The sequence below is a fragment of the Durio zibethinus genome, chromosome 12 (genome assembly GCF_047325235.1).
Source record: "Durio zibethinus cultivar Kanyao isolate XHJ-2024 chromosome 12, ASM4732523v1, whole genome shotgun sequence".
NCBI lineage: Eukaryota > Viridiplantae > Streptophyta > Magnoliopsida > Malvales > Malvaceae > Durio > Durio zibethinus.
In genome coordinates, this window is record NC_143173.1 from 11,337,276 (window position 1) to 11,403,440 (window position 66,165).

Here is a 66,165-nt window from a genome sequence, read left to right on the forward strand (position 1 = left end):
ATACGGTAATACTTCAAATGAGTTTACTAATTTTTCTCTTTTATTTATTGAATCCTATATTACTGAAAAGGAATTATTTACCTTTCTAGAGTCATTGTCATTGAGAATATTCAGTTTACCAAATTATTTTGACGTGATAAAATTAACAGTTTTGTAGTTGATGTTCTTTATTTGGTTACTGTTTGGTAAAAGAAATTGTGTTTGATTACAGGGTTTAGTAAATAACTTGATCTCCCTTGGATTGGGACGTGAAGCAACATTTTCAACTGCAGTGTTTGGAGACAATGCTTTTATGGAGAAGGCATGGCAAGATATTTGGGTATATAAGAAACTATTAGGAATAGCACCAACTGAATACAAAAATAAAGGTTAGTCAAAAATTTAAAAATAAAAAGGGAGACATAATTAAGATGGTCTAGACATGTGAGATGAAGTCTTGGAATAGAAAGTTTTAAATAATAAAAAAAGGTAACTGGAGTTAAGTACTTATGTAGCATAAAATTGTTAAAACCTTTAAGCAAGCATCAAGCAGCTCAAATAACCAGTTCGAAAAAGAAGATATGAACGTTGCAACTAACACTCAGGTTTGTCAACTCTCCATGATTAACAAGGCAAAGAGCAAGTTCTCTTAACTCATGACCCTGTAAAGCTCCTTTCACTGAACCTGCAATAGCCAACCTTTTAAGAGGTTCACGAGCAATGTCAGCCTGGGCAATAGCATCAACTACATCAATAAGGTCTAAAACCTCCTTCGCAAATTTTACTATTCCTTAAACAACCTCAACTGGATTTTCCTTTTTGGCTGTCAGATTAAGGATATCATTCAAATCAAGCCCGAGATTATCATATCCTATGTCCCTGCTGTTGCTTATTGTAAAAAGACACTGTAGAGCTCTTTTCAACTCATTACTCTTCATGGCAAAATCAAACTCCAACCTGTAAAACATAGAATAGCAATGTAATTGAAGAAACCATGGATCAGAATGCAATGCAAGAATAACATAGGACTCTTGTTGCAATCTAATTGGCACAAACATGAAAAACTACATAATATACTTATAGAGAATGTTTCAATGTAAACTCCAATAGGCATATAGCACTTCCACCATCAACTTTCTTCCCCTATTTTCTTGAGCAAACAGTAAGATTCGATGATGGAGAAGAATGTATAAAAATGTAGTATTTCAAATTCATTTTTCATGATGCTATTTTTGTTGGCTAGAATAAACTTAAAAAACTAGAGCTGCTAAATTAAAGGAAAAGCACGACGGTAGGTTAATATCCCATGACTATTTTTCCTTGATTGCGAATTGATTTTGCATATATGATTGCATTCCACCAGAAATTCAACATTAGAGTCAGTTTGAATATCTACTAATGCAAAGATATATGACAAAAAGAGAGCCATGAGCTCTTGTTAATGTGGATGCAAATGACGATGGTGGATAACTGCTGTTGGTTTGCAGCTGCTGTAGAGAAAAAGTAAAAGCAGTGGGTTTTGAGAAAATTTTAATGAAAGCTATGGCAAATTAAAATGAAAGTTCTGATTATGAAAGTTAGTCAAAGCCACAAATCAAGTACTTCATAAAAATTTTGGTTGCAAGTAGCACGTGTATTATTGAAAATAGAAAAACAAAGAAGGAATAAAAAGGGAAAGGCAAAAGGAAAAAAAGAAAAAGAAAGAGAAAAAAAAGATATATATATACTTATTATATTTCAAACTCAATTGACACATCATATTTTTTTATTAAGAATTTATGTTGCCAAAAAATAAATGTTCCTTTTGTAAGAAATATTATTTTGATAGCTTATTACTTCAAATTGAGATAACAGTCACACGCAATTCAAATGACAGTACATACAACTTTTACTTTTCAGAGCCAAATTTAAAGTAGATGCTACAGGTACATAAAGACAACGATACAGCATTAAGCAAATATTATATATATAAACATATATGTTTTTGGATAAATAAAAATTATATAACATTTTATAACATTTGTTATATATTATTAGTTATAATTCCATTAATTTTAAATAAAAATAGAGACTATGCAATAAAAAGCTTCTCAAATTTGATAAATATGTTACAAAAATATTTTATTTTCATAGTTTCTTCATGTAAATTTATTATTATGCACATACAATGATTGGGTTTGCATACATCTGAACTTAATCTAGTCCAATAGCTTTTAGGGTTAAAAATTGTAACTTGATAATTAACCTTTTAATAGTTTCCTACCAAAAGCCCATTTGATCTCGCCCAATATTATACTTTAGTGGCCTATTATAAACATTTTCTTTTTCAACTAACTTTTCACCTCTAACTTAAGTGTCAACTACATAGATAAATATGACAATTTATTTTTTTGAATTATTTTGCTGTATCCATATGTATTCAACATGTATCAGGCAATGTCAAATAAGTATCAGTATTTTCAACACAAATCCGACATAAATACATGTGTTAGACCCATGTCCATACTTCATAGATGCTAAAATCAAACCGATTTCAAGGTGGATGGTAAACTTAGAGCACTAAGATAAATAGAATGGTAATTTGATCCTTTGCACATCAATAATTGCTCCTATATCATCACATCATTTGCCTCAAAAGAATGCACTTCTCTAATCACTTTACTGACTCACTACTGAATTTTTTTACCTAGGATTAATTAAACACTTAATTCCCTAATACAAGTATTTTTAATCTATTTTACTTGAATGGGGTATTTTAAGTCACATCAACACCTTATCATACTTTAAAAAGATCAAAATGTTTTTATTTTGACAGAAACCAGATACAATCTCTGTTTAACAATTAATTTAGAGCATCAAAGTTCATACTAAGAAATTCTTCCTCTCCTCCATAGATCCATAAATCATGTGAATTGACGAATTGCAAATGAAGTGCAATCAGGGATATTATTGGTCTTGACAAAAAAAGGGGAAAAGAATGCAAATTGAAGGCTGCTGAAAATTTAAGTATTACATTTTTAATTAAAAAATTTAAGCACTGAATTTATGATATAAATATTGTTTAGTATGCTATTGTAAATTAAATGTTTAGTAATTTTTTTATTAATATTTTATAAATGAGATGCGATTTTATAATTATTTTCAATAGGTAAAAGTAAGAAAGAAATGAATAAATAGTTAAAAGGAAAGAATATAAGATTAATATAATTAAATAACATTTTTTCCTTGAATGAATTGATACATTAAGTAGATAAAAGCTATTTAGCATTTTCAATACTTTTATTGAAAATCTTCCATTAAGTGAATTTTAAAAATGATTCATCAAACACATTGAAAAAAATAAAAACCATAGAAAATTTTAATTTTCAATGGTTTGAAAACTTTAAATGGCTTATCAAACACACATTAATGGTTGTTTGGGTTGGTAGAATCTCACGAAAAAATTTGGTTGACAAAGGTGGAAAAAGTGTTGACTTTAGCAACAAAAGAAAAAAAGATTTGGCAAATGGATATCTAACAGATGGAGTTATCAACTGGGATAGATTAGTCCTTGAAGAAACTAAGAGTCTGCTCAAGCCTTTTAACTTGATTGCTGATTGCACTGGAATCAAAGTTTGATGAAATTAAAAAAATTTAAAAGAAGTTTTCTATATGGGCTAAACCCAATTGGGGATATGCATTGTTTGCCCATAATGCTAGTAATGTGATTTGTTTTAATTCTATATCCAGGAGTCAATGTTTGGTTGTTAGTACGTTAGGTGCCAGGTAGTTGCAACTCTGCAAAAGAAATGAGGCTGTTAAGAGTAAGAGAATTCAACAGAATTAAAATTTGTACAGAAAGAAAAGGTTTTATTGAGTCGATTTTTTAGAATAAAGACTTAAGGCAAGACCAGGTGATTCAACAGCATTTGCCAAGGAGTTGCTTTTGGTGCTAAGGAAAGAAGATGAGTTCCACCATAGACAGCCAAGGTGGTAAGCAGGGTGCCTCTGTGCGTAGGTGTTTATAAACTTGATACAGATAGAGTTAATAAACTGAGACTCTAGATGCTTCAGCTCAAAGATTACTACAGAGCCATGTATCAATTATTAATATTTTTACTTTTTAAAAGAAAATCAGATGTGGCATTGACATGGTGTTCATGTGCCTTGAAATACCTTATATAGGGAAATGAGATTAAACATACTCCTATAATCAAGTAAGATTTTAATTTCCCCATTTGAAGAAACAACTCAACACTACTTTTTAAGAAAAAAACTCCAATCCTTCAGTCCTTGAGACACTGGCTTTTCTACTTTTCTAAACCAGTCTGATTCCTTGTCCAAAAACTACCACAACCTCAGTGCTTGAATAAAATCAACTCAAAAGAGCAGAAATCATACATCTCCTGCTCATTGTCCTGCTATTACATTTGAGCCGTTCAACAATTGCCTATTCTTGCACTTGATGCTTCTAGTTTTTTCCTATTATCTCATGTAACAGTACCCCATCCAACCTGGTCCCCTCTGACTAAGAAAAATACCCTTATCAATGTGTGTGTGTGTTAATACAATGCAGAAATACAAGCATATATAATGCATGTGTCATGGGTCGAGACTTAAGCTCCGAGTCGCGCAACTCCAAAACCATGACATCCACTTATCCGGTGTCCCGGATCAGCTTACCTGCCACAGTTTACACCTTTGTGAGATATTATCCGCTCTGCCCTTTCTGAGCTCATGGTTTTGTTCTACAAAATACGCGTCACAAAGCAGAGATGGTGTGAACCCTTATATACCCCACTGACCTTTATATTTGATGTGGGATTCAGAACTCCTTTTTACATCCATGACACATGAACTTGTAAAACTCCGCTACACAAATAACAATAAAAAAAAGAATAGCAAATAAAAAGCAAGCAAGAATACAAAGGCATGTGTGTTTAAGAGAAAGAAATCTAACATAGAAATTTTTTATGATAGAAACAGAAGCTTATTTCAAAGTTGAAATTGTAAAAAAACCAGACATAGGAACCATAACCATAAAAGAAATCAAACACAAAATAGGTAGGGCAAACCTCTTCCATATGTTAGTTAAATGACGTGCTTTAGTGGCATAAACCATTCCAAGCATAAATTGTGCTAAATCATCATTATGATCTCTGCCAAGCCAGCTTGCCTTACGGAGGAAAACAATATGACATTGCACAAATTGTAATCTCGTTTGAAGTAGAGAAGAAAAATTTTCTACCATTTCACTGCGCTAACAGCATCTCCATAAGCAGTGAGACACCGACAATGAATGCTAGGATGGCTTAGGGACAAGGCATGCACGGTCATGTACCTACAAACAGTAATATAAGTGTAATGGAAACCCATATTTGACAATATAAATTGCAATTCTGGATGACTATAACTGAGTTTTACATGAATATAGGGCATGACATGAAAATAACTGGGCATTTCTAATCAAGAAACCACCCCAAGGAACATGTTCTAATATGCATAATTTATATAATCATGGAACCATAGATTACAGGCCTTCAAGGTATACACATCACAAATATATAAAGGGAAGAGGTGAATGTTGGAAAAGTACTACCTTAATAAAAGTATAAAAGATCAAGATATATATCAATGAATAATTGTTTTAAAGCAAAATAAGCGAACTAGTGGCAAAATTATATATAGAAAGTTACACTAGTGTCATCCAAACATGCCTAATAATTGAGAAGTCTCCAGAAATAATCAGAGCTACACCAGTAGAATGCAACATTTAGAAATTCCAAAAGCATGTAATCAACTAAAACAAGAACAAGAATTCCAAATTGGCATCATGTGAAATTTGTCCCCACTTATGCGATCAATGAAAAGGTCAACCACAAAACAGGCAAAGAGAAAATTGGGGGAAAATTATTAAGAGAAAGTGCAGTGATAAAATATTTTAGCAAGCCATTGAATTTCTCAGAGTGCAGGACAAACTACCTATCAATGAGCCAGAGAACTCCATCTCTCACACCAACCACAATTAGTGCTCCCACTGATTGTTTTTGCTCAGTTGGAAAACGAGTAACTGCTACTGTGACCCCTCCACCACCAACAGCTATCTCAGTAACCTTTCTTTCTTCCATCTCTTTTAGCATTGTTGCATCATCCCCATCAACTTTAGATTGCTTCGGCAACGACAAGAAAGGTGGCACAGAAGGAGCATGCTGGAAAGAAGCTAATCGAACGACCTGACAAGAAAACACATTGATACAAAACAGAGACCCTTAATCAAATTGTAGACAGTAGCAGCAAATATTAAGACATAACATACAGAATTATCAACGTAAATATATCTTGCACCCAAAAAAGATAACTAATTACAGCAATAAGAAGTAGTGATAGCTATTAGAATTCATTTCCTTTATTTTATTCTTTTTACTAGTTTCAAAATATCTAGTTTCGAAAAATATCTCGAACACAAAGGAGCTCCAACATAATAACAATAAGAAAAATAATGTGCATATGCCAGCATCCCATTAAAGGTAACTAAATAATGAATAATACATATTCCAATCTTCAAGTAATTCCAACGTTGGCTTTCTCTTTCAAATTAAGCTCAGTTAAAATTGCAAGCTTGTGCTTCTTTTTATTCTATTATTCCCTATCAACAAAACATGCTACTGCAAACATTCAGAGCACCTTACATCCAATATTTGGATTTCCTAAAGTCACTTATAATGTTCTGTTTTTGTGTTTTTTTTTTTTTTTTTTTTAAGGGGGAGGGCAAATATTAGACAGTTTTCAACAGCATTACTATAAATTTTATTTTCTGCAAGCAGGGATTTCGAAGGAAACAAGTGGCTACCAGTTTTTGGAAGTAAATTTCGAGTAACACAATCCTTCAGTTAAAGAATTGTAAACTTATAGAAAGAGAATCATATTGAAATATAAAAGTATACAAACCTTCAAAACCAAGCCAATATGAAACTTCAAAAAGAAGGTGCAAACATTAAATGAAAAGTTATTGCTTGCACAATCACATATGAAGTGTCTTGATTCACTTACATCCTTGTCTCATAAGATGCACCCACAATTTTAGAAAATATTCAACATTTTTCTTTCCTAACATTATTTTGTTCTTAAAATAGGCTTTCTTATCATGCAAATAGGTAGTTTTGGAAAATAAGTTCAAGTATGATGTGCTCATGTAATCATTGAAAAGAATATGCAAAAAATGAAATCAAGACAATATAACACAAAGGGAGCATTGTTGTTGTAGATACCTTATTTTGTCCCAGGTTATTCTCGAATCTCAAGTTATTTTAAAAGAGGCTTTGGGCCAAATCCATTTGATTTGGATTTATCCTCTGAGTATTGGGCTCAAATTTTATTTTGGACTCAATGTAAGCCTATTTGTTTTTATTCTTTAATTTATTTCCTTTTGTTTTTATTAATATTTTGTAGAAAAATAAATAAAAAGATAAAAAAAGGGATAAATCAGGTGATAAAGTTTTGTGTTTGAAATTTGGAATTTGAATTAAGTTTTTGAACTTTCAGTGCCTTTTTAAACTCAAAATTTAGATTAAGGGATAGGATGCTCAGTTTTTGAATTGGCATCCTATCCTCATCATCTTTATAAAAACCATTGTTCAGAACACAAAAGGGGTGGAAAATCAAAGTGAAAAATATAGAGCAAAAATACAGAGCAAAACTCAAAAGAATTAGAGTGAAAAATACATAAAAAAAAAACCCAACGATTACTGGCAGCTCTATCACCATTTAGTTTTTTTCTCCACCATACGGCCACCACCAGCACAAGCACCAAACAAGTCCTTAATCTACCACAGCACCACCAACCAATCCATCCTTTAGCCACAACCACTAAGCCTGACACCGGAGTGCCAACACATTTTATAAGTTGGGCTAAAACTCAGAAGGTTTTATCTAAAAATAAGATGGGCCTATCCTTTGGTCCAAATTCACTAAACAAATGTAGAAATAAGGTGGGTTAGAATATAGAAGTTATGTTCACACTAGCTGGAAAATGAGAGCATGAATATTGATGGGATTTGATTAGATTCATGGATGAACCTAGACACCAAATATTAAGCACATTATCAATGTGCAAGGCTATAATTTATAAGAGTAAATGGGTAGATAATTGTGCTCACACTACAGAGTATTGTGTTCACATGCAAATTGTCATGAGCCACCCTTGTATAGGGCCATGACCGGGACTTAGGTTGCCATGAGCCACCCATGTATAAGGCCATGGCCGGGTAGATCCCTTGTGCTAGGAAAAGTGTCCCCATTTCAAACATTGTAACGGTTACTGGTAGCATAGCTCTAAAAGTTCTAAGGCTCTTTTAGGGGGGGGTGAGCCAGCAGCGTAGTGTTGGGCTGTCTCACCGGGTGCTATGCGAGCTTAGGCCACCCACCAAGGGCTGCCCCCTGGCCCTGGTGATGGTGGGAGGTCCCGATGTATGATTCCCGTTTATAATATAATTCACCCCGATTGTTGCCTCGATGTGTTTCTTTCTTTCTCGATGTGAATGTGCCTTGTGTGTATGCTTGAGATTGACCTCGATATATTGTGCCTTATTGTGAATGTTTGAGACTAACCATGGTTTATGGTTATTTGTTCAGATCTCGATCTATTGAAGGCTGACTTGGGTAGAAGCGTCCATTCAAGTGCCACACGAGCTAGTGCTTGTTGAGAGAAAGCTTAGTCCGTGACACGTGGTATCAGAGCACGGTTGAGAAATGCTAGAGAAATGGATGAGATGGCCACAAGTGGTGGACCGGATCATCAGCAGAGAATTGAGGAACTAGAGGCCGCGGTGGCCGCAATGAAAACTCATATGGTGACAAAAGACCGAGTGAGGGAGATCGAGACAACCCAGCGGGAGTTGTGCGATACTCTCCACAATGTGAGCGAAGAGGCTAGAGATGCCTTAAACATTCTCCAAAAGGAGTTTGAGGAGCTCAGGGCCCAGGTGAGCATCCTACAAATAGCTGTGGCCAGATCAAGTTCGAGCTCGATGGACAGGGGACAAAGGCCCAAGGTGCTGGAGCCTCGATGCTATGAGGGGGCAAGGGATGCTAAGGAACTTGAGAATTTCTTGTTTGACATGGAACAATACTTCCGAGCTGTACACACAAGTTCAGAGGAAGACAAGGTGACAATGGCATCGATGTACCTCGCAGGGGATGCCAAGTTGTGGTGGCGCTCCAAGTTTGTCGATGACGAGTGCCTAATTAAGACTTGGACGGATCTAAAGCGAAAACTGAAAAACCAATTTTTTTCGGAGAATGTGGAGTATATGGCTCGAAAGAGACTTCGAGAGTTGGTGCAAACCGGAACGATGCGAGAGTTCGTAAGGAACTTTTCTACCCTAATGCTAGATATTCGAGACATGTCCAAAAAGGACAAGATGTTCTATTTTCTTGAGGGCCTCAAGCCGTGGGCGAGGACAGAGCTACAAAGGCAGAAAGTGCAAGATGTGGCCATGGCTGCAGCGGAACGTCTTCATGATTACAATGATGGCTCCTTAAAACGGAAAAATCCTCCATCAACTGGCAATAGCTTTAACCTTGAGAGTGGGGGAAAGATCACTAGGGTGGACCGACCCTTCAGTGGGGGATCAGACAGGAGGTCCTTTGGGCGAGATAGCACCCAGCCCAAGACAAACAACGCAGGGATTTTCAGGCCCAGACAACCGCTAGCTTGCTTTCTTTGCAAGGGACCGCATCGAGTAGCTGAATGCCCGCACCGAGGAGCCCTGAATGCCTTAAGGACCTCATCCCAAGAGTCCGCAAAAGCGCCAGAGAGCGTTGAAGAAGCTGAAAAGGAGCCAGCCAGGATGGGCTCAATAAGGTTCCTCAGTGCCCTCCCTACCCAATTGAACACTATAAAGAAAGAGCAAAATAGAGGCTTGATGTACGTGAACTTGACGATCAATGGGAAAGCCACCAAGGCCATGGTGGATACGGGTGCAACCGACACTTTCATCACACCAGAAGAAGCAAAAAGGTGTGGTCTTCAGATTAGTAAAGACTGTGGGCGAATGAAAGCGGTCAATTCGCCAGCCTTTGCGATCAGTGAAAGCTCGAAAAGTGTGACAACCCGATTGGGGCCATGGGAAGGGAAGGTAGACTTCACAGTCTCCCCTATGGATGACTTTGATGTCATTCTCGGATTGGACTTCATGACGTTGGCTCAGGCGATCCCTATCCCCGCGGCTAGCTGCTTGTTGTTCTTAGGAGAACACCCATGTGTGGTGCTAGCCAATATCTTGCCAAAGAGTGGGAAGAAAATGATTTCGGCTTTGCAATTCAAGAAAGGGGTAAAGAGAGGGGAACCCTCGTTTGTGGCCATGCCGATCTACAAAGAAGGGTCGGAAGTAGAACCAATACCCGATGGCGTAAAGAAAGTGTTGGAAGAATTCGGAGAGGTGATGCCAGAGATGTTGCCTAAGGTTCTACCCCCTCGACGAGCAGTGGACCACGAAATTGAGCTCCTCCTAGGAGCAAAACCCCCTGCTAGAGCTCCCTATCGCATGGCCCTGCCAGAGTTGGCCGAGCTGAGAAAACAGTTAGATGAGCTTCTACAAGCCGGGTTCATCCGACCATCAAAGGCTCCTTTCGGAGCGCCAGTGCTATTCCAGAAGAAGCATGATGAGAGTTTGCGCTTATGTGTTGACTACAAGGCCCTGAACAAAGTCACCGTAAGAAACAAATATCCTATCCCGCTTATAGCCGACTTATTTGATCAATTGAGCCGGGCCAAGTACTTCTCCAAACTGGACCTGAGATCTGGATACCATCAGGTCAGACTTGTTGAGGGAGATGAGCCAAAGACCACTTCTGTAACACGGTATGACGCATTTGAATTTCTTGTTATGCCCTTTGGACTAACCAATGCTCCTGCCACATTTTGTACATTGATGAATCAAGTGTTCCATGACTACCTTGACAAATTTGTAGTGGTGTACAGCTCCACCTTGGAAGAACATCAAGAACACCTACGCCGGGTTTTTGAAAGGCTGCAGGACCACCAGTTATATGTAAAAAAGGAAAAATGCGCGTTTGCTCAGACCCAAATCCACTTCCTCGGTCACATTGTCGAACGTGGCCACATTCGAATGGACATGAAAAAGGTTAGGGCCATTAAAGAGTGGACTACACCAAAGAATGTTAGTGAACTCCGCTCATTTTTGGGACTAGCCAACTATTACAGAAGGTTTGTGGAAGGGTACTCTCACAAGACCACGGCCCTCACGGTGTTATTGAAAAAGGAGCATAAATGGTGTTGGACCAACGAGTGCCAAGAGGCCTTTGAGAGATTGAAAGATGCTATTATGAAAGATCCCATCTTAGCTCTCCCCGATATTGAAAAGCCTTTTGAAGTTCAGACGGATGCATCAGATTTTGCTATTGGAGGTGTGCTTTTACAACATCACCCGATAGCATTTGAAAGTAGGAAGCTAAGCGAAGCGGAGAGGAAATATACGACCCAGGAAAAAGAGCTCCTGGCGGTGGTTCATTGCTTGAGGGCTTGGTGACATTACTTGTTGGGTTCACACTTTGTCGTGAAGACGGACAACGCAGCCGTTAGCCACTTTCTCACCCAACCAAGGCTTACGGCGAAACAAGCTAGGTGGTAGAAATTTTTAGCGGAGTTCAACTTTCACCTTGAGCATACCGCTGGAAAGACCAATCAAGTGGCGGATGCATTGAGCAGGCGATCAGAGTTGGCGGCCCTCAGAAGAATGGCCCCAATGGCAACCAGTAGAGCCACTACCGACATTCATAAGTTGATTGGAGATCATCTAGGGAAGGACCCGCAAGCCTGTGCCATCTTGAAGCTAGTGGAAGAAGGGAAATCCAAATACTTCTGGCAAGAAAATGGTGTCTTGTGGACCAAGGGGCCTCGAGTGTTTGTGCCGAGAGCAGGAGGGCTGAGACAGATGTCGATGAGGAAATGCCATGACACCCCATGGACGGGACACCCAGGCTGGCAACGCACTTTAGCGTTACTGAAACAAGGATACTATTGGCCCCACATGCGACAAGATGTGATGGACTACACGAAGACTTGCCTCATTTGCCAACAAGACAAAGTCGAAAAGAGGAAACCTGCGAGCATGCTGGAACCATTACCGGTACCCACCAAACCGTGGGAAAGCATCTCCCTCGATTTCATTTCGAGCCTACCCAAGGTTGGGGATCTTGAAACTATCTTGGTGGTAATTGATCGGTTCTCCAAGTATGCCACATTCATCCCCGCTCACAAGTATTGTACAGCAGAAGACACAGCTCGACTATTGTTCAAACATGTGGTCAAATATTGGGGCTTCCCTCAAAACATCGTCAGTGATAGAGATCCGAGATTCACGAGGTCCTTTTGGAGGGAACTTTTCAAGATTTTGGGGTCCCAACTCAACATCTCTTCGAGCTACCATCCTCAGACCGATGGCCAAACGGAACGTTTCAATGGATTGTTGGAGGAATATTTGAGGCACTTTGTCCAAGCCAACCAAAAGGACTGGCCTTCATTGTTGGACGTTGCTCAACTCTGCTTCAATTCCAACAAGAGCTCTTCCACTAACAAGAGCCCATTTGAGGTGGTCACTGGACAACTACCAAGGCTACCCCACACTTCCTTGGAACAATATGGAGGAAAGAATCCGAAAGCTTTTAACTTCAGCAAGGAGTGGAAACAAAACACAGAGATTGCACAAGCTTACCTGGAGAAGGCATCAAAGCGAATGAAGAAATGGGCAGACAAGAATCGCAGAGCTCAGCAATTCCAAGTTGGTGATTTGGTTTTGGTCCCACTAGTTCCAGAACAAACCAGGTTCTTAAGAAAGAGAGATCGTAGACTGATGCGCAAATATGAAGGTCCAGTAAGGGTCATTTCCAAGGTGGGGAACGCTTCTTACAAAATCGACCCACAGAAGTGGATGAAGGTGCACCCAGTATTTCATGTAAGCAACCTGAAGCCTTTCCATGCAGATCCTACAGATATTAGCCGAAGCGAGCCAACCAGAGCCGCCATCACCATGAAGCCACCCTCAGATCATCGAGTCGAAGAGATCTTAGCCGACAGGGAAACCAAGATATCTCGAAGACTAGTTCGGGAATACTTAGTGAAGTGGGAGGGCTTAGGACTAAAAGAAACCAGCTGGGAGAGAGAACACGACCTCCAGAGATTTCAAAGGAAGATTGAAGAATTTCAAGCCAGCAAGTCGACAAGGACATCGATAGAATAGGTGGGGGAGGATGTCATGAGCCACCCTTGTATAGGGCCATGACCGGGACTTAGGTTGCCATGAGCCACCCATGTATAGGGCCATGGCCGGGTAGATCCCTTGTGCTAGGAAAAGTGTCCCCATTTCAAACATTGTAACGATTACTGATAGCATAGCTCTAAAAGTTCTAAGGCTCTTTAGGGGGAGTGAGCCGGCAGCGTAGTGTTGGGCTGTCTCACCGGGTGCTATGCGAGCTTAGGCCACCCACCAAGGGCTGCCCCCCTGGCCCTGGTGATGGTGGGAGGTCCCGATGTATGATTCCCGTTTATAATATAATTCACCCCGATTGAATGCTGATTGTTGCCTCGATGTGTTTCTTTCTTTCTCGATGTGAATGTGCCTTGTGTGTATGCTTGAGATTGACCTCGATATATTGTGCCTTATTGTGAATGCTTGAGACTAACCATGGTTTATGGTTATTTGTTCAGATCTCGATCTATTGAAGGCTGACTTGGGTGGAAGCGTTCATTCAAGTGCCACACGGGCTAGTGCTTGTTGAGAGAAAGCTTAGTCCGTGACACAAATCCTACGATTTTAGGCACCATTTCAGCAAAACAAGATTGAAAGCAATCCTATCAATTTAGCAATCCAAAAAAAGGCAATCTTTGAAGCTCTCATGCTTGGAGGGATATTCCTACCCTATTTATTTTCTATTATTCTTTGTAAAAGACGGATTAGAGTTTGTTTTATCCTTAAGCAATCTTTTAGATTGCTCTCAAATTCTGTATCTCTTAAGTGAATTTCCTGAAATGGGGAACTTATATATTTTTGTATCATTGATTAGAATTCTTACGGTGGTATTTTTGTATCCTTTAGTGTCTAGTCTTGGTGGTGAACTATCATTTTAATCTAATAACAATATTCTGTCATTATTCAAATTCTTGTGAGTTGTCCTCTTTGTGAATTTTTCTATTTACAATTAATCTTCAACATCTCAACCATCAATTCCAAACATCAAATTGGTAACAGAGCTATGGCAGGTCGTTGTCGTCAAGCACCAACAGAGGATGTTGAAGCCAACATTGACGTTGTTGACCCAAGGGATGCCCTCATAGAAAAGATGCGACAACAAATTCTTCAACTATAACAATAGTTGCACATGCAAGAAAAGAAAAGAGATAAGGCAACTAAAAAGGAGGAATCAAGAGGATAAAAGAGAGGCCAATCCACACCATAAAAACAAAAATTTTGACGATAGCACCCCACTTCACCCATAGCAAATAAGAGACTACTTACGCAAAAACCAATTTCAACATAGTATGTTCAACCCGGAGATAAAGATTCCTAAGTTTTGAGGAGAAACTCAACCTGAGGAATTCTTAAATTGGCTACACAGTGGAGCGCATCTTCGAATACCATGATGCCCTTGAACATTGCAAGGTAAAACTAGTGGCCATCAAACTTCGAAAGCATCTCCCAAACAAAATTGAAAAATTTGAAAAAGCAAAAGGAAAGAAAAGGCAGGAGTAAAATTACAACTTGAGAGAAAATGAAAAGAGAATTGAAGAGGAAGCATCTCCCAAACAACTTCCGACAATATGTCTTCCTTAGACTCCATAACTTGAAACAAAAAGATCTTTCAGTGGAAGAGTATACGACTAAGTTTGACCACCTCATGTTGAAATGCAAATTAGTGGAATAAGAGGAGCAGACTATTGCCCGTTATCTTGGAGGATTGAAGATTGAGATAACTTATGCGGTACAATTACAACCTTATTGGACTTCTAATGATGTATGCAAGCTCACCCTTAAGGTAGAGAGACAACAAAAGGAGGCCCGTGGTAGCAACTTGAGATTTAGGTCCAAAGAACGCTACATCAATAAAGGTGGGTCATCCAAAATTGTTGTTCCTTCTAAACCCATTCCAAAATAGTCCCAAAAGAAAAATGGAACGTCAGCTAACAAGCCTCAATCTAGTGCACAAACCAAAATGTGTTTTATGTGTCAAAGGCTTAGACACATTGCCTCAGAATACCCAAATAGAAAGATTGTGACTAGTAGAAGAAGACTTGAAGGAAAACGAAGAGGAGCTGATTGAAGAGAATCAAAACCTCAAGGAGGAGGACGAGGTAACCTATGGCGATTGTGGAGCATCCTTAGTCATACAATGCAGCTTGAGTACCACACCAGCTAAGGAAGAAGATTGGTTGCATAAAAATGTGTTCCACACTCGGTGTACTGCCATAGGAAGGTACATGATGTTATAATCGATAGTGGAAGTTTTGAAAACGTTTCTACTTTTATAGTGCAGAAATTAGGGCTTAAAACAATGGATCACCCTTAATAAGCTACCTTGGCAGCAAAAAATAGAATGAAATCAAGGTCAATAAGAGGTAAAGGATGTGATGAAATCAAAGCTAGCTGAACTGGCCGAGAATGGAAAGGGATGTGATGAAACACCTTGAACGATGTAAAGTATGCCACATTGCCAAGAGTCATGGTCAAAACATTGGATTGTATACTCCATTGCCCGTGCCTAATGCTCCTTAGGAAAATGTTAGTTTGGACTTTGTAGTAAGACTATCGAGAACTCAAAGGAACAAAGACTCCATCGTGGTGGTTGTGGATCGTTTTTTCAAAATGGCCCATTTTGTTCCTTGTACTAAAACTATAGATGCTTCTCATATTTTTTATCTGTATTTAGGGAAATTGTGAGGCTACATGGAGCTCCTAAAGCCATCGTGTCTTGGTCATTTTTGGCGCACCTTTTAGAGGAAGCTTGGCACCAATTTCAAGTATAGTTCTTTTTATTATCCTCAAACAGATGGTCAAACAGAAGTAACCAATTGCAACTTGGGCAACCCTTTAAGAAGTTATGTGGGAAAGAATATCAAGCAATGGCATACAATCACTCACCAAGCCAAAAACATTGGTTGTATCCCTGGTGTATGGTAAGAATCCAATCAGCCATTTAGATTTAGTTTCTCTCCCTACTAATCAACAATTTAGTAGAGATGCAAACGAAATGGTTAGAGGTATCAAACGATTGCATGAGCACGTTAAAGCTAGAATTTTGCAGCAAAATGAGAAACATAAGAAGGCAACAAACAAGCATCGAAGATGTGGAGTTTAAAGAGGGTGATTCGGTATGGATTAACTTGCGGAAAGAGAGATTGCCATCAAGGAAGTTTAATAAGTTACAACCTAAGGCAAATGGTCCATTTAGAATTCTCCAACGGATTAGGGATAATGCCTACAAGATAAAGCTCTCCAACACTTATAGAGCATCTCCCACCTTCAATGTTGCTGATTTGTCAACCTACCATGACGAAAAGACTAACTCAGACTTGAGGACAAATCTTTCCCAACCAGAAGAGATTGACACAGAAGTGCCAACACACATTACAACTTGGGTTGAAACTAAGGAGGACTTATCCAAAAATAAGATGAGTTTATCCTTGGTCCAAATCCACTAAACAAATGCAAAAATAAGGTGGGCTAGAATATAGAGATTGTATTTACACTAACTGAAAAAAGAAAGCATGAAGATGGATGAGATTATGGTCAGATTCATGGATGAGGCTAGACATAAAATATTAAGCACATTATCAATGTGCAAGGCTATAATTTGTAGGAGTAAAAAGACAGATAATTGTGTTCACACTACAGATTATTGTGTTTACATGCAAATCCTATGATTTTATGCACCATTTCAACAAGACAAGATTGAAGGCAATCCATCAATTTAGCAATCCAAAAAAAGCAATCTTTAAAGCTCCCATGCTTGGAGGGATGTTCTGAGCCTATTTATTTTCTATTATTCTTTGTAGAAGGTAGAATAGAGTTTGTTTTATCCTTAAGCAATCTTTTAGATTTCCTAGAGTAGTGCACTTCTATAGTTCTGTATTCTCGATTAGAATTCTTAACGTGGTGTTTCTATATCCCTTAGTGTCTAGTCTTGGTAGTGAACTTCTATCATTTTAATCCAATAACAATATTTTGTCACTATTTAAATTCTTGTGAGTTATCTTCTTTGTGAGTTTTTCTATGTACAATTAATCTTCAACATCTCAACCAAAAATTCCCGGCATCAAAGCCTTCCACCGTGCATGATTGTCATTCCCATCCACAACCTTTAACAGCCCTAACCACAACCCACCTTCTCCAAGAGAAAATCACAAGAACAAAATCTAGCAAAAAACACATAAAAAGAGTCACCGGCCAAAAATCCATCACCATCAAACAACCTAATACTACCACCACTAAAATCGCACAACAGCTCAATTACTATATTCAGTATCACAATATCACAACTATCCCACACCACTTGCAAACCTACCATCCTAAAATCAAGATATTGCACAATAAACGCACAAAATCATGCAAGTCAAAAAACCCAATTTCAAACAACATACAAGCCCAATCACCCGTTACCAAAACTCAATCAGCCAAGAAATACTCAAAACCCAAAATATCTAAAACCCAAAAATAGGCAATCAAAATACAAAAAACAACAATCAACCTAAGATCAATTATAATAAGTAGTAAAAAAGGCAATGGTAGTTGTGACTCACTTCAACGAAGGTGATGACGATCAAAGAATAGGGTTCTAGGGTAGGATTTTTTATAGGAATTTTCAAGTTGGAGAAAAGAAAAAGCACAAAAAGAAAAAAGAAGGTAATGGTGGCAACCTATAGCGACGATGGTGTCGATGCACCTGAATCTAGAAAAACCTGTCAATCTTTTTAAGATTAAGTTTCTTGGTTAATTCTATAAAGAGAAAGAGATAAAAAGGAAATTGTAGAAGAAAATAAAAAAGAAAAGTTTACTTACTTTTTTGGTAAATCTTTGTTTTAAAAATAATAATAATAAAAATAAAAATAATTTCAAAACTTTGAAAAAAGTTAAAGAATAAATTTTTCTTAAAAATAAAAATTTTCAAAAAAAGTTTTAAGAAAAAGTTATAAGTATAAATTTTCCTTAAAATAAAAATTTTCAAAAAATATTGAAGAAAAGTTGAAAGGTTAATTTTCTTAAAATAAAAAATTTTAAAAGGTGTTTTGAGCAAAAGTTTAAGTATCAATTTTTCTTAAATAAATATATTTCAAAAATATTTGAAGAAAAAGTTAAAAGTATCAATTTTTTCTTAAATAATGCACCCATTTTTCCTAAAGTAAAAAAAAAATTCTTAGGAAAAAGTTGAAGTATCAAATATTCCTTAGAATTTAAACTTTTGAAATAAATGTTAATTAATCTGACGACTAAATCTCTACAAGAGAAATAATAGTTTTTTTGTATATTCTTGAAGTGAGAAAATGCTCTTAATTTTCTGCCTGAAGTATTAGAGTCAATTAAGAACAATTTTCAACAATTAACTGTCTGATGAGATTTTTTAAGGCTCAATTGATAACATAAAATCAAGCTGATACTATCCTTTAATAGGCGTTGTGAGAGTGCTATTGTCACGGACCTAAGGAAGAGTCCTGAATCCCACATCGAACATAATAGGAGGGTCACTGGGGTATAAAAGGGTTCACACCACCTTTGCCTTGTGAGGAGCCTTTTGTAGGACAAAACTGTAAGGCCAGGGGAGCCAGAGCGGACAATACCTCACAAGGGTGTGAACCGTGACGGTCAGGCTGATCTGGGATGCCGGAAGGGTGAATGCTCAGGTCCCGGAGCCGCGCGGGTTCGGAGCTTAAGTCTCGACCCATGACAAGCGGTATCAGAGCCAGCCCTAAACCGTTCGACCCACGCCAGGCGCCTCGAGGGAGGTAAACAGGGTGGCCAGCCTCCGCGACAAGGGCGTCACAAGGTTGGGTACAGGAAAATGTCACAGATCTAAGGAAGAGTCCTGAATCCCACATCGAACATAATAGGAGGCTCACTGGGGTATAAAAGGGTTCACACCACCTCTACCTTGTGAGACGCCTTTTATAGGACAAAACCGTGAGGCCAGAGGGGTCAGAGCGGACAATACCTCACAAGGGTGTGAACCGTGACAAGTAGGCTGATCTGGGACGCCGGATGAGTGGATGCCCGGGTCCCAGAGCCGCGCGGGTTCAGAGCTTAAGTCTCGACCCGTGACACTATAATCTTCCTTATATGTAACCATACTTCTAGACTTAGTTCTAGTTTTGTAGACATTACCTTTTAAAAATATCTTAATCAAGCTTGGGACTTTTCTTTAAAATAGGACAAATTCAGTTAAGTGGTCAATCGTACTTAAACAAAAAAAATTGGTGACGACTCCTTAAATCAATGTCTAGTGATAGGTCCACGAATCTATAAGTTATAACAGTTGTCAAAAGTGCAAAGTGCACTCTACATGCTAGGAGGAAGTTCAAAAAAATGCTTGCCCAAGTGAAGTAAGGTGCTGATTTCTAGAGGATAATAATATAAAGGAAGGACAAAATTGCATGTATAATGTCTATGATTTTGTTAATAAACATTAAAGTGTACTCCATTACATGGCCTAATGTGTTCCAAAGAGCAAGAAGTACCATAACTAGAGTCATCAAACAAAGTTCTAGGTTTTCTTCACTTCCATCTTCAACAAAATGTTGTGCATCAATAATATTATTTAATTTTTTATTAATGTAAATACAGCTGATTTTTCTTTTACTATTCAAAGAATATCTAACAAAAGAAATTAAAAACTAAAGAAACAATGGACACTTTAAAGTCGGGTGTGCTTTTTCTGCACCTTTCACCTTGAAAAAAGAATGTGCCTAGACACAAAAGGCATGTGCCTGATTAAAGGCACTTCTCTGAAAGGGAACAAGGCTCTTTGCTTGTTTTACACTGTGCCTTAGAGCCTAGGCGCCTTGACAACATTGAAAGGAAGTATGCATAACAGTATAACACCACCTCCATTAATGACAGCCAGCAGGAAAAATTATAAACAAGTGATATAAGAATTTTGACCTGCAGCATAGGTGGTCCCCATGTTAATCTTTCTTGTGTAGCAGTTAGGGGACCTTCTACGATGATTAGAGCCAACTCTCCATGCTCAGCAACTGCTCTTGCCTGTGCTTCTTTTAGTTTCATCTCTTCTTTCATTTTTCTTGTTTCTATGTCAATGGGTGCAACTCCAGAATCCACAAAAAAACATCTAAAAAAAGCAGCACAAAAGATATGCGTTGCTCAATTACTGTTCAGCTTGTCTGCACTCTTGGCATTCCAGCAACAAAAAAAAAAAAAAAAGGGAATAGGCACATTAACCAGCAAGAAAAGGCCCTTTATGAACAACTTTCAATGCCTTCAGGGACTTAAAACTTTAAATTGGTGTTGATGGTGTCAATTCCATTATATCAAAGGAAATGAGGGGGTAAATTAATAGAAGTGGCAATATAGCTCTTTATGGCTTCAATTGTGACCCTAGAATAGGCATCAATCAAGGAATGCAATTCTATTTAGAAATACCATTCATAAAAGGGAAAAAATTAGTGAGAAAAACCAATTATTCCATGCAGTGGGTAGTGCAATCTCTAATTGAAATCAATACATGATATAATTCAAAATGAATTAAGCAGTATCATGCAATGAAAACTGTTGCAAATACATTCTCAACACTTCTACCATTTATTCAGAGCAACTAATAGTACAATCTTATCAAAATTAAATTAAATTACATGATGAAAATATTATATTAGCATGTTCATCTCATCAAAATTAAGTTACATGATAAAAATATCATATTAGCATGTTAAATTTAAAATTAGAAATTAAAAACAAGTTATACAACACAACTAGAAAGATGTACATGAAAGATATATTTTGTTGTTTTAAAATACTTCAAAGCAATAGATGTAGTAGCTTAACATAAAACATTGATCTAGGACTTACCAAGGGGATAATTTTGTTTTTTTTCCTGCTTATGGTTTATAAAGGTTTTGGAATTTTAGGGTTTACAGCTAATAGTAATTAGGATCGGGGCTTAGAAGTAAATAAAGGATTGATTCTATTGAGGTTTAACCTCGGAAGAGAGTCAGACAGGAAGGAAAGGTGGCTGGGATTGGTGAGCAGCAAAAAAAGCAGGGCAAAATTGCAGCTATTATTATTGTGCCACAAATAATAAACTCCATGAATAACCTAAATCCAACAAAACTACTCGAGTGGAAGAGTTTACAGAAATTATAATACTGCACCTTTGTAATGAAATACCTACAAACCATAATATCAAATTCTACATAGCAAATGTTGGAACTGCATAATGAAGAGTGAAGAATAAAGTCTTTCACTGCCTTCATCAGACATGAGAAGTCAAATTATAAAATTTTATATTCCATTATTCAGCAAAGTGATGTAAATCTCAACTTAATTAGTAACATAAGTAACTTTCCATAAACTTATTTGTCCATTTAATCACTTCCATTTCAAAGAGGGGCTATAACTAGAGTAAAGCATATTTTTATAAAAAAAAGAATTATAAAAATATGCAAAAAATAGAGAGTGAAGAAAACCAGGAAATTCAATTTAATGTAAACAAATTTCTGAACAAGAAACTATGTCATACTCAATTGTAGTTGGTGTAGCCACAAACAATTGTCTCCATTGCCAAACAGCTCCAGTGGCATAGGCAATTGCAACATCTCCAAGGTATCTGTACTGGGGGCGCAAGGAACAGATGACAATATAACGCTGATAAGCAAGAGCACAATACTCAACAGTTTGGTCCCATGCAGTCCACTCTGGCTGAGGGAGAAGACCATCCACTGGTTGAAAAGTCTCCCAACTGCGCATTATAACTTCAATCAATTATTATGTTGATGAAAAGGAAATGGCATATTATCTTTGTCATCAGATGGTAAAATTAAAATACACGTAAAAGTGCAGTAGATATTAGGCAACACAAATTTCTCAAAGCACTCGTTCAGGACTAGGCTAACAAAAACTTTGGAACTGCTCCTAGACAATTTATACGCACACACATGCAATACGTACACAAAGACTGGTTCAGGAGTTCAATTTGAACAAGAGTTCATGGTAGCTGGTTCAGGACTCTAAAAAACTTGTATGACAAATTACCAAAAATATCTAAATATATCCAGCCATAAATGTCACTTGGGTTCGTATCACACATATTCTCTTACACAAAGATAGATGGTGAAGTAAGATCACTAAGTCCAGCATTACATATACATATTTTGTATACAAACATTATAAAATTCCACATTATTCTCACAGGATTGATGATACAGACAACCAAGATGTAAGAAGAATTTAAACATAAATGTCACAAAAAAATTTAGAGTTAAAGAGTCAAGCCTATGCTGTAAATTGATGGACAGAATACAAAAACACTGTCAACTCTCAACCTTAGGCGAACCTTCTACTTAAAGGAGGTTTTTTAAGTCAGTTTTGGTAATTTCTTATCTTGGATCTCAAGTCCTCATAGGTATAGGATTAACAGCTCTGAACAAAAGCAAATCAATCATTTCAATTGATGGAGGACAAGCTCACAGTTTCACCAATTATGCTTTCTTTACGGATTTTTGTGAAGCAAACCTAATCCCAGGTATGCACCTCCAGGACGTAAGTTTGAATCCTAAAAAAAGGTATGCTATCCAGTATTCAACTAGGTTCGGAGAAAAGTAATGTAGACTAGCTTTCAAAGTCAACTATTTCTGCACCAAGCGTAAGCTCTCAAAGCTTAAGCCATACATGATGCTTGGAAGCCCAACAAAAAGCTGTACTATTATACCAGACAAAATTATGTTAATAGCATACGGGCTACATAATAATTATTTTCACCTGAAAAGCTGAAAGTTTTGAGGCACTGCCTCAGTAGGAGATCTCTGAGAAAATCCATCATCAAAAGTAGCAAAAGATCCTCTACTTCCAAATCCTGACAACGGCATAGACTGAATTGTTGATATAGCTGTTGCAGCACCAGGGCTAACTCTACGAGATGTTTGATAGGCAACACCAAGTACAATATGAAATCTTATCGGTGCTATTTAATGCTGGAACTATAAATTTTTTCAGCAAGTCATTGAAAATCCAAACAATAGTTGGCAGCAGCCTAAAATATCATCTATCCAACTATTTTTTCACAGATAATAAACATGCCTAACATGATCTAGAATTTCTCCCCTCGTGAAAAGAAAACAAAACCATTTGTTGAAAGACAACATAATTTGTGGAAAAGATTGTTACAAATAACTTGACACTAAGAAACCATCTCACCTCATATTTGAAGAACCAATGCTTTAAGAATGAGTCCAATTCTACTGAAATGAAGTAACAGTATACACTAAGCAAGGAGATTAAAATACCGGTTCACTTAGGCTACCTATGGACCTCATTAATATGTTTGAAGTTCCATCATCCAGCAAAATGCGAACTTGGACATTAGCAGAAGCAGCAGTAGACTGAAAACGAGACCACTACAGCAATTTGAATCCATAGCTTGGAGAGAGATATTTCAGCTGGAATATGCTCTGTCCGTTAACTCTCATACTGAGCAATTTTACCATTCTACTTTTATAGTGGGCGTCTTTCTTACTGAAGAACTTATGTGCAGGTATCTTGCAATTGTCTGGCCTGATATTCTTTATTTCTGAATCTATAAGGTTAGCGATTGGTCCATTGTTCATGTATCCCCAGCTAGAAGCCTTGCACTTTCTGAATCAACAATGGACTAATCGCTAACCTTGTAGATTCAGAAATAAGGAATATCAAGCCAGACAATTGCAAGATACCTGCACATAATTCAATGATTCTTATGATTAATAAAGTTAGTTGTTTCTCAGTTGTGATAATTGCCAATAAAACATACCATAATTCAATGATTCTTATGATTAATATACAACATAAAGCAATTTGATAGGCTATAATTGCAGATTTCAAATAAAAATTATTCATCACCTAATACTCCATCTCAAATTGAATGTCCACTTTCCCAATGGTACAAAGTTTTACAAATGAAATATTTTGTCCCCTACTTACAACTTTTACCCTTCAAGAGTAATCAAAGTTATAGAGGTCCACTTAAAGTTAGTAATGAAGGGTAGCATTGGAAAAATGGTTTCCATTTTTTAGGAAACTGGACTTTATTTTGAGACAAACCAAAGAGAAAAGGTAGACATTCAATTTGAGATGGAAAGAGTATATAAAAAGTTTAAAATTTTTTAGGACTTACCATCTATGATTCTAAATTAGATCCCTCTTCGATGGAACTAGGGAAGCAAACAACTCACGCTACTTGAAAGCTAGTCGGATTCGACTAGATGAATACTCGAATTTAACTCGTTCACAAGGAAGCAAAGCTGAAGTTCAAGCTACTAGAGTAACGAGTCAAATCGAGCATGAGATTTGTAATACTTGACTCAAGTGGCTCATGAGCCTAATCAAAATTTTGAATTTGTTATATTTTTAATATTACATACACATATAAAAATATAATATAATATAATATAATATTTATTTATATATTTTAAAGTTATATTTGAGCTTTTATTTCGAACTCAAGCTCGAGTAGAGTCAAGCACCTCATATAAATTAGTGATAATTGAGCCTAATTGAGTCAAGCTTGAGTAGCTGGATTTTTTTGAGCCTAGCTCAAGCACAAGGAAATAAAGTTCAAGCTTAAGCCTCAAGTTTTTTAATCTAGCTGAGCTTAAGCCTAGCAGAATATCAACTTAGCTAAGGTCAATTATACCCTTAAATGGAACCTAAAACTACATCTAGATAATATATGTTTGTAAGGATGTTACAAATGTATCATGTATTTTATTTATAGTAAGAAAGTTGTAATGTTTTTCCCAAGAAAAAGAAAAAAAGAGAGAAAGTGAAGATGGGGGCAAGGATACGTATCAATTTTGACATAGCACAGAAAATTTTTCCCCTAGATGAACCTAAAACTACATCTAGATAACGTATGTCTATAAGGATGCTACAAATGTATCATACATTTATTTATGGTAAGAAAGTTGTAATGTTTTTCCCAAGACAAAGAAAAGAGAGAGTGAAGATGGGTAAGGATGAAAATAAATTTTGACATAACACAAGAAGAAGCCTTTTCTATCGTACCCTAGGAAAAAGGTGCTAACATTGTGAGATGGACAAATGGAAGAGAAGTAAAGAGAAGAAAAGGAAAGGATTTGTCATTATGTACATATGTGCCATACATATATGCAAAAGTAATGAAAGAAAAAGTGACTTAAATGGTGTGCCCTATAATTAAAATCCTATACACATGAAATACAATTGCCATTATTCATTTACCTCCTTCCCCATCTCTCTTTCTCTTTCAAGTTGCAACCTTATCCCAGAAAAAGATGGGAAAGGATAATGTAATTTTTGACACAACATTGAAAGAAGCCTTTGTAAAGATACCCTATGAAAAAGGTAAGACTATTGAGAAATCAATGAATAGCAAAGAAGGAAATAGAACAAAAGAAATGATAGTCCTTAAGTCCATGTACTTGATTTAAAGAAATAGAAGCAGTGTAAGAAAAAGTAACTTTAAATATATGTGCCATATAATTATGTGAAAATCTAATCTTCATTATTACTTGATTAGTTAACTTTATCTATTTTAGCAAAGTCTCTTATTTTAAAGATAAGAAGTGATTTGGGTAATTACATCAAATCCATCAGATATTTTCCTATTATGTGTAGAGAGTAAATTACTCATTTGATTAGCTATTTTAGTGCATAAAAATCTTAGGTTTTAAGGTTGAGAATATTCAGCATTAACCTATATATTTTTATGCAATTCTAGCATTGTAATAAGAAAAATATAGAAGAATAAAATAGTTTTATTTTAGAGATTTCTTTTGATATTAGAGCATAATCTGAACCTTTGAAAATTTTCACTAGGAGTCCAACATGGCCAGCGAAAAGGAGAGCCCAATGTTAAAGGTTACCTCTAACCTCAAAGCTAGCATTTCTCAACCACTACAGAACATTACCACTCCTATTTGAATAGGTTCTATAGCACAAAAAGGTAATAATAAAGATAGTACTATCATGTTGTGGCACTATCGGTTAGGTCATCCAAATTTTTTGTACCTCAAAAAGTTGTTTCCCTCATTATTCAATCAAAATTCTAACAATTTTCAGTGTGAAGTATGCCAACTATCCAAACATAGTCGTACCACATATCCTAAACAGCCTAACAAACCATCCATCCTTTTTCAATAATACAAAGTGACATTTAGGGTCCTTCCAAATTAAATAACATTACTGGCTTCAGATGGTTTGTCACATTTATTGATGATCACACTAAGGTTACTTAGGTATTCCTTATGAAGAAAAAATCAGAAGTGGGCCAGCTATTCCAAAACTTCAACAACATGATCCAAACTCAATTCAAAACCAAAATCCAAGTGTTAATAACCGACAATGGGAGAGAATACTACGATTCAATTCTTGGATCAAATCTAATGAAGCATGGTATAATTCATCAAAGCTCATGTATCGACACTTCTCAACATAATGGCATTGCTAAAAGAAAGAATTGACATTTGTTGGAAGTTGCAAGATCCCTTACAATGGCTACCCATGTACCTAAGCATTTTTGGGGTGAAGCTATTCTTACTGTTGCACATCTTATAAATAGAATGCCTTCTCAAATCCTGAAATTTCAAAGCCCTTGCCAATCCCTTCTCAACTCCTATCCTCACCTTCGAATCATCTTGTCTATTCCCATTAAAGTGTTTGGATGCACTGCATTTGTTCTTACCAGCCAACAAAACCAAAGCAAATTAGATCCCAAATTCATCAAATGCATATTTCTTTGATGCTCCTCGAATAAAAAAGGATACAAGTGTTACTCACCAATAACAAAGAAATTCTACCATTCCATGAATGTTACCTTTTTTTAAAATCAACCTTACTTTCCCAAAACTGTCATTCAAGGGGAGAATTTAATCACAAAGAAATACCAGCTTTGGGAAGATCCTATTACCGAACCACCAAAAACTTCTCAAACTCCCTTTCACGTCCAAAACATCAAACTAGATCCTCCAAGCCCAAAGTCCACACAAGGGAAAACAAACAAAGAATTGATTCTCTATTCAAGAAGACAAAAAACTCTGAAGGATATAAGAGAATGTACACCTTCAAAGCAAAACCAAGAATTTGAATTGATTCCAAAAATACTTGAAACCAACACTGGTAAAACTCTTACTGAATCTGATTCAATTGAAACTTTTGATGATCTTGATCAATCGATTGCTCTAAGGAAACATGTGAGATCATGTACTCAACACCCAATATGCAATTTGGTTTCTTATGAAGGTTTATCACCCAATTATCGAGCTTTTGTTACCACACTAAACAATATGCAAATTCCCAATAATATTCATGAAGCACTCATCAACCAAAATAGAAGATGGTTGTTTTGGAAGAAATCAAGGCCTTAGAAAAGAACAAAACATGGGAGATTTCAAAACTACCCAAAGCATAATGTAGGTGGAAGTATTAACAAATTCAAAGCTCGCCTTGTTGCAAAAGGATTTACTCAATCTTATGGTGTTGAATATGAGGAGACATTTGCTCCGGTTGCTAAACTTAATTCAATTCGGGTATTATTATAATTGGCAGCAAATCTAGATTGACCACTTCACCAACTAGATGTCAAAAATGCATTTCTTACATGGAAATCCCTCCAAGATTCAAAAACCAAGACAATTCTAGCGAGGTATGTAAGCTTCAAAAGTCTTTATATGATCTCAAACAATCCCCACGTGCATGATTTGATAGACTAATAAAAGTAGTAAAGTATGGTTTTTCACAGTGTCAGACCGATCACTCCATGTTTGTCAAACATTCACCTGAAGGAAAAATAGCCATTCTTATTGTCTATGTGGATGACATAATTCTTACTGGAGACTGTGGAAGAAATTAGCAACCTAAAGAACCTCCTAGCCAAAGAATTTGAAAGCAAAGATTTGGGACACCTCAAATATTTTCTTGGCATGGAGGCATATTTATTTCACAACGTAAGTATGTCTTAGACTTATTAAAGGAAACTGGAATGCTTGGATGCAAACCTGTTGATACCCCTATGGACACGATGAATAAAGTAGGAATGGAAGAAGGAAGTCAACCAACAGATAAGGGTAGATATCAAAGACTTATTGGGAAACTCATCTACCTGTCTCATACAAGACCAGATATCGATTTTTCAGTTAGCATGGTAAACAGATTCATGAATAACCCAACTGAGGAACATTTAAGAGCTATGTATCGAATCTTACAGTACCTAAAGAAAAGTCCTAGCAAAAGGTTATTTTTTAAGAAGACATCACATCAAAATGTTGAAATATACTCTGATGCTGATTGGGGCTGGATCCGTTATTGATCGAAGATCAACTACTGGTTATTGTACCTATGTGTGGGGAAATTTGGTTACTTGGCAAAGCAAGAAGCAATCTATGGTGCCTAGAAGTAGCATGAAAGCTGAGTTTAGAGCTATGTCTCATGGCATATGTGAGGGAATTTGGCTAAAAAGATTGCTAGGGGAGTTAAAGGTCTTTGTAGAAGAATCCATGAAGATATTTTGCAACAACAAAGCTGCCATAAGTATAGCAAAGAATCCTATTCATCATGATAGGACTAAACATGTAGAGATTGATCCTCACTTCATCAAAGAGAAGATAGAGGAAGGAATTGTTAGATTAGTTTATACTCCCACATGCCTCCAAAATTGCAGACATACTAAGGCCCTCTCTCGAAACAACTTCGAGAATCTAAAGTACAAGCTGGACACAGTTGACATCTACCACCTAGCTTGAGGGAGAGTGTGAAAATCTAATCTTCATTATTACTTGATTAGTTGACTTTATCTATTTTAGTTAAATCTCTTATCTTTAGAATAAGAAGTGATTTGGGTAATTACACCAAGCCATTAGATATTTTCTTATTATGTGTAGAGAGTAAATTACACCTTTGATTAGTTGTTTTAATGCATAAAAATCTTAGGTTTCAAGGCTGATAATATTCAATCTTTAACCTATATATTTTCATGCAATTCTAACATTTTAATAAGAAAAATATAGAACAAAAGTAGTTTTATTGTTAAGATTTCTTCAATGGGCCTATACAAATGGAAACACACTTGCCTCTAATTCACTTACCCCCATCCCATCTCTCATCCTCTCTCCCTCTCTCTCTCTCTCTCTCTCTCTCTCTCTCTCTCTCTCTCTCTCTCTCTCTCTCCTTATACATATGAAAATACCCATTCTTCTAGTCCAATCCCATATCTCCCTCTCCCTCTACCTCTCCCTTCATCTCTCGAGTCATCTATGTGACTATACAGCTTAACTTTGTCCCTTTACCCTCTCCCCCCTTTAAGTCCTAAATCTTTGAATAGAAACTTACAATTAAAAATTCTTCATTCAAAATGTCTTCCATCAAATTCATGAGTAAAAGGGTTTTCTCTATTCTACCATCATAAGAATCTAAGTTACCTGGACTCAAACGAGGGTATTAGACACAAATGCCTAGCTCACCTTTTGTCCAAAGTTTTGGACTCTTGGAATAACTAAAAAGAGTACAAAATATCATACAAAATAAATGGATGTCATGAAAAAATTATAAATATAATGCCTAATATAAATAATCCCTTTCAGTTTTTACCTAATCAAAAAACTTCTTTTCATATATATTTATCTACCAAATTCACTTTTTAACAATTATTAATTAATTTTAACAGGTTTATTCCACCAAAAAAATAATTAAATACATTTGTTTTATAACATCAAACTCATATAATCATCAACTAGGAAAGAACCCAAGGTAAAAAAAAAAGGTGCAAGACAAAACCATTTTGCTTTTAGGTACAAAGTAAGACATTACGCTGCCTTAAACACAATGTCAATAAACAAAAACTTAAGGCTCCAAGATAAGCTCCTTTTTCAAGCCCAAACTGGAACTAAAAGAAAAGTTGTAATTCGCTTGGCATATAAAAATGCCCTAAAGTCGTAACCGCAGCCATAGACAAAATTCTCCCCCTTCTTCCCCCATAACCTATGTCTTTGGGATTTTTAAAGCAAAGCTATGACTTGATAAAAACTAAAAAATCCATAAATTTCCTCTTTTTTTTCCAGTCATAACTATAGCCAGATAGACGAATTCTCCCCCTCCTTCCCTACTAACCCATATCTTTAGAATTTTAGAAGCCAATCTACTAGTTGATAAAAGCTAAAAGGCCTAGCTCTCATCAACAACAATGGCATAACAACAGAAATTGACTCATTGGTCTCCATCAATCTCCACATATGATCTCAGCTCTGGTTTTTAAATAACCTTACATAAAGACGTCAAGCATGAATTTCTAGTCCCACCTTAAACATAAATTTCATACTTATACCAATATCATGTCACGTCGACACTAGTGTGGCACCCGAATTTATCAAATGCATGCAAAAAACAGAACAAATTATTTCATCAGCTATGTATTTATTCATTCATAAATCATCATTCTTTTTATTTTCTTTTTGGGCTGTCTTGCATTGAAATTTATTGAAAAATGAATATGCAAATCAAGGATGGGAATTACATTAACCTTATGATCAAAAATGTTAACATCATGATAAACTTATAATTAACTCACATGCATTGCTCATGGTTGGGCAAATTTGTTATTCTTTAACAATAAGAATTAGCAAAAGACACATATAGTTGTATGATTTTGCTTTGAAAACTACGACCTACCTCACCAGAAGAGGCCATGAAAGTCATCAAACAAGAAATTGATCCTTTATGACCCCCGGTGTATCTTCTACCAAGCTGCCAAAATAGAATGAATTTAAAAACAAAAAATGATGTCATAATAAAATCTACTAGAAAATAAACTAAAAGGGATAAGCACCAGATTACGTAGAGAATGTGACCAAAAAGCAAACACCAAACCTTCCATGTCATCATTGAAAGAACCCTAATAACACCATTAGATCAAGGAAAAAAAAGGTCCAAAGTAGTATAGATAATTCAATCATGATCAAATTTGTTTCAACAATACATACTAAATGTTAGACAGTTAAATATTTCTAGCATTCGTCTTATCTCAGATGCTTCTTATACATGGCTAAATGGTGGAACTAGTATCACAGCTTGCCTCAGAAATAACAACGGCCAGACATTAGTGCTTCTTGGGGTGAAAGTAACCGAACCATGTGTTTCAGCAGGTGAGTTGATTCAATTAAAAGGAAATTGCTATGCTTTAGTAAACACATGCAGATGCATGCAAAATGGAGGAACAAACTAGAACAAAACAAATGAAATGATATAGCTTATATAGGCACAGTTAACAGCTTACAAATTGATATGATCAACAAAATGTTGAAACAAACAGTCCAAGTAATGGGTGAAACACAAAAAGACCCCCCTCTTGTTTCAATGAAAGTACACTAACCCCCCGTTTTGTTTCAAAATGACTTTACCCCCTTGACTTTCAAGACTATTAGACAAGCATTTGTTGTTTGGAATCCATTGGCACATTAGACTGACAAATCATCAAAACAAAAAAAAAAATCCTCCCATGTTCTAAAAGCTTCCCCAACTCTCTTGAGACTTGAACACAATAAAAAAATTATCTAAATACTACAAAATTTTGTCAAACTTAACTCACTTTTTCGAGACCCATACGAAAAATTGTGTGGAGTTTCCTTACTTTCACTCCATTTCATATCATTTGCAACTAAGGATTTTCAAAAAAAAAAAAAATCCAACTAAAACCCCTCACAAAGCCAATCAACAAAAAGATCATACCAATACTTGAAGCTTGATAAAACAACCCAAATGCATTATTAGCATCAAAATTGAAACCAAAAGTATTTCAAACAATAAAGCAGCGTCTAACAAGAACTATAAAGAAAATTCACACTCAACAAAAATAAAGTGCTATAATGTTGAAATTTTATTGATTAAAAAAATAACAAGAAGAATAAAGGGCTTTGGTTAATTCAAAAAGTAGTAATGACAGCTACAGATTTGCTTTTTAAGAATCTTCAAAAAGTAGCAGGTTGTTACCTTAGATGTGCAGAGACAAGGTGAACAAGATTGGAGAAGCCGAGGTGAAGAATGAGCATCTAGGGGCATTGGCGGCTCAGAGGGAGGGAGGTGAGGATGTGGATGAGGATGAAAGACTCAACAATCCAGAAACCAGAAAAGGAGAAAAAAAGCAATGCCTACTGTTAGGCAAGAAGAAAAAAAACATTAAGAAAGGGCCAATTTTTTCCATAAAGGTCTGCCTAGCCAAAACAGAAGTGGGGTTTGGTTGGTTTAACAGATTAACTAACAGCTTTAAAAAAAGGGGGTTAAAAGGTCATTTTAAAATATAGGGGGGGTAAGTGTACTTTTATTAATTTGGAGGGGGGATTTTTGTATTTCACCCTCAAAGTCATGAATGGTTTAATTAGAAAGATTTTGTAAAAGAACAATTGGTGTTTTGCAATGATGCTTGAATATGGTATAGCAACAAGCATTGTTGGGACTTGGTGTCAAAGAAGGAATAATAGATAAAATTAAAATCATGATTAGAGGCTTCATTTGTTTTTTATGGCACAAATGATTTTGAGCTACAATTGGGAGGTAGCCCCTCCCATCCCAAAATTCAAACCCAAAATGTTCAAGTTAGAGTTTCCAGTTCTACCACTTGGGTGTCCCAATATAACTTCAGAAAGATACTAAAGGCGACAATGTAGAAAATTATCAAATTTGCGAAGATAGAGAGGAAGATTATCAATCCGATGGAAATGGAAGTGAAGGAGACCTAGAAATACAGTATGATGATGACTTAACTTTCCTGGTTTATTAACTGAAGTTTTGTGTTTTAAGTAGGTTATAAATGATAAATACATCATTCAAAGAAGACCAAATATGTGGCCATGGCAAGCTTTTGTTTTTGTTAATTTCCAATTGTTATAACTTGATTTTTTTTCCACAATTCATAATTGATTAAACCAACCATTGGATTCAATATCTTATCATGCAAATAATATATGTCAAGTTTCAAACTGGTTGAGGATCTCTAACTATTTTATAAAATCAAAACAGTTTCAACCCTTAAATACACACAGTTAAAAGCAATATTTAAAATGAAACTATAACGAACACCAGTTTGTCTTAAAAATTGGCACATGTAATGACCATGATTAGACTATTAAATCCACTAGCCAATTCCCTAAAAGTAAAATTATCGAGTGGTGTATAATTCATTAAGTTTACAAATATCTAACTTGGATCCTACTCTCCTAAAGAGAAAAATAGTAACTGCCTAAATCTGCAACACTAATTTGTAAAAAGCACCCAAAATATATATAAAACAGAAAAAAATCTATGTACCATATGCAATTATCTTAAAATTCGTGAGTTTGTTAATAAATATTAAAAATTTGCTCATTAAATTGATTAGTTCCAAAGATCCATAATTATCATAAATAATAAAAAGTAGTCATCACATAGTAGCTTGATGTTTCCTTGACTTACAATTTCAATGAAAGATTGTGAGTGGACTATATTCCCCCAGGATTGATACTGACCTTTTCTAGCCACTATAAACATAGCTAATAAAAGAGATTAAAAACCATAAGGACCAAAAGGGTGCAGCAGGCCTTTTATGTGCCCCTTGCCTTTCTACACACAAAAGGCATGCACTTAATAAAAGGCACCTTGCCTGATGGGTTATGAGGAGCTTTAATTGAAGAAGGCAAATCAACAAGGTCACCTCATGCCTGCTACAAGATTATTGTTTTCAATGATAAGAAAAAGTAATCAGAAGTTAGAGAAAGGTAGCGGCAGCAGCAAAACTCAAAACTGGGGAGGCACACAAATGAAATCAAAATGCTATGCAGGTCATCCAAGGATATGAAAAGATGAAAAGCATTGGCAGTTAAAGCCAGCAGACAACATGGAATAGGAAGCTTCAATTGTGGAATTTGGGCTCAGCAAATGATATGACATAAAGGAGTGCATTTTCTTTTACACAATAATAAATATATGAGTGCATAAAATATGGTGATGAAACTGATATTTCAAAAGTGAGCAAAGTGAAAGATCACTGACCAGAGAAGCGACTTCTTGTCAAGCTCTTGTTCGGGTACATCACGGCCACGCATGGTGACCAAGTCCAAAAAGATGGCTTTATTTTCACAGCAGATGACAAGAAAATGCCGTCCTTTTGTTAATGGAGCCGGAAAGGCAAAAGCAGAAATAAGTTGATTGACAGCTGAAAGAGCCTCCACAGCCGCAGAACGGTTACGCCAAAGTTGCCAAAACAGCACGTCATCATTAAAAAGGCTCACCTGCTTAACACTTTTAACAATTCATCAAAAGAGAAAGGTCGACATTTCAGATTCACATTTAAATTTTCGATTTGAAGAAAGGAAAAAGAGGGCTAAAAATGCACTACTCCTTATTAATTACCTCCCTCCACAGATGGCCTCTGTAGGTTTCCCTTTGGGCACTGTGAAGTCAAATTTTTGTCAAATCAAACCAAATCAAACCCAAAAAAGAAAGATGAAAATTCCAAATAGAAATAGATTGTGAACCAGATTCGCCCTCAGCAAGCTTCTCCAATTTGGCACCAACAAGACATCTCTAGTTGACCTAAACGACCTGGTGATGCTCCCAATTCCATACGGAGACGTGATCAGAGGCATCAGCAGTTACCAACCATGGATGTGTCAGATGCACCGCTATCTTCACAATCTTCTCATTGGTCGCTCAAAATGCCCTCAGCCGCAGCATTTCTCCCCGATCTGATCTAATTGTAAAACAGTAAATCAACTCCTCTATTATTCACTTGCAGGCACGATCAACAAATCTAGGATCTCAATTCAAATTTCCAATCTCCCCCAGAATTCCAGATCCAACCACTCCCAGCTGAGTCCTGTCCCTGCGGGTTTCCAAAAATTATGAAAACAAAACAATTGGGTCCTAACTTGGATCTATCTTGATAACTGAAATTTGAAAATAAAAATGTAACAAAGATTCCCTACATAGAAGTTAATCATGAAATTTTAGAGGCATTTTAAAAACACAACCTTGCATAAAGAATTCAAAGGACCAAACAAGAAATTGTTGGAACAAATTCATCAAAAACATGAACGCGCAAATTTCTAATGCAAAATCAAACTAAGCACAAGAATATTAACATAAATTACATAACTACACATTAATCAAAGTCTCTAAGAAAGAGAGTTAGCATTACTTCCAACAATTCCGTGAAACAAACATAACATCATCCTCCACCACATCAAATCCAAACAAACCCTAATTTACCTCAGAAAAGAAAAAGAAAAAACTTTCTTCAAAAACAAAGAACAAACAAAACAAGCAATGACCTTTTTCTTACCTAGCAACCATCCTGGCAATAAATTCCTCGTAACGGATCTTCCCATCTGACCCGACATCCACTTCCCTGATCCACTCATCGAACTCAGACGGCTCCAGCTTCTCCCCAGTGCTAGTCAATATGTCTCAGATCCGCCACGGAGACAAACCCGGTCGAATCCTTATCCAGCACCTTGAACGCATCGCGTAGCTGCCTATCGAACGGCTCAGGTTTCATGTGCTTGGCCATGAGATCCAAAAACCGAGGGAAGTCAAACAGCGAAGTTAGCTTCTCTTCGGCGACTATAGCTTTGAGTTGGGCTTGGGTCGGATTTCCTCCGAAAGACCTCATTAGGATCGCTAGCTCCGATGGATCCATCTTTCCGTCGCCGTCGTGGTCGAAGAGAGTGAAAGCCTCCTTCATTGATGAGACTTGCTCGTCGCCCAGATCCTTGCCCATTTTGTACGGTTGGGGCTTTCGGATTCGGGTGCTTAGCTTTGAGTGATTTTTTTTTCCTTTGAATTTTGAGTTCAGAGTTTTTGTTGGTGTGAGCGTGAGGAAAGGAGCGTAAATCGGAGACTTGTCCAAAACGGTGCCGAATTAATGGTTTGATTTAAACGATGTGGTTTTTCAGAGTTATGATAGAGAAAAAGTTATAAAGTGTGACTTGTCAAGCCGGAATATTGGGAATTGGAAACGGGTAATTGAGTCGAATCAATATGGTAAAAAATTTAAATTTTATTTTTAATTCGAGGTTCGATATTTAATTCAAATTTAATTGAGTTTTATTATTTTAATTCAAGTTCGATTCATGATTAAAATTAAACTATTCAAATTCACTTGATTGAGTTTAATTAATATGTTAAAATAAGCTTAATTCTTATATTCGACAAGAGCTTGATTATTTGTGCTCGAATTCGAATTTGATATATTTTATTAATTAAAATAATAAAAAATTTTAAATATAAAAGCTCGATTAGGCTCGTGAGCTACTCGAGCTGAGTATAAGAATACTCAAACTCAGCTCGATCGATAAATCGAACTACTCGAGCTCGAGTTCGAGCTCGATTCGATAATAATCGAATCGAATTCGAGTTTTATTCAAATCGAACTCGAGTAGCTTGCGAGTACTGATGTATCATTTTACACCTCTAGTCCCAATCGAGAGCTGATTTCAATTAGTTAAGACATTACAAGCATTGACACTATAATTATAAATAATAATTCCAATAAATAAATAATTACATGCCTAAGCTTTCATATTGTACCATTAATTAATATATAATAGCAATAGGATTATTATAGGTTACAGATTTCAATTTTGTGGTGGTGCAGCCCAAGGCTCATGGATCTGTCCTATTAACTTTCAATTCAAAGTCGGTATAATTATCTGTAATCTTGGATCTATGTCTAAATAACTAGATATAATAATTTTAAACATGAGATGATAATATTGTATAAAAATTATACAAATAAAAAATATAAAAATAATATAATTTAAAATTTTAATAAAAATTATAAATAAATTTAATAAAATTAATAAATACTTTTTATATTTTTATATCAACAAAAATATATAAATTTTTAATATTTTATAAAACACAAATTTCTTGTAACATTAACATGAAGCTTTTATACTACCAATCCCCAATTCATTTTTAGCACAACTTTTAAAGCTTTCAATTTTATAAGGTCATTTCTACCTTTCACACATCATTTCATAGTTAAAGCCTAAAGTCATAACTATTTTTTCAAAAAGAAAATATTTTAACTCTTCCATTAAATCATAAAACTTCTCATCATTAAAGGAGATGTTTATGGAAATTATTACTATAATTTTTACTTTCAAAAATTGTAGTAAAAAAAGCTTCTGTAGTGGCAAAATGGGTACGCCAAAGTTGTCAAAACAGCATGTCATCATCGAAAAAGCTCACATGCTTAACACTTTTAACAATTCATCAAAAGAGAAAAGTCGACATTTCGGATTCACATTTAAAATTTTTATTTGAAAAAAAGGAAAGAAATGGCTAAAAATGCACTATTCCTTATCAATTAACTCCATTCGTCGATGACCTTTGTAGGTTTCCCTTTAGACATTATGAAGTCAAATTTTTGTCAAATCAAACCAAATTAAACTTAAAATTGAAAGATGAAAATTCAAAATAGAAATAGATTGCGTCTAGATTCGCCCTCAGCAAGCTTTTCAAATTTGGCACTAACAAGATGTCTCTAGTTGACCTAAATAACCTAGCAATGCTCTCAATTCCATACAGAGATGTGATCAGAGGCATTGGCCATTACCAACCATGGATGCATTGGATGCACCACTATCTTCACAATATTCTCATTGGTTGTTCAAAATGCCTTTAACAGCAGCATTTCTCCCTGATTTGATCTAATTGTAAAATAGTAAAACGACTCCTTTACTATTCACTTGCAGCAGTGACCAACAAATTTAGGATCTCAATTCAAATTTCCAATCTCCCCCAAAATTCTAGATCTAACCACTTTCAACTGAGTCCTGTCCCTGTGGGTTTCTAATTTGCTCGCCCCACACTCACAATTTTTCCTTTTTTTTTTCTTTTTATCTTACATTTTTACTTTTAACCAGAATTACAACTAGTAAATATTTAAAAATAAAATAAAATACTAAAAAATTCGCATAAACTATTTCTTATGCTTTTAATGTTTTTTAATAATTTTTTATTTTTTATTGTATTCAAATAAATTTTATTTTAAATAAAATATTAATTTATGTTAAGAGTTTATTTAAATATAAATTAATGATTAAGAATTTTTTTATAAATTAAAATTTAAAATTTTAATATAAATCAAAGATTAAAAATTTATTTAAATATAATAAAAATTTAAAATTTTATCTAAATAAAATAATAAAATTTTATTATTTTAATAAAAATTAACATACTAAGCAAATGACTTATGTTTATAAGAATTTATTAATTTTTTTAAATAAATTTCATAAATATATTATATGATTGAGGTTAAAATGAAAGTACTATTTATCTTTCATAATTTCCTTAGCTTTTATTCCTAATTTTGTTAACTATATTTTGTCTTAACTTGTAACGTGTAATTTTTTTCTTTGCTCTTCTTTTTTTTTTTTTTGGTTTTGCCTTTTAGAATAAAGAAACCAATCTTCTTTATTTTTTTTATTTCCAAAATTTAAAAAATCAATCTCATTAAAATATATGTCATCACCTTTCACTTACACTTAAATTAAAAGTCAAAATAACCTAACCAATAATACACTAATTAACTATCATAATTACAAAAATGAAATACAAAAAGAAATCACAAATCAAGAGAAAAAAAAAGAGAAAATAAGTAAAGATAGAAATGAAAAGGAAAAATCTCCTTATCTTTTACCCACTAGAGACTAGAGAATCCAAGATTTAAGAACATTGAGTAATGTCACTTAAATGATAGAATTGAACTTGTAAGTGTTGAAAGTCTAACTCAAGAAGCTCTCACAAATAGAAAAAGGAAACTCAAAACTAAAACAAGTCTTTTAAAAAAAATCGCGCTTTCTTATGGGTTTCCAGTTTTAGATTTTTAATTTGATGATGGTTTTTATATAAATAGGTTTCAAAGATTGTATCTTTAATATATGGGTTTGATTTGTATAAAGAGGTTTTGATAAGAGTAATTATTATAAGGTTTTTTGTTTGCATTTTGTAAAATGACAACGATTTGAAAGAGTATTAGTCGATCTTACTTGTTGGGTATTTGATAACAGTAAAATATATAGTATTTTACAAGTTCTTTTTAATCCAAAAATTTTAAAATTTGATAGAATTTAGTGTATTTAATGTATTTGTTTTTTTTATATTTAGGTTTTAAGCTATGGAACATGAACTTCATGCGAATTCCATGCAAAAGTTGGATAAGCCTATGTTCAACCGAGTAAGAAGAAGATTAAGCCAAATTTTATTTGCACTATAACTCTATCTATTTAACTATCTTATATTTAAGAGGATTTCTACATACAATTGGTAAATAAAGAAGTATACTTAGATAAGGCTCCTCAATATTTTTGGCCAAAAAAAAAGATTTAATAAAAGACTGATTCTTTTTTTTTATTATTTTAAAAGAGTTTTGCTCCAATAAGAACACCTCAAAGAAGGATAAGATAGAGTTATGATGCAACAAAGAGTTTTAGTCCAAAAGAGTTTGAATTCAATATATGCAACTAAAGAAGATTAAACTTAAAATTTTGCTTTACTAAAGAAACTCTATTTAAATTCAAGATAATGAGGACATGGCAAGATACATTAGCATGAAAGACCAATCATTAACTCTCATTTGACCAAGACACTTTATAATGCAAGAGTCCCTTGTTTGGCTAACTCCTTTAAAGATCAAAATAAACTTATCTATCAGAATTTAAATTGGAAAAGGACTTAATAATCTCAATTACCTTCTTAGCCAACCATATGCCTATAAATAGGCTAGGCTTTTTCACTTGTAAACCATTGATGCTAAAAATTGATGGTTGAGATGTTGGAGATTAATTGCAAATAGAAATACTCATAAAGAAAACAACTCACAAAAATTTGAATAATGATAAAATATTGTTATTAGATGAAAAGAATAAAAAATTCACCATCAAGACTAGAGACTTAAGGATACAGAAACACTAAAAATTTTAATTAAAGATATAGAACTATAAAAGTTTACTACTTTAAGAAATCTACCTGATAGATATAGAACTTGAAAACAATCTAAAGATTGCGTAAAGATAAAATAAAACTCTACTATGCTTTCTACAAAGAATAACAGAAAATAAATAGGCTAAGAAAATCCCTCTAAGTATGAGAGCTTCAAAGATTGCCTTTCTTTTTAGATTACTAAATTGTTAGGATTGCCTTCAATCTTGTCTTACTAAAATAATACCTAAAATCATAGGATTTGTATGTGAACACACTAATCTATAATGCGAACACAATTAGTTGCTTATTTATTCTTGTAAATTATAACCTTACACATTGATAATATGTTTAATATTGGTGTTTAGGTTCATCCATGAATCTAACCATAATCTCATCCATCTTCATGCTCTCATTTTTCAGCTAGTGTGAACACAACCTTTATATTCTAGCCTACCTTATTTTTATATTTGTTTAGTGGATTTAGACTAATGATAGGTCCATTTTATGTTTAGATAAATCATCTTTAGTCTCAACCCAAGTTATAAGATGTGTTGATACTTCGATATCAATAATCATTTTTTTTTTTTTAGTTCTTAGCACCACTCATATGTCCATTAAATATAAGTGGCAACATCCAAGCATACCTGTCTATAATTCATCCTATCAATTACTAGATAAGTAAGCAAAAAAAAAGACATACAAAGCCAAGCCACAATCACTTGACGTTGGAAAAATAGAAGCAAGGGCCATGAGACTGCTCTTGCCATCCAACAAAAAATAATGGCATGACACATCAATGTTTGGTCTGGTTGGGATCGCACATGTAAACTTTGCTGTCACCATCCTAGAGGGACGTTGCCTAATTTAAAAATTTATTCTTGAGGTCTTGGGTAGCATCAACTATATGCATGGGCTCAACTAGGCTAAAGCATTTTTATAATCGATAAAAAAAGACCATAAGACTGTCAAATACTTAAAAGACTTAGCCAAATCTAACCTATGACCATAGCTTTTGCTTGCACCACCTTAAGAAGCCATTGCTCGATTCAAAGACTTAGTTTAAGGTCTAAGATAGTATCAATCATAGGCATGAGCTTGAGCTCGACACAGTCAAGCCTTTTTTTATATGCATGCCAATCGATCGAGGCTGTAAGTGCTTACAGGTTACCAAAGTAACTAGTCATCGAATAATACAAACAAAAAGCATACACAACCTAGATTTTGCTCTAGAGATATTATCATGGATATACGTAATGATAGGCTCATCATGCTTACTTACTCTTCATATGTGTGAGAGAGAAGGTTTAGATAAGTACCTTTTAAAGAGCATGAGAGATTATATATATATATGCTAGCAATAGACATTAAAGTGTTTGAAATGAGAACACATTTTTTAAATAGGCGTATCCCACACCAAGGGTCAACATATGCCGACACCAAGGTCCAGTATATGTTAATGGTGTTAGAGATAATTGCTTGTAATAAAAGCCAATATATGCCAATAGTATTCGAGGTAACTGCCTACACCAAAAGTCATCTTCTATTGATGCTAATCGAGGGATGTACTCACACTAAGTCCAGTTATGCCAATGCTAATTAAGCCATACCCACATCAAGGCTTAGTATATTTTGATAATAGTCAAGCCAAGTGTCTATACCAATGGTCTACTTATGCCGATAGTGGTCGAGACAAGTGCCTATACCATGCTTCAGCATGTGCTGTTAATGGTCAAGGCATGTGCCATACCATACGTCAACATATGTCGTTAATGATTAAAGTCATGGCCAAAGTTTGATTTTGAGCCACGATGCACATGCTGGGCTTGTATATGTGCTAGTGTTGTAATTTTTTACCTAAGGTACCACCGTTGGAGAACTTGACCGATGGCATTAAGGGTTTCAGTGATTGAGAGTTGGAAGTCGAAGGGTTATGTGCACGTGATGTGTAATGGGTGTTGGTTATTGGCCCTTATATTGGTCCCCTATCCTCCAAAGAAACCTCAACAACTCACACCTCTTAAAGGGTATAAGAACTTTTATAGGTTTATAGCCAGTAACCATTCAAGTATCTGAAATGTGAACTTTTTTTTCAAATGACGACATAATCTTTTACACTTTGACTTTTTAACTGAATTTTTTTATCAATGTCAATAAAAATACAATGATCATGTATACCAAATTTGGGGCCAAAACTCCTAAAAGAATTTTAAAAAATCTTAAATTGTAAAAAATTTTAAAAATCATGAAAAATAAAAAATAAGTCATTTTGTCATGAAACTTTACATGAAGGCTTAAAATGACTATTATATGAATTTACAAGCCATAAAATGGCATTAGCTTGACAGAAATATGAAGATGTGCCTAAATCTACATACTACCTGATTGTGGTGCTATGATATATGGCCCAAGCCAAAGATACTCATGTGCTAATGGTGTTTGAGAGAACTGCTTACATAAGGGTTAGCATGTGTCAAGATAAAAGGCTAATAAGTCTGATGGTGGTCGAAGCATGTGTATGTGTTATGGCATTCAGTCTTAAACCTTGCAACTGTACAACCTTAGGTGAAAAACTATTGTCCACTATGCCTAAGTTAGCTTTTAATCTGGTTAAGTGATTGTGCCACTCACCAAAGACTAGTCAGACCTTAGAGATAATCAAATACTATAACATATTAAGAAGGCACTGGTGAATGAATACGAGATCCTTTCTATTATTAGAATAATGTGGCCTATATATAAATGTGCTTGAGTAGCTTTGTTGGTTCGTAAGTTCACTAGCTCATGTATTAGTCTTATGAAGAAGAAGGCACCCTTATTTATACTTAAGCTCCTATGGCCCATGTGGTCACCAAAGAGCTAATTGTATGGCTTTTATATATATTCTAGAGGGTTTTAAGGCCCTTAGACATATACAAGTTTGGCTAAAGAATTTTTATAAAAAAGTTGGTTCCAAAAACTCTATGGTGTATTAGGTCTAAAAGGTTTTAGACTCTCTCGTAAAGTGGTTGCACCTTAAGCCTTTAGAAACTTTCTTCCATAGTGTTATAGTAACCATACCCATTTTTGTATCTAGGTCTTCTAGAAGGTTCTGTGCCCATGCGTATAGCTTGTGTCTAGGTTTTTATAAAGCCTTTGCACCTACAATGCTCACACCAATTTTTTAAAGTTTTTTAAAAGCTTCTCCTAAATAGTCTTCAAGTTCAGCATCAATAACTCTCGCAAGGACTTATTCTTACAAACTGGTGCTTGAGTAATGGTTCGGCCTCTATGCACTGGTGCTCAAGGCTTGGTCCTAATAGGCTCACGCGGGGTGTGACATTATCTACCACTTTTTCCATTGATGCCCTCATTGAGTTTTCTTCATGGAACTTATCGATCTGATCTTGAAACTATCATAATGCCTTAATTAGCTCTCAGCTTATCTCATTATCCAGTTAGCCTTTCTATTGTATCAAGTACTTTTGGTTAGGCATATGTTACCTTTATCACACCACACGATCGGCTAAGATGTGTTCAACCTTTCTATCATAAAAAGTTTTGATGCCTACTGGTACTTTTTTTGATTGGCCTTAAGAGAGATCATCTAAGTCTTCGTGATTGGATTTGAACATACTTACATGAAAGGTCGGATGTACTTTAAGCCTTGAGGTAAGCTCAAGCTTGTATGTAACCTTGCCTACTCACTTTAAAACTCTAAAAGGATTTACGTACCTACAAGTAAGCCTTTATGCATCATTGGATACCGTAGCACCAAGTATAGCTTGACTAGTGCTATGTCTCTTACTTAATACTGCACATTCTATCACTTTTGATAAATCCACTTCTTCGATTACTTCGTTATCTTATGTAGACACATTCGGGCTAGATAAGCTTATTCTTACCATGCTTTGGCAAATTTGTAAGCTGTTAGATTCGATCTTGTATACCTTAAGATAATAGGACTAGGTGTACATAACTATTACCTAGTCATGATCTTAAAAAGACTTTGATTCATAGCCTTACTTCTCTAAAAATTGTATGAGACTAAGCTACATCCAACAACTTAAGATAGTTTTATTGAGAGGCACTAACATAGTATCGAAGGTACACTTTTAATAAGGCATTGACCCTTTTAGTTTACCTATCTGTCTAAGGGTGCATAATAGTGGAAAACCTCTAGTCTGACCCCAAGAACCTAAATAATTCACTTCAAAACTTACTCGTAAATTGATCATATTGATCACTGATAATGGATTGAGGAACATCTTAGTACTTGACCATGTTCTTAAGGAATAATCAGGTTGCTTCCTTCATTGGACATTTTTTAGTTGCTGGAATGAAGGTTTCATACTTGGAGAACCAATCCACTACTATAAAGATGCTGCCATACCCATCCATCTTGGGTAGTCCAATAATGAAATCCATGGAGACACTCTCTTATAGGCGCTTAAGAACCGACAATGGTTTTAAGAGGTTGACTAGGGATTTTTACTCTATCTTATCTCGTTGGCACATAAGATAAGTTCTGACATAGGCCTTCACATTATCCTTCATCCTAGGCTAATAGTATCAATTCTTAATAAAGGCTAGGGTGCAATGTATATTTGAATGGCTTGCCAATCGCGAGTCATGACATGACTTATCAAATTATGAGACAAAGAGTCAGTTTCTCTTAGTGTGGAATAAATCACCTTTAACCCAAAAGCTTATAGTCTTTCATTACTTTACATATTCAATCAAGGTTTAAGTTGTGAGGTCTTAGGTTAACCTTTATTTGATTTGTACCTTTTGGCTTACTGATTATTCTTAGTTTGACCTTGTAACGAAATGTATCAACTATGAACTCGTATACCTTATAATGAGTCACACATGTAATCTTTGGTTCATCACTTTTGGCTATCTTTACTTGACGGTATCCTAATTTTAGATCCAGTTTAATGAATCACCATCTTTTTTCCAACTAGTTGAACAAGTCAATAATGAGGGGAATGGGATACTTGTTTTCATCGTAAGCTTATTAAACACCTAATAGTCAATGCACATTTGTAAGGACCCATCATGCTTCTGCTGAAACAAAACTAGTACACCATATGAAGTTTTAGAAGGCCTGATAAACTTTACTTTTAAAAGCTCTTTAAGCTATCTTTTTAACTCCTCTAGTTAGAGGTAACATCTTATAAGGGCTCAGACTAGTGACTTGGCATTAGGCATCAGCTTGATAATGTGGTTTACCTTCTTCTTAAGTGGTAGTCTTTTAGGTAGTTTTATGGGCATAACATCCTTGAAGGACTCCAACACTTTTGGCACCTGTAAGGGGGTATTATCTTTTTGGCTCTTAAGGTTCATCTTTTTTTAGTACCACTAAAAAGGTAAGCTTATCTTTTCGCATGTCTTTGGTGAACTGGATGGTGGATAATACCTTGGTTTTAGTCTTTTGCTCTCATTTACTAGGATAATGCATTAGCATCAATGGTCCAAGATACAAATGCAATTGGCGAAAAGAATAAAGAGTGCATTGATCCTATCGAAAAAATATAAACAGATAGCAAAGTCATAGTCCTCAAGAGGAATTACCTCGATGGATTCCTTGCTTTTGCACGCTTCAAGTTGTCACTCAACTTCTTATGCCATGCTTACGATTAAAACTTTTTTAAAGTTGACAGTCTTGATCTATCCAGCTTTTTTCTCAACCTTAAGCTTCGATTTTTTAGCCACTCCTTCAGATATGAAAAGATTAGATGCACTTATGTCTACTAGGGCATTTAAACGTTTATTCATAACTGAAATTATGATGAATATGAACCCCTTTCCCTTACGACCCTTCTTTGCCAAGATAAAACTTAACATGATCGAATCAAGCTTCAATCCTTCCTTCTTAGGTTACTCCTCATACCCCTTGATAATGGCCATAAGCTTGGCTCTATTAGGATAACCCTAGCTCGATATTGACTGTCACATAACAAATAGGTCATGAGTCCATCCTTGTTCATTAGCCATATATCTTTCTTCTTGTCTTTCTCTTCAGAAGACTTTTATTTGTTTATTAGTGTCCTGCCACTATTACTCTTGTCCTTGTTTCCCTTATCTTTACCCTTACCTTTGGTCACAAAAAGGTTAGATTATCCTTTTTCTTGAATTCTATTAAAGATTTAACAGTGTTTATGGCTAGAGTGAGGTCTTGGACACCTATCCTCATTAGCTCTTACTTAGCCTATTACTTGAACCTATCCATAAATGTGAAAAAGGCTTTATGTTCCCCAAGATTGGGAATTTAGAGCATGAGTTCTAAAAACTCCCAAACATAGTCCTGCACCTTTCTATGTTGGTTGACATGTGCCTTTTGTGGCATATTGTGGGTAAAACTACTGTTTAAACTCTTTTTAGAACTCCTTTCGTGTTTCAATGGTAGCACCCCTACACCTAGCCTCCTCAAACCAATGATGCCACCATAGAAGTGTGATGTCTACAAGATATATAAAGGCAGTGCTTACCTTAGTAGTATCATTCTCGATACCTATTGCAAGAAAATACTACTTTACACCCTATAAAAAGTTATCTACATCTTTTATAGATCATGTCCTCTTAAACTCTTTCAGTTTCAAAACTTTCACCCTAGTCCTAAGAGCTATTGTGAGTATACCTCCCTCTATGGCTGCCTCATATGCTAGGAGCTTTTTTTTAAGATGCTTCATCTCTTTTTTTATAGCTTCTACCAGGGCTTTTAGTTTAAAGTTCTTATGGTAAAGCTTTTGATCTATTTGGAAAGAGTTTACCTTAACTCTTATGTGATCTCTTTTTCAATCGAGACCAATTTCTCTATTTGGTCTTTTTACTTGTCCCATATTTCAGACATGACTAACTCTACCTTGGCCAATCGAGCATCAAAAGCCAAAATCATGTCTCTTCTGGTGCTTTTTTTATCCTTTCCAATAGTGCTTATCTTGTAAACCTTTTACCCTTCAGCATGCTAGTGGCTCATCTTGAAAATAGACATTATCTTGAATTAAGGTTGCACACCAAATCATGCTCTGATACCAACTATTTGGGCTTTGGTCTTAAGCTTTGCAATCGTGTGGTCTTAGGTAAGAAACTACCATTTATGTATGCTTAAGTTAGCCTTTAACTAGGTTGAGTGAATGTGTCACTCACCAAAGATTAGTTAGACCCTAAAGACAATCGAAAGCACACTAAGAATGCACTCATGAAAGAACACAAGATCTTTTTTATAGTTGAAACAATATAGCTTATGCACAAATATGCTTGAATAGCTTTGTTGGTTCACAAGTTCACTTGCTCATGAGTTGGTCTTATAGAGGAGGAGGATCATTATTTATACTTGAGCCTTCATGGCCTATGTGGTTATTAAAAAGCCAAGTGTGTGGCTCTTATATACATTTTAAAGGGTTCTAAGGCCTTTAGACATATACAAGGTTGGTTGAGAAATTTTTAGAAAGAAGTTGATTTTAGATACTCTATGATGTACTAAGTCTAGAAGGTTCTAAGCCTTTTTGTAGAGTGCCTATACCTTGGGCTTTCTAAAAGCTTCCCTACTTGGTGCTATAATAACCATACCCAATTTTGTATCTGGCTCTTTTAGAAGGTTATGCACCTATGTGCTTGCCCTATATCCATGCTTATTTAGAGCTTACGCACCTATGGTGCCCATACCACTTTTTTGGGGTTTTTTAGAAGCTTCTCTCAAAAGGTCTTTAAGCTTAGCATCAGGTAACTCTCGTAGAGAGTTATTTTTATAGACTGGTGCTTGAACGATGGTTTGGCCTCCATACACTGGTGTTTAGGCCTTGGTCCTAATAATGCTCATGCGAGATATGACATATGCACCAAAAGTCATTTAGTACTGATAGTGGTCAAAGCATGTGCATGTGTCATGGTTCGTAAGCTGATGCAAGCCTAGGGGTTTTTTTCGACTTAAAGACCAATTCCAATTTTAGCGATACATGATTTGATAGCTAAGAAAATTAGTCTTTGAAGCTTATCGGAGGCTTAAATCATGGGGAACTACCTAAAATAGTGGTATAGGTAATGATTAAGACTTTAAAGGCTTAGGCATAGTGTTCAGGTTCAGTAGAATTGAGCCAAGTCTAGGTGTAGGCATTAGTGAATGATGTATCAGCACATAATCAGACCTAGGTGAAGGCACTGATAATCAAGGTATGGATACACAGTTAGACCCAAGTGTGAGCATTTCTGAACACAATCCTATGAGAATTAGATTTGAGGGCTTCTAGAAGGCCCAATACTATAGCACAATCTTTGACAACCTGAAATTATGCTGGGTACTTCAGTTTCATAGGTTACCTTAGGCAAACGGAGTCAATTTCCTATCTAAGGCCATATGAAGTTTAGCTTAAGATTAGAGCCCATGACATATGCACAGAGCATCATTTGGTGGTAATGGTGTTTAAAGGGCAAACAGATGCCTTGGAAGGGACAAAAAAGTAGTAGGAGGTCATGGTACATATGTTGCACCAAGTACCATCATCTAGCAATGGTGTCTGAGGTAATAACCTATATCAAAGGTAGCATATGTTGACAGTGGTCAACACATATGCTAATAATGGTCGACATATGTGCTAAAACCAAGGGCAAACATGTCCTAATGGTGGTTGAGGCATGTGCATGCGTTGAAGGTCATTAGTTGTCAATGGTGGTTAAGGCATATGCGTGTGTCAGGTCGACAAGTTGGTTTAGGCCCAAGGGTTCTCTTTGAGTCAAAGAGCAGTTCCAATTTTAGTGAGATAGGGTCTGACAACTAGAAAGACCAGGCTTTGAGGCTTATTAAAAGCATAAGTTATAAGGAACTAGCCCAAAATAATGGTATAGGTAGTGATCAAGACTCCAGAGGCTTAGGCATGATGTTCAAGTTTAATAAAATTAAGCCAAACTCAACTGCAGGCACTAGTAAGCGCTTATATGAATTTACAAGTCATAAAAATGGCATTAGCTTAGTAGAAATATGAAAATGTGCCTGAACTCACATATTGCCTAGTCGTGGTACATATGGTGTATAGCCTGGGCCCAAGATACCTACGCATGGTGTATGGGCTAGCATGTGCCAATGGTGTTCTAGAGAATTACCCACACAAAAAGCTCGTATATGTTGATGATAATCGAAGCATGTGTCGAGACTAAAGGCTAACATGTCCTGATAGTGGTCAAGACATGTGTATACGTCACGGTCTGTAAACTGGTCTAGGCCAAAGGGTTTTCTTCGAGTCAAATAGTAATTTTAGTTCTAGTAGGACAAGATCTTACAGCCAAGGTGTGGAGCCCTTAAGGCCTACTGGAGGCTTAGGTAATGGAGAACTAGATTAGAATAGTGACACAGGTAGTGATCAAGACTCCAAAGGCTTAGGCATAGTTTTTTGGTTCAGTAGAATTAAGTTAAACCCTATGTGTGCACTGGTAAGGGCTTATGTGAATTTGAAAGCCATAAAAATGGCATTGGCTTAGCAGAAATATGAAGATGTGCTTGAACCTACTTACTGTTTGGCAGTAGTGCACATGATGCGAGGCAAGGGCCCAAGATACTTGCACATGGCATGTAACACGGTATGTGCTAATAGTGTTCAAGGAAATTGTCTGCACAAAGGGCCAGTGTCATGAGCCATGCGTTCCTTGTAATGAAACCACACGTTCGTGTAACACCCAGACTACTCTTGGTTAAGGTCAACCTTTCTTGAGTCCATTTTTTCATGGATAAATCATTACTGATCCTTTAAGCCGTATACTCATGAGCTCTTCTTAGCTTAGACCTCGTAGGGTCACACAATATTCCCAAACTCAATTGGAGGAACCCAACTCCTATCATCTCTTTAACTATGATTCTCAGGGTAACCCCAACCACCTATTTCTACACGTAGGCATCAAGGTCTCAAGCACCAACCTGACTTACTCATAAGGGCGTATAGCCCAAGTTTTCATAATATTATCTTATTTTGACATAGTGAGAACCCAACACCCTACCTGCCCCTACTTATGCAAGCTCTTATGCCTTGAACCTGAAGGCACAGCATAAATGCTAGTTAGTAGCAAGCCTGAAGCCACACTAAGCTCATATCGTCCCATGAAACTCATATTTTAGGGCCTTAGCCTTTAACCTTATTCTAGGTTACCCATACACATGATGGACACCTAACATCATGCCCATTCTACCTCAGAGAACTTAAGTGTGCTACCCACCTACAACACACCTTTACTAATTGCCCATAAAGGTCTAGTGACATGCCTACCTATTAGCTTGCTTATCTTTTAGGCTTGATGGTGCCCCTCCATGCAAACATCATCTCATGATCCTTGATTACTGATCAAATCGGCTCAAGGAGGGAAAATCGAAGGGTATAGTAAATGCTAGCATCTAACCTTATGATCTAATGCAATGACATGATACGAGACCTGCTAGCTTTAATTGTCCTTGGGTTTATCATGATTTGAGGAGGCATTATGCCATACTTGTGACCCAATAATGCCCACCCACCTAGCACCACATATGCTTAAAAGTAGCTCACTTTAGATTAGCTAAGCCCTCACCTGCCCGTTAGCCAAAAGGGTGGTGGAAAGCTGACACCAATCATTCCCTTATAAAAGTATAAAAGCTTTCTTAGCCATCCTACTAAGAATAGTAAGACTGTCTGAAATAGGGATACTTTTCTTCCTAACCATCTTAAAACCTTTTTTCAGCCAACTCAGGGCCTAGTGACCTTCTTTTTGGTCACTATGATTATTAGGTTTTGCTCAATGCTCTACCAACTCATTTGAGGATGCCTGCACATGGCTTTGATTAATTGCACTTGACTGGCTGTAGGCTCTAGGGCACCTACTACTAGCTCGTACTTATACACGCATCTTAAGGCCTAAAGCTCACATTGCCCACATATTTTATCAGCAACATGTTTTCGAGCTTACATCGCCCGTGCACAACTCTAATACCACTATCCTAACCATAAGGTCTCGACTGTTGCTCAGCTCAGGGTTAGTCATGGTAGGACCAAGGCACAACAGGACCTAACCATAACATTCTCCTTCACTTACTATGCTGATGCCCTCATTGATACCTAGACCACACCTAACTCTCTTATTACACACAGTTGATTTTTTTATGTCCCTCATTTGTGCCCTCAAAGATTGAGTTGTAACCACACCAAATGAGGCATCACCTATAGTACTCATTCATTACGGATGTAGAAGGATCATTTTAGCTCCACTACACCTTGTGCTATTTTGACATTTGACCACTAAACTCAAATTATTACTTGATAAGTGCCACCACACTGCTTCACCCATGATCACATCATGTTATGACCTTGAGGTACCTTAGTTGATCATGACCTTTAGTCAAATGAATGACCACTTGCTTTGTCACACATTGGTATGCCCCACTGGATGTAACCCATCACACCAACTGTATGCCCATGGCACCGACTCTTTGATGCACCCCTTTAGAGGTGGTGTTTAGGTTAACTACACTTATATGACACCACCCACAATGGCCTTAACATGGTGGCAATCAAATACTTCAATCATTTTAGAACTTGGGTCCTTTTGACCCTTCTAAGATCACCTTTCTAGGTGTAACCTTCTGGCTAACTACTCTCATGGTGGCACTTTAACGCATGCTATTAGGCTTAATCACATACTCAATACTCATAGGCTCTATTACCTTAGATTAGGATTACCATAAATTATAAGTTTTTCGAAGTTTTACTCGAACTCAACTTGATACTGCATGCAACCATGTCTCCATGATGGTTTTATAACTCGTTTGCCTTGACTCTAGCATAACTCAAATGGTAATCAAAACTCATATAAAACTTAAAGATCCATTAATCCACTCGATTACACTGTTCACTGACTACTCAATTTTAAGGTTTACCAACCTACTCGACATTCAAGGTCCAATGACCTACTTAAACTTAAGGCCATTCCATTGGATGGCATCTTGTTCAAATCCTAATCGACTCAATTTTGCACATGCTTAATCTCATCCAATCTGTTAACTAAATACCACATGAATACCTATACCATTGGCTTACTTAACTTGATCGATCTTCTGACCAACACAACCTATAAAGCCTTGTCAACTAGCCAATTCTTGCTTGTTTATTTCACTAAACTGCACATTATTATGGCTTGTTGACCACCATATCTTATAACCTTCTCTTTTGGCTAACACAAGCATAGTTCGTTGATCGGTACATCTTGTGATCCTCTGGCTATAAGAACTCATGATCTGTTAGCCATCACAAACTTATGGCTTTAATTTTTAGTAAATTCAAACTTGTCTACCTTTACAGAATGGCTCCACACTTGGACCTAAATGCTCTATTTGACTATTGGTAGGGCATATGCACCACATAACAAGTGCACATGTGTTAATAATTAATCTCAGAAAGCTCAACTCAAATATTTTAGGATAGAACTCTTCCAGCCCCTATGGCTTCACATAACACCCTTTCATGGTGTAGCCCTTTTTGCATTTCGATCTTAATATAGTTTTTCTATAATAAGGGTATCATATGTTCACAGGACCAACACCATTCACTAGATAAGGCTAAACTCTCATGCCTTTTCACTTGGCATCTAAGAGTCTATTCGAAGGACTTTCACCTAGGCTAATTTTTCCCATAACACACATCGATGGCTCATTCTCAAGCCCACATAGCCACGATATTGCGATCGTGCCTTGATCTCTCTTTTTTAGCTTCGAATCACCTCTGTTTATCATTATTATGCCCACATCTAGGGCCACATTAGTCCCATTACTAAACCAAAACATGGCTTTGATACCAAAAATGTCATGGGCCATGCATTTTTTACACTGAAACCACATGTCTGTGTAGCCCTAAGACTACTTTTAATCAAGGTCAGCATTTCTTAAGTCTATTTTTTGATGGACAGATCATTACCAATCTTTCAAGCCATATACTCGTAAGCTCTTCCTAGCTTAAACCCTGTAGGATCACATACAACATTCCCAAACTCAATAAGGAGGAACTTAACTCCCATCATTTCATCAGCTTATAATTTTTAAGGTGGCCCTAAGTACCCATCTCTGTTTGTAGGCATCAAGGTCTCAAGCATTGACCCATCTTGTTCATATGGACACAGAACTCGATTCTTATAATATTATCTTATTCTAACATGGTGAAAACCCAACACTATGCCCACCTAAATCTTATGCAAGCTTTTATACCTTGAACTTGAAGGCACAACACAGATGTTGGTCAATAGTTAGCCCAGAGCCACACTAAGCTCATCTCATCCCATGAAACTCATATATTAGGGTCTTAACCCTTAGCCTTATTTTAGGCTATTCGCACATATGATGGACACCCAACATAATGCCTATCTTGCATCAGGAAACTTGAGCGTATTTCCCATCTGTAACATATTTTTACTAATTAACCATAAGGCTTTAGCGGTGTACCTACCTGCTAGCTTACTCATCCCTCAAGTTTAATGGTGCCTCACTTATGCAAACACAATCTCATAATCCTTGGTTATTGATCAAACTGACTCAAGAAAGGGAAACTGAAGGGTATAACAAATACTACATCTAAGCTTACGATTTAACATAATGGCATGATATGAGGCTTGTCGACCTTGACCATCATTGAGTTTATTATGACTAAAAAAGACATCACATCATACTCATAACCTAACGATACCCATCCACCTAGACATCATGTGTGTCTAAGAAAAGCTTATTTCAAACTAGCCAGACCTTCGCTTGCTCATTGGTTAAAGGGGTGGTAGAGGGCCAACACCAATCGTCCCTTTATAAAAAGCATAAGAGTTGTCCTAGCTATCCTATCAGGAGCTATAAGACTATTTGAAATAAGGACATTTTTCTTTCTAGCCATCTCAAGGCCTTTCTTTCACCAACTTAAGGCTTAATGATTTTTTTTTGTCATCATGATTTTTAGATTCTACTCATTGCTCCACCACCCCACTTGAGGGTGCCTACGTTTGGCTTTAATCGGTAGACTTAACTAGCTACTAAGCTTCAGCTCACTTACCCATTGGCTCATACTTATCTATGTATCTTAGAGCCTAGGCCTCACATCGTACACATTTTATCAGCAACATGTTTTTGGTCTTACACTGCCTACGTACAGCGCTAGAACCATTGCCCTGACCATAAGGTCTTGATAGTTACATAATTTAAGATTAGTCATGGTAAGACTAAGACATATCAGGGTTTGACCATGACAGTTAACATGTATCGATGATGGTCGAAACATGTGTCAAGACTACGGGCCAATTAAGACATGTGCATGCGTCATAATTTGTAAGTTAGTCTAGGCCTAGGGGTTCTTTCTAAGTCAGAAAGCAATTTCAATTATAGTAAAATAGGGTCTGACAGCCAGGAAGACCAAGCCTTGGCGACTACTAAAGGCTTAGGTAAACTATCCCAAAATAGTGGTATGGGTAGTGATCAAGACCTTAGAGGCTCAGGCACGATATTTATGTTTGGCTAAATTAAGCACGACTTAGGTAAAAGCATTGGTGAGTGCTTATATAAATTTACAAGTGATAAAAATGGCATTAGCATAGCAAAAATATAAAAATGTGCTTGAACCTACCTACTGCCCGATAGTAGTGCATATAGTGCGTGGCCTGAGCCCAAGATACCTGTATAAATGTGTAGCTTAAAAAGTATCGATAGTGGTTAATAATTATTGAGACCAAAGACTAACATATCTCAATGGTAGTCGAGGCATGTGCATGTGTCATGGTCTGTAAGCTAGTCCAAGCCCAAGAGTTTTCTTTGAGTTAAGAAGCAATTCTAGTTCTAGTGGGATAAGGTTCGATAGCTAGAGGGACCATCCCTTAAGGCCTACTGAAGGTCGAAGATGTGGGGAACTAGCCCAAAACAATGGTATAGGCAATGATCAAGACTCTAAAGGCTTAAATAGGGTATTCATGTTTGGTAGAATTGGGTTAGGTCTAGGTGTAGGCACTGGGTTTGCATGATGCATAGCCTAGTATATGCTGATGGTGTTTAAAAAAATTGCTCACACAAAGGGCCAACATGTGCCAATAACGGTCAAAGCATATACCGAGATCGAAGACCAACATATCCCAATGATGGTCGAAGCATATGCATATGTTACGGTATGTAAGTTGGTTTAAGCACAAAAATTTTCTCTAAGTTAAGGAACAATTCTACTTTTAGCAGGATAGGATCCAACAGTTAGGAAGATGAGGCCTTGAGGCGTACCTAAGGCCTAGGTTACTAGAACTAACCTAGAACAGTCATATGGACAATGATCATTACTCTAAAAGCTCAAGCACGGTGTTCATTTTGGTAAAACTGAATTGAGCCTAGATAAGTAGAGAGTTTGGCTAGGGTGGCACATCTGTTAAAAGATAATGCCAATGTCTTAAGATGAGCTTAAGAAGAACAAAAATCTCATGTTAAACAAAAAGGTAAAAGCTTATTTAATTTTGATTTCTAGTATGAATATGAGCCATGAAAGCATAGGTTATCGATATTTTAGACCTTCAAAATTTGAAGCTAGAGGTGTTAGAAAAGTTACCATAGGGATAAGTGGCTTGTGGTAACAAAACATTGTAGCAACATTGCTTTTTAATCCTTCGATATTGCCTTTTCCTATCATTACAAAGTAAAATTCACTAAAAGCTGGATTATTCACCCACTAATAAGGAATGTGAGTTAGGTTTAGACCATCGTGAGATAGGTTGTTTTACTCTATTAATGGTAGTATCATAATAGTAATTCAACCTAGTACGAGAAGAATCGTTGATTTGCACAATTGGTTATCGTGCTTGATTAAAAAGCCAGTGGCATGAAGCTACATATGCTGGATTATGATTGAATGCCTCTAAGTTAGAATTTAGGCTAAAAGTGATGCACATGCTCAATGCCCAATTACCGACCCATAATAGGGGCCCATAGCCCATAAAGACACATGTCGTAGGTGTAGTCCCCATAGTGGACAAGTTGTGCGAGCTTTTTAGAGCTCAATTTCCATCGTGAGACGAGTAGAATCCTTTGCAGATGACTTAAATATGTGATGGGATATTGTAAGTGGTAGAATGGCCTTACTACCGTGATCCAGTACGATTTAGTCCTTTGCCACTTTGATTCGTCCCTCCCTTTACACCCATCAAAACACTTTCACTTTATTTTTTCACACTACACCCTTTTGGGGTTAGTGATGAATGGTGTTCCCTATTACAACTGATTTGGTCAGACGATGACATCCCTTCCTAAGGCATCCTAGTAAATGGTAACCAAATACCCTCGATATTTGTTATAGGGATGGGCTCACCCTTGATGTAGGCACCTGCTTTGATCTTTATCGATATACACCGACCCTAACATCGAAGTGTCTGCACATCATACAACTTAGGCTGAGACTAAGGTAGACTTATCTAAAAATAGGAGGGGTCTATCCTTGGTCCAAATCCATACATAAATAAGGTGGGTTGAAATAGAGAGATTGCATTCACACTAGTTGAAAAAGAAGATCATGAATATGAATAAAATTGTGGTTAGGTTTGGGAGTAAATGGACAGATTATGTTCACATGCAAATCTCATGATTTTAGGCATGATTTTAGCAATGCAATCTAAAAGTTTCCATGCTTGGAGGGATGTTCCTAGGCTATATATTTTCTATTATTCTTTGGTAAAAGGCATAATAGAGTTTTATTTATCCTTAGGTAATCTTCTAGATTATTTTTAAGTTATGTATCTCTTAGGTTGATTTCCTAGAATAGTGAACTTTAATTGTTTTGTATCCTTGATTAGAATTTTTAGGGTGGTGTTCTGTATCCCTTAGTTTCTAGTCTTGGTAGTGAACTTTTATCTTTTTTAATCTAATAATCATATTCTGTCATTATTCAAATCCTTATGAGTTGTCTTCTTTGTGATTTTTTCTATTTGTAGAAACTCTTCAACAACTCAAACATCAATTTTTGGCATCAAATCGGTATTAGAGCTATGGTAGGTCATCATTATCAAGCACCATCAGAAGAGGTTAAAGCTAAAATCGGTATTGCAGTAACTACCAATATTGACCCAATGGATGCCCTTATAAAGGAGATGCAACAACAGATCCTTCAACTACAACATTGGTTGCATATATAAGAAGAGAGAGAAGAGATAAGGAGGCAACAAAGGAGAAACGAAGAAAATGAAAGAGAAACCAATCCATTCCATGGAAACAATAGTGATTTTGATGATAGCACCCTATCTCACCCACGACAAATTAGAGACTATTTACATAGAAACCAATTTCAACCTAGCATATTCAATCCAAAGATAGAAATTTCTAAGTTCGAGAGAAAGATGTAACTTGAAGAATTTTTAGATTGGCTACACCTAGCGGAATGCATATTTGAATACCATGATACCCTTGAACATCGCAAGGTAAGGCTAGTGGCCATCAAACTCAGAAAGCATGCATTTTTTTGATGGGAAAATCTAAAGAAGCAAAGGGAAAGAGAAGGCAGGAGAAAAATTACAACTTGAGAGAAGATGAAAAGAGAGTTAAATAGAAAGTATCTCTCAGATAACTTTTGGCAATATGTCTTCCTTAAGCTCTATAACTTGAAGCAAAAAGATCTCTTAGTAAAGGAGTATACAATTGAGTTTGACCACTTCATGTTAAAGTATGAATTGATGGAATAAGAGAAGCAGACTATTGCCCGGTATCTTGGAGGATTGAAGATTGAAATAATATATGTGGTACAACTACAACCCTATTGGACTTATAATGATGTATGCAAGCTTACCCTAAAAGTAGAAAAATAACAAAAAGAGGCCCATGGTAGCAATTTGAGATTTGAGTCTCAAAAAGGCAAGCCTTAATCTAGTGAACAAACCAAAAAGTGCTTTAAATGTCAAGGGCTTTAACACATTGCCTCAAAATGTTCTAATAGGAAGATTGTGACTCTAGTAGAGGAAAACTTAAAGGAAAATGAAAAGCAACTGGCTAAAGAGGATCAAAACCTTGAAGAAGAGAAAGAGGTGACCTATGGCGATTGTAAAGAATCCTTAGTCATACAATGTAGCTTGAGTACCGTACCTACTAAAAAAAAAGATTGGTTGCACAAAAATGTGTTTCACACTTGATGTACTACCCATGGGAAGGTATGTGATGTTATAATTGATAGTGAAAGTTTTGAAAATGTTATTTCTACCTTTATGGGCAGAAATTAGGCCTCAAAGTAGTGGATCACCCCCAACCATATAAGCTGTCTTGGCTATAAAAAAACATGAAATCAAGGTTAGCAAGAAGTGTTTGGTTTCTTTTTCCATAGAAAAATAATACAAGAATGAAGTGTGGTGTGATGTGATGTAGCTCTAATGGATGCTTGTCATTTACTGCTCGAAAGACTTTGGCATTATGACAGGAAGGTTATTTATGATGGTTATCACAACACTTACACATTTGTGAAAGATGGATACAAAATCATCCTAGGTCCTACTAAGCCCATGGTGATGTCAAAACTAACTAAATGGAAAAGAAACAGCTATTTACCAAGATCAATTATAGAAAAGAAATTAAAATAGGTAGTACTATGTATGCTCTGATGCTGATTGAAAAGAATAAAGATAGTGATGAGCCCTCTACAGTGATGCAACCATTATTGATAGAATTTTAAAAAGCTGTTTAGGAAGAGTTACCAGCTGGTCTACCATCAATGAAGGACATTTAACATTGCATAGACCTTATCCTAAAAATCATTCTACCCATTGGTTACAACCCTTTTGAAATTATTCTTGGTAATAATGCAATCTGTCCTTTGGATTTAATTCAATTTTATACTAACTAGCATTTTGATGGAAATGTAGAAAAAAGAGCCAAGAGTATTAAAATATTTCATGAATAGGTTTAGAATAGAATTTTACAAAAAAATAAAAAATATAAAAAGGTAATAGTATGCATTGAAGACATGTGAAGTTCAAAGAATGTGATTTGGTATGGATTAACTTACGAAAAGAGAGATTTCCTCCTAGAAAGTTTGGTAAATTACAACCTAAGGTAGATGATCCATTTAGAGTTTTCCAATGCATTAGGAAAAATGCCTACAAGATAGAGCTTCCTGACACTTATGAAGTATCTTCCACCTTCAATGTTGCTGATTTGTCACCCTTCTATAGCGAGAATACTAGTTAAAACTTAAGGACAAGTTTTTTTCAACTAGAAGAGATTGACACTAGAGTGTTTGCACATAATACAACTTAGGCTGAGACTAAGGCAAACTTGTCTAAAAATAATATAGGCTTGTCCTTAGTCCAAATTCATACATAAATAAGGTGGGTTGGAATAGGAAGATTACGTTCACACTAGCTGAAAAAGAAGATCATGAATATGATTAGGATTGTGGTCAGGTTCAGGAGTAAATGGGTAAATTATGTTTACATGCAAATCTCATGATTTTAAGTATGATTCTAGTAATGCAATCTGAAAGTTTCCATGATTGAAGGGATGTTCCTAGCCTATATATTTTTTATTATTCTTTGGAAAAAATAGAATGGAGTTTTATTTATCCTTAGGCAATCTTCTAGATTGTTCTTCAAGTTTTATATCTCTTAGATGGATTTTCTAGAGTGATGAACTTTTATTATTTTGTATCTTTAATTAGAATTTTTAGGGTAGTATTTTTGTATCCCTTAGTTTCTAGTCTTGGTGGTGAACTTTTATCTTTTTTAATCCAATAATCATATTCTGTCATTATTCAAATCATTGTGAGTTATCTTTTTTATGAGTTTTTCTATTTGCATAAACTTTTAAACAACTTAAACATCAATTTTCAGCATCAAGCCCCTAATACGGGTTATTGCCTCAAACGTTATTGATTGCATCTAGCCCTCGGTTATTGCATGAGCAATTACATCTAACACTATTGACAGATGTTGGCCCATTTTTACCTTGAACACTATCAATAGATGCTAACCCCTTCGTGTAGGATGTTGCCTTGACACCATTGCCAGATGCTGGCAATGTTTGTGTTGGCACTAACCTTAACCACTATTGGCACAAGAGGGTTTTTGGTGTGGGTTGTTACCTTAAACACCTCTTTGGCAGATGTTGACACTTGGTACGATATGTGTACTATGACCCTTCCACCTAAAGCACTTGTCTTCCCCTTGATCACCATACGCACGAAATGACGCTTGGTGCATATGTCATAGGGTCTGGTCTTAAGCTAAACTTTGTGTGGCCTTGGATAGGGAATTGACTCCATGTGCCTAAGTTAGCCTATAAAACTCAAGTTCTAGCTTGTCAAAGATTGTGCTAAGTACTATGTTTTCTATAAACCCATAAATTTGATCCTCCTAAGATTGTGTTCAAGTGTGCTCACACCTAGGTTTGTCTATATATTGGTGCATCGCTCACTAGCACTACACTTGGGCTTGCTCAATTTTGCAAACCTGAACACTGTGCCTAAGCCTCTGAAGTCTTGATTACTGCCTATACCTTATAGGCTAGTTCCTCGTAACCTAGGCATACAATAGGCTTCAAGGCTTAGTCCCTTCAACTATCGAACCTTGTCTCGTTAAAATTGAAACTGATCTTCAACTTGGAGCAAACCTCTAGGCCTAAACCAACATATAGATTGTGATACATGCATATACCTCAACCTCTTAAGGAGCATATTGGCCTTTGGTCTTGGTACATGCTTTGACCACCATCAACACATGTTGGCCCTTTGTGCGAGTAGTTCCCTCGAACACCATTGACACATGTTAGGCTACAAACCATGCAAATACTAAGCTTGAGCCATGTACCATGCGTACCATGATCGAGTAGTAGGTAGGTTCAGGTACATCTTCATATTTCTATTATGCCAGTGGCATTTTTATGGCTTGTAAATTCATATAAGTGCTCACCAGTGCCCACACCTAGGCCTAGCTTAATTATGTCAAACTTAAACATTGTGCCTGAACCTTTGAAGACTTGATCACTGCCCATACCATTATTCTAGGCTGGTTCTCTATAACCTGAGCCTCTAGTAGACCTCAAGGCTTGGTTTCCCTGGTTGTTGAATCTTATCTCGCTAGAATTAAAACTACTCCTTAACTTGAAGAAAACCCTTGGGCTTGGACTAGCATATAGATTATGATACACGTATATGCCTCGACCACCATCGAGACATGTTAGCCTTTAATCTCGGCACTTGCTTTGACCACCATCAGCATCGGCACATGTAGACACTTTGTACAGGCAATTCCCTCAAACATCATCAGCACATGTTGGGCCATATACCATGCAAGAGTATCTTGGGCCTAAACTGCACGGACAGGGAATAGGTAGGTTTAAGTACATCTTTATATTTTTACCATGTCAATGCCATTTTTATGACTTATAAATTCATATAAGTGCTCACCAATGCCCGTATTTAAGGTTGGTAAAAATTTTACTAAACTTGAACACCGTGCTAGAGTTTCTCAAGTTTTGATTATAACTAATACCACTGTTCTGGGCTAGTTCCCTATAGCTTAAGCCTTCAATAAGCTTCAAGGCCTATCCCTTAGCCATCAGACCCTATCCCTTTAGAATTCGTACTACTCATCAACTCAGAAAAAACCTTTAGACCTGGACTAGCATATGGATTATGACATAAACACATGCCTCGACCACCATCAAGACATGTTGACCCTTGGTCTTACCACATTTTGGCCTTTTATATGGGCAGTTCCCTTAAAACACCATTGGCATATGTTGGGCTGTACACCATATGAGGCTATCCTGGGCTCTAGTTATGCACCATGTGTATCATAACCAGGTAGTAGAAGGGTTCAGGCACACGTTTATATTTTTGTCATGCCAATGCCATTTTTATGACTTGTAAATTAATATAAGCGTTCACCAGCACCTGTATCTATGCATCATGATCGGGCAGTAGGTGAGCGTAGGTATATCTTCATATTTTTATTGTGTTAATACCATTTTTATGGCTTGTAAATTTATATAAGCGCTCATCAGCCCCTACACCTAGGGCTGGCTCAATTTTGCTAAACCAAAGCATTGTGCTTAAGCCTTTAGAGTCTTGATCACTACCAATACCATTGTTTTAGGCTAGTTCTCTACTACTTGGGCCTCTAGGAAGCCTCAAGACTTAGTTCCCTTAGTTATTGGACCCTATCCTACTAGAACCAAAATTGCTCTTTGACTCAGAGAGAACCTATGAGCCTAGACCAGCATGTGAACTATGACACATGCATATACCTCGACTATCATCAAGACATGTTGACCTTTGGTCTCGACACTTGCTTTAACCACTATTGGCATATGGTAGCCCTTTGTGTGGGTAATTCCCTTTAGCAACATTAGCATATACTAGGTCATGCACCACGTAAAGGTATTATGGGCCTAAGTCATTCACCATGCATACCATGATTGGACAATAGGTGAGTTTAGGCACATTTTCATATTTCTACTGTGCCAATACCATTTTTATAGCTTGTAAATTCATATAAGCACTCTCCAGTTTCCATACCTGGGGTTAGCTCAATTTTATCAAACCTGAATATTATGCTTGAGCCTTTTAAGTCTTGATCATTGTTAATGCCACTATTTTAAGCTAGTTTCTCATGACTTAAGCCTCTAGTAGGCCTCAAAGCTTAATCTTTCTGGCTATTAGACCCTGTTCTTCTAAAATCAGAATGGCTCTTCGACTAAAAAATAACCCTTGGGTTTAGACCAATATACAAACCATGACACATGCATTTGCCTTGACCATCATCTAGACATGTTAGTCTTTGGTCTCAGCACATGCTAGCCCTTTTATGCGGGTAGTTCCTTCGAACACCATCAGCATATGTTGGGTCACGTACTATGTAAGGTATCTTAGGCCTATGCTGTACACCATACATGCCATGATCGAGCAGTAGGTAGGTTTAGACTTATCTTCATCTTTTTATCATGCTAATGTCATTTTTATGGCTTGTAAATTCACGTAAGTGCTCACTAATGCTCGCACATAGGGTTGGCTCAATTTTACCAAACCTAAACACTATGCTTGAGCCTTTCGAGTCTTGATCACTGTCAATACAACTATTCTAAGCTAGTTTCCATGACCTGGGCCTCCAACAGGCCTTAAGGCCTGGTCTTCCTAGCTATCGAACCTTGTTCCCCTAGAATCGAAACTACTCGACATGGAAAAACTCTTGGGCCTAGACCAGCATGTGGATCGTGCCATATGCACATGCCTTGACTAACGTCGAGACATGTTAGCCCTTGTTCTCGGCACATTATGGACTTTTGTATGGGTAGTTCCCTCGAAAACCATCAACACATGCTAGGCTATGCACCATACAAGGGTATTTTAGGTTGAGCTACATAACATGCGTATCATGATCAAGCAGTTGATGGGTTCAGGCACATCTTCATAATTTACCCATGCCAATGCTATTTTTATGGCTTGTAATTTCATATAAAAATCCCCTAAGCCTTCATGTGAAGTTTCATGGCAAGATAACTTGTTTTCTATTTTTCATGGTTTTTATAAATTTTTTAAAATTTGAGATTTTTTTAAATTTTTTTAGAAAGAGTTTCTACCCCAAATTTGGTTTACATGATTCTTGTATTTTTTTTTGTATCCATAAAAAAATTTAACTAAAAAATAAAAATATAAAAAATTTTATGGCCATTTAAAAAGTGTCTCAATTTTAGACATTTGAATGGCTATTGGCTGTAAATCTATAAAAGCTCTTATGCTCTTTAAGGGGTGTGAGTAATCGAGGTTACTTAAGGGATATGAGGTCAATATAAAGGCCAAAAACCAACACCCATTGCATATTATATATGTACACCCTTACCCCATCTTTTAATCACCAGAACTTTAATGTTGCCCGTCAGGTTCTCTAGTGATGCTTCGATAATGGTGCTCTAAGCAAAAAAATATGGCACTAGCACATGCTTGAGCTTAATGTGTGCATCGTACTTTAGAATCAAACTTCGGCTAAGATCTCGACCATCATTAGCACAAGTTAATGCATGGTGCGAGCATACGTCACAACCATTGTCGACACAAGCTGGCCTTTGGTATAGGTACTTACCTCGACCATCATCGACATAAGTTGGCCTTTGGTATGAGCACTTATTTTGGTCACCATCAATATATGCTGGCCTTTAGTGCTATCACGTGTTTCGATCAGCCTCGAAAGAAGATGACCCTTTATGTGAATAGTTACCTTAAACACCATTAACATACGCTGGGCTTTAGTATGGGCATATACCTCAACCACCATCGGTACAAACAGACCCTGGGTGTAGGATATGCCTACTTGAAAAAAGCATCACCATTTCAGACACTTTAATATCTACTGCTAGTATATCTGTAAAATTTCTTATGCTATTTAAGAGGTGGTTGTTCATGCATCCATTTTCCTTCTTATAGGAGGAGTAGGTGTATGTGATGGGCCTCTCATTGCGTACATCCATGGCAATGTCCCTAGGGTAAAATTCAAGCTGTGTTATCTGAAAACTAGTTGCTCTGGTGACCTATAGGAGCCCATGGCCTCAACCAATTGGTGTGCATTTAAAAAAGGTCAAGCTCAAGCCTGTGTCTGTGGTTGATGCTACCCCATACCCCAAAACTAAGTCTCTAAATTAAGCAACAACTCCCTGGGTTGGTGTAAGTAGAAGCTGTAGTTGCGAGCTTGGTTTGGCCAAGTTTTTCAGGTATTTGGTAGTCTTATGGTCTTTTTTCATCGACCCTAAAAATGCCTTAGCTTAGTTAAGCTCATACATGCAGTTGACACTACCCAGGACCCTAGGAACAAGTCTTTGAATTATGCAACATCCCCCTAGGGTGGTGATAGCTGAGTTTTTATGTGTGATCTCGACCAAACTAAGCATTGGTGGTGTCATGCTGACGTTGACTATTAGATGGTAAGGGCAGTCTTGTAGCACTTACTTGTGTTTTTCCTATGCCAAGCTGTTATGGCATGACCTCATATGTCATTTCCTCTGCTCGCTTATCGAGTAATTGATTAGGTGGGTTGTGGTTCGATATGCATGGATGCCACCACTTGTATGCAATAGACATATAAATGGTGCTATGGTTATGCATGTTAGCAAGCTTTATGCTCGACGCATCAAACTGTCGACCCATCATCCTCTTTAATATCTTTTCATGTGGTCTTTGTACCTTAAAGATGCGATCGAGATCTTGTGTTGCATATGTAAGTTAATGGAAACTACATATTTTACCATCTTTCATTTGACACCTTATAAGAAATCAAAGTTTTTTTAGGTTCTAGGGGGAGAATAGTTGCAAGGCTAAAACATAAAGGAATTGGCGAAAGGGCACCATAAAAAATAGAGCTTGTAGCTTAATTTGACTCAACAGGAGAAAACTTACTAGGTCTAGACATGTAAGGATTGATAGACTGAGAGCTTTTTCTTAATTCTATGGGTGGTGGTGAGTGGTTGTTTTTAATTGGTGGAGCGATTTGTCTAGTTAATTCCATTAACGAATGACACTTCAGCCTGCTAACCAGCTATGTGGAGGTGATCCTTCATGGCTAGCTTCTTAAAGGGATTATGGCTATTTAGGCTAAAAGAAGTTTGAGACAATAACAAGTTTATGATACCTTTAAATGTTCTAGGTCGCATGTACACTACACCCATGTATTCAATGAGTCTATAGCCTTGGCCAATAGGCTTGAGTAATATTTGAAATTTCATCGTTATGGGGATTGATCATTATAATTGTTGGTCTTTAACAAGGAACTCTTAGTAAACGTGAGTCATCAGCTCACGTTAACTATGTTCTTATCTTTTGTACACACCTCTTATTGCTCATACGGATTGAATAGTCTAGTAAAGTGTTTGGATCATGGCGACATGGATAATTCGCTGCTCGTAACATCATAAAAAGTTTATTAAACATTATCATTTAGAAGAAGGAAAAATTGTAACAAGGTTTTCATAGGTGAACTTGTGGAAGGATCATTGTCAAAGCCAACTTAATGAATGACCTACAGACATGTTAATAAAAATCTAAGAGGGTAAGAGTGC

General features: G+C 36.3%; 1 protein-coding gene and 2 pseudogenes across 1 annotated transcript; 1 reads left to right on the top strand and 2 right to left on the bottom strand.

The window, feature by feature from the left end:
- Positions 1-477: 477 nt before the first annotated feature.
- LOC111297517 (uncharacterized) lies at positions 478-35,649 on the bottom strand (annotated as a pseudogene).
- LOC149515686 (uncharacterized) lies at positions 13,925-17,268 on the top strand. The gene has a single exon (XM_089740539.1). The coding sequence runs from the start codon at positions 16,211-16,213 to the stop codon at positions 16,670-16,672; it is 462 nt and encodes a 153-aa protein (XP_089596665.1). The 5' UTR covers positions 13,925-16,210; the 3' UTR covers positions 16,673-17,268.
- Positions 35,505-36,106, bottom strand: LOC111296048 (putative calcium-binding protein CML13 pseudogene; annotated as a pseudogene).
- Between the last annotated feature and the right edge of the window lie 30,059 nt (positions 36,107-66,165).

Coding starts and splice junctions, on each gene's coding strand:
- LOC149515686 (XM_089740539.1), top strand. CDS start 16,211: ATGCAAACGAAATGGTTAGAGGTATCAAACGATTGCATGAGCACGTTA.